We start from the raw sequence: 72,089 nt of genomic DNA, 5'->3' as shown, positions 1-72,089 counted from the left end.
AGCAATTATAACCAAGGGTACCCCCAACAAGGAGGAAATTATAACCAAGGGAGTAACAACTATAATCAAGGTTGGCGGGACAATTATCAACAAGGAGGTAAGGACAATGGAGGCAACCAAAGGTGGAACAACAACACTCCACAAAACCGATACTCTCAAAACCCTCCAAATCAACAACCAAGCCAAGGAAGAAACTACCAAACATACATACCACCCCATAGACAACTACCTTAACCCAACCAACCCTAAGCACAACAAATCACATATCCTTTCACTTCTCCAAATCAATATGATACACTCCGGTCCATACTCCAAGGGCAAAAAGAACTCCAAAACACACTCAACTCAAGTCTCAATGGCCTTACTTCCACCCTTCAAGCTCTCATTGCTCGCATGGAGCCACCTTCCACATCCACTCCTCAAGCCTCAAACTCTAGTGCAATACTTTCTCAACCTCTACCCAACCCCAAGGGTGGCATCAACGCCGTAACCTTGAGGTCCGGAACTCAATTGAAAGAGAAGAGCTCAAAGGTGCCTAGCCCAATGATAGTTGCTCGAGAGGAAGATGGAGTGGAGATAGAAGAAATTGAAGAGGAGCATGTCCTAGAGGAAGTGGCTCAACCAATCCCTTTCCCTACATTGGCAAGAAAGGATAAGAAGCGCATAGAACTTGACCCAAAAATGGTAGAAATGTTCAAGAAAGTGGAGGTAACTATCCCCCCTCTTTGATGCTATACATCAAGTATCTAAATATGCAAAATTTCTTAAGGACTTGTGTATGAACAAAGATAAAATCCATGAGTTAGAAACCATTCCATTGGGGAGTTCTATTTCGGCTTTGATGGGAGCCATTCCGGAAAAGTGTATTGATCTGGGCCTTATTTAGTCTCTAGTGTCATTGATGGAGTCCAATTCATTGATTGTATGTGTGACCTTGGTGCATGCGTTAGCATTATGTCTCTTTTCGTTTATCATGTATTGAAGCTCCCACCGTTGAAGCGGTCGGCGGCTAAGTTTGTCTTGGCGGACAAGAGCATAATAACCGTGACGGATATTGCGGAAGATGTGTTGGTCAACATAAAGGGTTTGATATTTCCAATTGATTTCTATATCATTGAGATGCCACCAAGTGAATCCGAAAGGGCATCATCTATCCTACTCGGGAGGCCATTTTTGAGGACCTCTAGATTCAAGTTGGATGCTCATTCGGGAACCTACTCATTTGAGATAGTTGGGAGAGTTGTAAGTTTTAGCCTAGAAGAAGCAATGAAGCACCCACCAGAGAACCATTCCATATTTTGGTGCGACTTAATTGACAATATTGTGGCTGAAGTGCATTATACAAAGCTAGATGAGAAACACATGATTAAAGAAAATAGTAAAGACCCAAGTGAAGAAGTTCAAGTGACAAGCCAAGAGCAAAAGCTAGAATTGAAGCCATTGCCACCCCACCTAAAGTACTCATACCTTGATGAAGCCCACAAGTTTTCGGTGATTATAGCAAGGGAACTAAATCCTCAACAAGAAGAGAAGTTGCTAGGTGTTTTGAGGAAAAACAAAAGGGCAATAGGGTGGAGCTTGGCGGATCTAGTGGGGATAAGTCCCCAAGTGTGTGAGCATCGGATCTTTTTAGAGGAAGAAGTTAGACCTGTAAAACAACCTCAAAGACGATTGAATCATACCATTTTATAGGTTGTCAAGAAGGAGGTAACACGGTTACTCGAGGCGGACATCATCTACCCCATTTCGAATAGTGAATGGGTAAGTCCCGTTCAAGTTGTGCTAAAGAAGTCTGGGGTAACCATAATCAAGAATGAAAGCGGGAAGCTCATAGCAACACGGGTGCAAAACTCTTGGCAAGTATGCATAGACTACCGAAGGTTGAACTCGGCCACTAGAAAAGATCATTTTCCACTTCTGTTTATCGATCAAATGCTCGATCGATTATCCGGTAAATCCCATTATTGCTTTCTAGATGGCTATTCGGGGTATTCAAATACACATTGCTCTAGAGGACCAAGAAAAAACAACATTTACTTGCCCTTTTGGAACTTATGCTTACAAGCGTATGCCATTCGGCTTATGCAATGCACCGGCAACTTTCCAAAGGTGCATGATGAGTATATTTACGGATTTTCTAGAGCAATACATGGAGGTATTCATGGATGACTTCACGGTATATGGTGATTCTTTTGATCATTGCTTAGATAACCTTGAAAAAGTTTTGGAAAGATGTACTAAAACTAACCTTGTCTTGAATTTTGAGAAGTGCCATTTCATGGTTAAGCAATGGATTGTTTTACGACATATTATTTCCAAGGATGGTATTTCCATAGATCCAGCAAAGATTAATGTTATATCTAGCTTGCCTTACCCCTCTTCCGAGAGGGAAGTCCGTTCTTTCCTTGGACATGTAGGATTTTATCGAAGATTCATAAGGGACTTTAGTAAGGTAGCATTGCCTCTATCAAGATTGTTGCAAAAGAACATTGAATTTGATCTAAGCAAGGAATGCATGGAGGCTTTTGACAAGCTCAAAGTAGCGTTGACCCAAGCTCCCATCGTGCGAGGGCCGGGTTGGAGTCGGCCATTCGAAATAATGTGTGATGCTTCAAATTTTGCCGTGGGAGCCGCGTTAGCACAACGTGAGGATAAGATTCCATATGTCATAGCCTATGCATCAAAAACACTAGATGGAGCCCAATCCAACTACACTACCACTGAAAAAGAACTTTTGGCCATAGTTTTTGCCTTGGACAAGTTTTGAGCATATCTACTTGGTTCAAAGGTGGTAGTGTACTCGGATCATGTGGCGTTAAAGTATTTGTTGGCTAAGAAGGAATCCAAACCGAGATTGATTAGATGGGTTTTTTTGTTGCAAGAATTTGACTTGGAAATTAAGGATAGGAGTGGTACGCAAAATCTAGTGGCGGACCACTTAAGTCGCCTTGAACACACCAAAGGCGATACCACTCCTATTAATGAGTCTTTTCCCTTTGAGGGCTTGCATGCAATCTCGGAAATCATTTCTTGGTATGCACCAATTGCCAATTACTTGGTATCTCGCTCCTTCCCTCCTAATCTCTCCAAACATCAAAGGGATAAGCTAAAAAGCAAGTCCAAATACTATGTATGGGACGACCTATACCTTTGGAGATATGGGGCAGATCAAGTAATTCGGAGGTGCATTCCACAAACCGAATTCCACTCAATCTTGGAAGCTTGCCACTCCTCCAAATGAGGAGGCCATTTTGGACCTCAAAGGACGGCAAGAAAAGTCCTAGATTGTGGATTTTGGTGGCCAACTCTTTTTAACGACTCTTCTCATTTTTGTAAATCTTGTTCTCAATGCATTAGATTTGGTAATATCTCCAAGAAGGATGAAATCCCCCAACAAACCATGCTATTTTGTGAGATTTTTTATATGTGGGGAATCAACTTCATGGGGCCATTCCCAAATTCTAATGGTTTTCTCTACATTCTACTTGTCGTTGATTATGTGTCCAAATGGGTGGAAGTGATACCCATCCGGACGGACGATGCTAATGTGGTCCTTTCCTTTGTGAGAAATAACATCATTTGTAGAATTGGGTCGCCACGAGCAATCGTGAGCGACCAAGGTTCACATTTTTGCAATAACAGAATGGAAGGGCTCATGAAGAAATATAGCATCATGCATAAAGTAGCCACGACCTACCACCCACAAACAAATGGCCAAGCCGAGGTTTCCAATTGGGAGATTAAACGCATCTTGGAAAGAATTTTGAAACCCAATAGGAAAGATTGGAGTGCTAAGCTCACCGATGCATTATGGGCCTACCAAACGGCATACAAAACGCCAATTGGCATGAGTCCCTTTCGGTTGGTGTATGGCAAAGCTTGCCACTTACCAGTGGAGATAGAGCACAAGGCATATTGGGCCATCAAGGAGTGCAATCCAAGTTTGGGTGGAGCCGAAGTTGAGAGAAAGCTACAACTAGCGGAGTTGGAATGTTTGAGGCTCGAAGCCTATGAGAATTCTAGACTTTACAAGGAGAAAATGAAAGCCGTGCATGATAAGAACATAAGAGGTAAAGAATTTAGAGCCGGCGATCTAGTCCTCCTTTACAATTCTAGATTGAGATTGTTGCCTGGAAAACTAAGGTCAAAATGGGAAGGCCCATACCAAGTAGAGAAAGTGGAACCATATGGGGTCTACCATTTGCGCCATCCCTCAAATCCGGATATCTTCAAGTTCAATGGGCACCGTCTCAAGTTGTATCATGGTGAGCAAATGAAGAGCAACAAGGAGATTGAGGAATTCCTTTTGGAAGATACACCTCTTGACAAAGAGCAATGAGCTAGTGGAAGTCCAACTTAAGGACATTAAACAAAAGTGCTAGGTGGGAGACACCCCACCATGGTGAGATCTATCCTTTTTACCCTTTTTGTATATAATTCTTGAATTCTTCATTGTTTCGTGATTGCTTAGCTATAGTTTTAGTTAGATTTGATTATGAATACCTTAGATAACTTGTTCATAAAGATTGGCATTGATTTCTCAAAAGATGAATTGATTGTGTGGTAGAAGAACACCCCATCGTTGGGTTTAAAATTGAATTTTGGGTGTTTTTGACCCCTTTGGCTTGTTTAACCACTAAATTCCTGAAAATTAGGCATTCTTCATGTCTCTCAAAAAAAAGGGGGGCGCGTGCGCGCACTGTGCGCGAACGCGCCCATACGCATTCGCAGCTCCTGGGTCATTATCCAGAGAGTTGTGCAAATTCTGGGCCAATTCTGAGCCCCAGGCACAACCACACTCGCGCGTATGCGCACTAGTCGCGTCCGCGCCGATCATGCAAATTGCAATCCTGAGCCATTTTCCCGGGAGTTATGCCCAAGTTGGGCTACTACTATGCCAATGGCCTAACATAACTCGCGCGTACGCGCTCCTGGCGCGCACGCGCACCTCAAGCAAAATGCACATCGACGCGCCAGCACACCGTGCGCGTCCGCGTCGATCGTGCAATTCATCTTCTGGTACTTTTTCCCGAGAATTGAGCCAAAGTTGTGTCCAATGTGTGCTGAGAGCACAACTCAGATGCACGCGCAAGTGCACATGGCGCTCACGCGCACACTTGCACTTTACTACTTCACGCATACGCGCACTGTGCGCGTCCGTGCCCCTGCTGATTTCTGCCCATGCACGCGCACGAGTGCCGGTTCCGCGAACCAATTGCATTAAACCGTGCCTCTTTCCTTCAATTTCTTTCCCTCCTTCTTACCATCACCCCTCTTCCTCCCTTCTTCCCCTTCTACCATTTCTACCGCCTCTCTTCCGCCACCACCGGCGACAACCACCACCTCCGGCGGTCCCACACCTCTCTTTCTCATCCCCTCTCTCATACTCTTCACTACCTTTTCTCTCACTTACATACCCCATTTCTCTTTTTCCTCTCAAGGTACTTCTCATTTCTTTTCTTGTTTAGTTTTTTCTTCCTTCTTCTTTTCATTAGCTACATTCCCTTACTCTTCCTCTTAGTTAGTTTTGATTCATGTTTACTTGGTTTGTTAGATTTTCTTTCTCTTTATTTTTCTTATGGGTGTTAAAAGTAGGGACTACTCTTGCATTGGTGAGTTGGATTCTCTTAGTTGCTTTCTCTTGTAATGTGTGGTATGCTTTGATGATTAATGATGCTTTATGGGATGTTACATTGTCACTCTTCTCTCAATTTTTGTCACAAAAAGGGATGCACACCAAGTGTTTGATGGAAGACCCACATGACTTTTTGGAGTTACACTTGACTTAGTGTCCTCTACTTTAGTGCTCTTTCTCTTCACTTGCTTGTTCATAGGTGCATTAAGCTTACTACACTTCTTGCTTACTTTCTACATGCTCATCCCCTAATTCTTGCCTCTCATTATTGATGTTAAGAGTGTTTGCTTCTCATGCTTCTTGTTTTCATGCATATACCACTCATACATCACATGCTAGTGATTAGCCACGATTTTCATTGTTACCGTAGTTACATGTTGAAGCTGTCATGTGTCTAAGCCACTTATTCTTTTATGCTTTATCACTTGCATGATTATTATTTCTTGGTGTTTCTTTAAGTTTAATTTTTTCACCTTTCCCTCTTTTCTAGGATGGTTATCAAGAAAGACAACGGAAAGGTACCCAAGAAGGCACCGTCACGGTCCACTAGCAAGGCACAACGAGCACCTAGAGCCAAGCCCCTCCTCAATATGACAAGGAGTGTTGCTAACATTGATGTTTTGGAAAAGGACAATCCGGCAAGGGACCCGAACAAGTTCCCCAACCGCTATTGCGAACTTGCCTACCCCTTGATCAAAGAAAGAAACTATCATGCGGAGCCTCTTCTAGCCCCTCCGACCCATGTCATTCCACTTGTCATGCCCCGCATCGGGCGGCAGCAATGGGAGTTCCTATTGAGGAAGCCACGTGAAGCAAACTTGTCCTGGGTGGTAGAATTTTACACCAATTACCACTCCCCATCCCTTGCATCGGTATTTGTGTGCCGAAGACAAGTTCCCGTCACAGAGGAGGCCATTCAAAATGTGCTTAAAACCGAACCGTTAACGGAAGGGATTGATATATATCAAGAGATTTTGTCGGCATGATGCGAATATGAGTTTGATTGGGAGGCCGTCCTCAGGGTCATTACTATACCCGAATCATTTTGGATTCGAGGGAGGATGAGACCCCGGCCCAAGGGCATCACCACATGTTTTCTCACTAGAGAGGCTCAGGCATGGGCCCAAATTCTAGCCCATTATGTGCTTCCAAGCACCCATGGCTCATCTATCACTGTCGAGTTAGCCTTGTTGGTTTAGTGTGTCCTCACAGAGAGACCGATTCATATCCCCTGTCTCATTCGCCAAGCTATGGGCCGCATCCACGCTAAGGGGAACCTACCCTTTCCCGCTCTAGTGACCGACTTAGTTGCCGCAGCCAGTGTTCCCCGAGATACCAAGGATCGGAGGGCCATGATCCCGATAGACGGCGATGTTGTTCCAAACGGGAGATATATTTACCCTCCGACGGGCACCAAGGAGCCGAACTTAACCATCCCCATGAGCATTCCCACCACCGTAATCGCACCACCAAAATCATCCATGCAACGCATAGAGGATCTCCACAAGAAGCTTCTAAGTTGCCTAGCACCACCTATGGAAGAACCAGAAATTTCCACATCCACTGGCACTGATAATGAAGATAGCGATAATTGAGAGGATGATGGACACTCAGAAGCCGATCAACCACTGCGTCTCACTCAAGGCACGGAGGACCGTGCCAACTTCTAAGTGTAGGGAGGTCGGTCGGCCGACCGGTCTTCATAGGTAACACCCGAATAAATTTTGAATCTCTTTTATTAATTAGGATAGATTGCATAATTAGGTTTTTCCACCTTTTTAACCCCCTTTGCATATTAGTTATCTCTTAATAAATCCACTTAGTTAGAGTAATGACTTCTCTCCTAGAACTAGAATTTTAGGACAACCCTACCAATTTTGAAATTTTTTTTATGCTAAGCTTGTTCGAAGAATGTAATTTCGAACATGGATTTTGATCCAAGAACACAAGCAAGTGAGTCTTGATCCTAATTGCGTGGTTACATCTTATAACCACTTACTTTCCTTCTTGTGTGCATTATTCTCTCTCTATGATTGTGATCCTTAATTTGTTTGACTCTATATGTCCATTGTTATATGTATGAATGCATGTACATGATTGAGGCCATCAATTCACTTAGCTACTTACCCAAATGACCTTACCCTATAACAACCTTTGCAACCAATTTTGAGCCTACGCTTAACCCACTTATTCTTAATTTTAGCACATCACAAGCCAAAAATGAAAAACCATGAATGTCCCTGTTTGAATCCTTGAATAGCTTGGGCTAGTGCGTGTGTGCCATCCAAGTGTGGGAAAATGGGGGGGAGCATTAGTTGAGATAAGAGCATGTTGTTGTTGAAAATATTGGAAAGTGGATACATACTCATGTGTTGATTAAATGTATAGACCTTGTGCATTGATGCTCTTGTGTGTGTGTGTGTGTGTGTGTGTATATATATATATATATATATATATATATATATATATATATATATATATATATATATATATATATATATATAGAAAAAAAATAAAGAAAAAAAAGAGAAAAAAAAGAGAAGCAATAAAAGGGGACAAAAATGCCCCAAAGTAAGACCTAGAGACAAATCAATGCATATGTATAATGATCAAAAGTAAATGCATGAGTATGTGAAAGAGTGAGGAATTGGTAGTTAGGTTAGTGCATAATTGTATAGGATGTTATATAAGTTAGTGGGGAGCTTAAGTTAATCAAAGGATTCAATTTTTAGCCCACTTAGCCAAATATATAACCCTACCTTAACCCTAACCCCATTACAACCTAAGGAAAGACCTCATGATATATGTATGCATGCATAGAACAATTGTTGATTGTTAGAGGAAGAACAAATTTTGGAAGAGCATGAAGTAGAGGAGGATTGAGTGATCAACCCTATAACCGAGCGAATAGAGTGCAAATACTTCTAGTGAGGGGTTCGAAGCTCAATTTCTTATTCCCGGCTCTTGCGAGCATTCTTCATGCAAGCTATGCATATTTCACTTTGGGTGACTAGAATTGGTAGAGTTCATACATTGTACATCATCTTGCCCTATGTGCATATATATGCATGTGTTCTAGGAAGATTGAATTGCTCCGGACCAAGTAGATAGTATCACACACCCTAGTTGCATTCATGTAGGTAGATTGCATCCCATGAGTCCCACTCTCTTGTGATCCTTTGATCTTTTGCTTTCCTTTAGCAAGAGGACATGCTATACTTTAAGTGTGGAGAGGTTGATAAATCCCATTTTTAGGGTTTATCATGTGTAGATTTTAAGGGTTTTATCAATGATCTTCCACACTTGTCCATATAAAACTGCATGATTTTGTGTTCCTTTCCCAACTTTGCTTCAAAGATGAAAATATGCTTCTTTTGTATCAAAATTGATATATTGTAATCCTCCTCTATTACCATTCGATGCCTTGATCCGTTTGTTAAGTGGTTTCAGAAGTTATAGGGCAAAAATGGCTAAGAGGAGTGAAAGAAGCATGCATGAATGGAAGGAGCATGGAATAAATTAAAGTTTTGAAGTTTGGACATGGGAGCGCGCACGCACCTTGCGCGTACGCACAGATGCATACCCTCAGAGCCGGCGCAGTGGAGCAGAACAAGAAGCCGACACGCTTACATGGCTAGGCCATATTTCCTATGATGCGCGCGCGCACCGTACGCCTGCGCATAGGTCGCGAAAAATCCCAGGGGCGCGTACGCATACTGTGCACGTACGCGCTGATGTGCGCACGTGATTTTTTAAAAGAAAAACGTGACCAGCGATTTCAGGGGATTCCAGGCCCAATTTTGGAGCAGAATTTTGGAGGGAAAAGTTTAAGAAGACCAAGGATTAGGAGGGTTAGGAGAATTAGTCATAATTCTAGATATTTTGGGGTAGTTAGTTACATTTTATTTTTAGAGAGAGAAACTCCAATTTCTCTCTAGGATTTCACTTTCTCCATTGCAATTCTCCTTTGATTTCTTGGTAAGATCCATTTCTAATTCACTTTTACTTTGACACAAGTTGTAGATCTACTCTTCCTCTACTCTCAATTGATGCTCTTTTGATTCAATCTCTTAGATCTAGATTTGTGACTTTGTTACTTTGAATTTTGATTAATGAATTGTGGAATTTCATTCAATTGCTTGATTGTTGATGATTGTTTGGATTAGATAACTTTAATTCAATTCTCTTCTCTCAATTACATCATGTCTTTTATGATTGCCTACCAATTGCTTGTGATAATGACAACCCTAGCTATGGAGTAGATTTCTCACACTTAACTTAGGGGTTGAGTTATTGGAGACACTTGAGTAGTGGATATCAATTGTTGATTAGGAACTGAGAATTGCTAATTGACTTGGAGTGCACTAAAGCTAGACTTCCCTAGGGTGAGACTAGGACTTGTGACTCAAGTTAGTTACTCTCACTTGACTTTCCTCCATTATTAGGGGGTTAACTAAGTGAAGCAATAGTCAACTCTTATCACAATTGAAGGAAACTATAATGATGGAACTCCAACACTTACCCCCTAGCCAAGGCTTTTATCTCAATTAATTGTGTTTACTTTTGATAGCTTGAACTCTAGCACCAACTCTCAAAACCATAGAAGACATCCTAATCAATGATGTGCATTCTAAGGCAATTCCTAGGGAGAACGATCCGGGACTAATACTCTCGGTCATAGATTTTAGAATTATTTGATGCAATATTTGCGTATTAGTTAGACCATACTCACGATTGAATTCATTGCTAATTTCTAATCGGCATACGAATATTTCGGTTCATCAGAAGCCTAATGGAAGAAAAGGCTGGGATGAAGAAATGCTAGTGAAGTTCGTCTCAGAAGGAAGATCTGAAGTAAGGCTTGGCAAGATTTTTGCCATTGAAGGCAAGATTTGAAGAAGAGCTTCAAGATTTTTCACACCAAGAAAAGAAAGGATCCGCCTCTATCAAAGAGGAAGATCTCGTTTGCAAAAGTTCACTTTCATTTTTTTCATCAAAGAAAGAAGGTAGCCACTGAGCTACATGTATTAAGAAGCAAAAAATGGAAAGCAAGGAGCTGTCCTAGGTCAGAAGATCATCAAAGGTCCGAATCCTTTCTTGGAGCTAAAGGCAAGATCAAGGGTTCAGATTGAAGAAGCATGATGAAAAGGGTTGAGAGAGGTACATGCATGTTAGTTTTTGGTTTTTCCTCTCTCTTCTCTATGTCTGAACCGCTGCTATTTTTGGTTGGAGAAGAAGTTGCTTGGTTGAATCGGTTTAAATCTTGGAAGCTTCCCCTTCTATATTAAGGGTGAACGGCCAAGGGTTGAGATCGAGGAGAGAAAGTGAAAGCACAGAGTTCTCATAGCTTCCCAAGCTATCTGGAGTTCTTCTCCTTCAATGAGTTTTATTTTGTTTTTTTTTCTTAGTATTGTCTGTCTGAGTCTCATGGTAAAAGGCAAACATGGTGAGGTTTGTAAGAAAAAGCCAGTGAGAGGTAAAAGGCAGTGAGCACGCAATATTAGAGAAAAAGCCATAGATGTCTCAGAGTTTCTTTGTACATCTTTCTGTTGTGTTTCATGATTCCGTGAGAATTCCCTTGTAAGTTGGGTTAGCACTTTGTGGTTGAAAGCTAGGTTTTGAGTCCTAGTCAAATTCAGATTGGGTGTAGAATCTGGGTTTGTACCTGATAGGATTGGATAGATCATAGGGAAGGAAATTGGAGTTTGTAATGTTTTTGTAACATAGTAAAATTCCATCATTGTTATGATGGAGACTGGATGTAGGCCACATTGCACTTAGCGGCTGAACCAGGATATATCTGATGTTAATTGTTCTTCTCTACTCTTTTCTCTGTTTCTATTAATCAGGAGACAAAAACAAAAGTGTCTCTCAACTCGGTACGAGACAAAACAAAAGTGTCTCTCAACTAGACACGAGACAAAAGCAGAAATATCTCCTGAAGTTTCTTTAAAAAAGGTAGAAATTAAGGCTAAGATTCAACCCCCCTTCTCTTAGCCACTGATTACCATCAATGTTGAACCAGTATGACTTTCCATATAATACTTAACCCTAATCAAAATCCAAGTACTAACTATGTTGCTCCCTAATCATTTTACTAGTTGCCATTTATCTTTGCCTTTAAAGCTTTACCGACTTTTTCTTTGATTTTTATCTTTTCTTCAACATTTTACTTTTTTTTATCTTTGCCTCACTAATATGTTATTACCACTCCCTAAGTGTTTTATGAAGGTAATTATGAGATTCTGAACTCAAAGTTGTCTTCCTAAGATTTTAATATTTTAATAAAATAATATTGTTAATAGAATAATATTATTTAATATTTTATTATTATTTATTTTTAATTAATATTTTATTATAAAATTTTGAAATTTATATTTTAATAAAAAATATTTTATGAAAATTTATTTTGATATTTATACTTTAACCCCCTAAACTTTTAATATTTATATTTTCCACCCCAAAACACAAAAATATTTGCAAATCAGCCCCTCCCAAGATCAAACCCAGTATTCTTCATGTTCTTGAGGAAACTCAAAGTATTTTTTCGTGTTTTTTGTAAATTCTTCAGATTCTTTCTCCGATTTTTATCCATTTTTCAATCTTTTCGATAACCGATTTTTACCAAAATTCAAAATAAAATTGTAGCCACCAAAGTCCCATATTTTCCACTTAATTTCAACACAATTCCATCATCAATTGCAGTCCTATGGTTTCGGTTTCCAACAGCAACAAGAACATGCATTCATAGCTTGAATTTCACCAAAAATCATCAAAATTTCACCAAATTTTCACAAAGAATCAATCATATATGCAACCAATTGTCAACACAGCCAAATCATACAACAATCACACAACTCAAATACAATTAATCAAGATTAATTTCACCAAACCCTACCTTGATTTGCTGCTTCTATTTTCGGCTTATGCTTCAAGTGTTCTTAGAGCACTTTTTTCTCCTAAAACACATCAAGAACAACTTTAAATCCTTAAATCCTCAACTAACCGAACCTTAATTAGCATGTTAAGAAGAGATTTCTCATCTTAATTTTGCTGGAATTTGAAGTTACTTGGCCCTCAAGTCAAGCTAAGCATGATATCTACGGAAGACCATCAAGAAAACTCATGTTTAGCATAGTTTCCATGAAAACCGAAGCAAGAAAGGGGATGAATCATCATCTCACCTAATTTTCATCCATGAAAAGTTACATGGTTATGTAGAAAAAGAAGAGAGGATCATTTTGGTCTAATTGAAATTTTGATTTGAGTTTTAGTTCAGAAAAAATGAAGTTTTGAAGATGTATGAACTAAGAACTTTCTCTCCTTTCTCTCTTGATGATTTTCGGCCACAATGAGGAAATGAGGCAGCTTGGACGTCTTGGGGGATTTAGGGTGAGCTGTGATTGGCTGCCTTGGAGGTAGATTAAAATAATATTAAAATATCTCCGTTGTTTAATTACTAAAATTAGATGTATCGGAACACATGTAAAAACACATCTAGAGATTCGTTTCTGAGCTACTAGTATAAATGACACTAGTAACATGTTTAATATAAGAAAAGAACATATATGATGAGGAATTAGCATTGCTAAAGTCATCAGAGAGTGCTAGTGTTAATCTACACCACACTACTAAAAAAATTAGTTTTAGCGACAAATTTTTAGTGGTCATAATATAATGGATATTTTTAATTTTATTTAAGTTATGTTTTAGTGGCAGTTATACATTTGCCATTATTATTATATTTTATAATGACAATTATTACTATTGCCACTAAATCATTACTATCTTTTTACTTTTAATTCTAATTTTTTTCCTTTAATGATGGCAATTATCATTATTGCCGCTAAATTTTTTACTTTATTTATATTTTTTTTATTTTCTTCCATCAATTGCCATAGTAAAACACTCTCCCACCCTAAATCAGAAACTCACAATGGCACAACCGCACTTCCCTCCATCGCTGACCACTGTTGTATACCTTGCCATCGCCAACAACCGTCCATCATTCAAACTGCATCGTTGTTCCTATTTTCGTCCTCCGCCTCATATTCATGTTGCTGTCTTCGTTTCTTCATTCGTCTCAGATCTATGTCGCTACGGTGGAACCGGCATCCCTTTCATCTTCGAAAGCATCATCAATGGCGGCAAGGAAGTTCGACGCAGAGGTTGAGGAGCTTCTTGACCGGATGCTTGCTCATTTGGCTCTCTGTGAAATTCTAAGCTTGAGCTCGTGCTCTCCAATTTCTGTGCTGTTTGCGAAAAGGTTCGGCAATTCTCTCTCTCTCTCTCTCTCTCTCTCTCTCTCTCTCTCTCTCTCTATTTTATTTATCAGCAATTTCTTTTTAGCTTTCAAATTTGAAGATTCTACTACTGATTTTTGGGAACAATTATGTTAATTGTGCAAATGTCATAGGATTTCAAATTTGCGATTGTGAAGGACTCAGAAAAATCGGAATTAGAATATAATAGTAACAAATTGTATAATCTTTGTGATGTAGTCTGGTGTTGTGACGAGAGGACTTTTTCTAGTAGAGAAATTCACAAATAAATTTCCATTGTAAGTATAGTTTCAAAACCAACAAAAAATCCTTTCGTACAAAAATAATTATTTGTCACTAAAATAAACCCAATAAAATTTATAACCGAAGTATTTAAACCTCGAGTCGTCTCTCAAGGAATTACAGGAAAGTATGATTTATTATTGGTTATGAAAAAGTATCTTTTTGGGTTTTTAAAATAGGGAACAGGAAAATAAATTGGTAATAAAGTAAATTAATTATCATGAAAATCATTGCAAGGTATAAGAACTAGAAATCCCATCCTAGTTATCCTTATCAGGTATGATGAGAATTGTTTATTGCTCCCACTTAGTTAACCCTTACTAAATAAAGGAAAGTCAAGTAGACTAATCAATTTGATTCCTCAAGTCCTAGTCAACTCCTATAGAAAGACTAGCTTTAGAGGGATCCAAATCAATCAGCAAATTCTAATTTTCAATCAACAGCTGAGTTTGACAACTCAAGTGTCACCAATTACTCAACCAAAGCGAAAAGGGAAAAAATCCAAATTATTTATATCATAAATAGAAGGAAGCAATCATAAATCTGAAATACCTCAATTTATATTAAATGGAAAATCAAATTAAAGATAGGAATTCATAAACCAATTTGGAAAAATAAATAAACTAAAGTAATAGAATAAATAAAAGTAGAAGAGAACATAAATTAAAGGAACATTGAACCTAGAATGAAGAAGAGATAAACCTAAAACTAAGAGAAATCCTAAAACCTAGAGAGAGGAGAGAGCCTCTCTCTCTAGAAAACTACATCTAAAACCTAAAATTATGAATATGAAAGTTGTATGATTGAATGAATTGATTCCCCCACCTTATAGCCTCTAATCTGTGTTTTCTGGGGCGAAAACTGGGTTAAAAACAGCCCAGAAATCGCCCCCAGTGATTTCTGATACGTCCAGCACGCGGCACTGTCATGCGTACGCGTCATCCACGCGTACGCGTGGATTGACTTTTCTCCAGGTCACGCGTGCGCGTGATCCACGCGTGCGCGTCACTTATCTTCGAGGCAGCTATGGAAAATTAAATATCGTTGCGAAACCCCGGATGTTAGCTTTTCAACGCAACTAGAACCGCCTCATTTGGACCTTTGTAGCTCAAGTTATGATCGATTTAGTACCAAGAGGTCAGGGCTGACAGCATTAGCAATTCCTTCAGTTTCTTGTATTCCTTCCACTTTTGCATGCTTCCTTTCCATCCTCTAAGCCATTCCTGCCCTATAAACCCTGAAAATACTTAACACACATATCAAGGCATCGAATGGTAATAAGAGGAGATTAAACATAGCAAATTTAAGGCCAAAGAAGCATGCTTTCAATCATAGCACAAAATCAGGAAGGAAAACGTAAAACATGCAATTTACATGAACAAGTGTGAGAATAGTGGATAAAATCCACTCAATTAAACACAAGATATACCACGGAATAGTGGTGCATCAAATCTCCCCACACTTAAACATTAGCATGTCCTCATGCTAAGCTCAAGAGAAACTATAAGAGTGAAGAGGAATGGTAGAAAGTATGTAATGCAACCTATATATATGAATGCAACTACATGCAAAATATTTTTACCTACTTGGTTAAAAGTAAAAAAATCTTTTAAGAATAAATATGAACTGGATTTCACTAATTCAAATCACAAAATAAAGTACAAGTAAACTTGTAGAAGAAAATAGCTCGTGAAAGCTGGAAACAAAGAATCGAGCATCGAACCCTCACTGGAAGTGTATGCACTCTAATCACTCATGTGTTTAAGGTTCAATTCTCTCAATTCTCTACTAACCTTACTTTCTAAGGCTTGCTCTTTATCTAACAATCAACAAAAATTTAATGCACAGATACACATATCAAGAGGTCTTTTAAAAGTTGTAATGGGGTTAGGGTCAAGGTAGGATTGTATTTGACCAAGTAGACTAAAATCTGAATCCTTAATTAACCTAAACTTCTCACCTAACTTAAGACAATCCATGTAATCATAATACAATATCTAACTATCCATTAACCATGTTTTTCACATATTCATGCATCCTAATTTCGAGTACAATACATATGCATTACTATCACCGTTTACTTTGGGGTATTTTGTCCCCTTTTTATTGTTTGCTCTTTTTCTTTTCTTTTTCTCTTTTATTATTATTTTTTTCTTTTTTTTTTATTTTTCTCAATGCATATGATTAAATTATTGAATGCATTAATATGTCCTAAACATTTCTTTCATATTTTCATAAAGATATATAACACCCAATTCTCAAACCAAATGTTTTCAATCCCAATTTCTCCACACTTAATTCATGAGCACTTTCACTAGTCTAAACTAACCAAGGATTCAAATTAAGGATATTATTATTTTCTGCTTAGAGTTAGTGATGAGCTAAAGTAAAGAACAAAGGGGTATAATGGTCTCAACATTGGTTTGCAAAGGATAATGAAAGGGTAAGGCCATATGGGTATGTAAGCTCAGTGAAACAAAGGCCTCAATCATATAAGTGCATGTATACATCAAACCATGGAAATATAGAATTAAGCAAGACAAAGATCACAATTTTAGAGAGAACAACACACACCAAAAATAAAATATTAGTTGATAAAATGCAACCAATTCAAATAAGCTCAAAAATCTCATAGGTTTTATGTGTTCGAGCTCTAAACCATGTTCTAGTATAATATTCCTTCAAACAAGTTTATCAAAAATTTTAAATCAAATTAGTGAAATGTTATAAAAAGTTTCTTGAAAAATAAAATATTACTTTAACCAAGTAGTGGTAGAATATGCACAAAATCAAGCAAACATGTAATCAAACATGCAAATGCAACAACTAATTTAACAAAGAAAATTAAACATTGGTGTTGAGATAGGAAACAACTAACCCACGGAAGTCGGTATCGACCGATCTCCCCACACTTAAAGATTGCACCGTCCTCGATGCATGCTGAGATGTGCAAGTGGATGGGTGGCTCCAACTGATGCTTTTCTCCAAAGATTGTGCAGATGGACTTGTCTGTCGCCCCTATTGAAAAGCTTCTCATTTCCCTTCTCGGTGGCCGTCCTAAAAGAAGAGGAAAAAAGAAGAAAAGTAACCCAGAAATAAAGATAAGAAAACAAATAAAATATGGTTGGGTTAATGCCAAATAATGAGGGTCCAACTACATGGTAGCTACAATATGTAAGTGAGAAAATAATAGAAGCGAATGGCATATCAATAGTGCAAGAATTGCAACAATGGTGGAGAGGGTGTGGGTAATGCAAGATAGTATAAGTGTATATCAATGCAAATGGAATGCAAGTATCATAAAAGAATAGCATTGACTTATGAATCATAATACCCAATCAGAATAAAACAAGTCATGAAGCACCAGAATAATATCAGAAAAGATACAACAGTTGAATAAGAAAATTGAACACCAATAAAAACATGCACAAAATTAAAATTCAATGAATGAAAGTATGCAAATAAATTAAGTAAAATAGAATGAAAGTGAAGAGGGATGAGAAGTTAAAGAGATTAAGAAGAAGAAAGTAAGAAAGGAGGAAGAAAGAGGGAGAAATGATAGAAGAAAAGAGTAAGAATTTAAAAACGGGGAGCGACGCGTACGCGTGGACACTGAGTTGGCCGTTTGACGCGTAAGCGTCGCCCACGCGTACACGTGGGTGGTCTGAAAGCGAAATGATGTGTACGCATTCCTGACGCGTACACGTGGGTGATTTTGTGCCTCTAGCACAGTTCCATCGCAAAGGTAGCACAACTCTCTGTTCATATGCTCTTTACGCCGATTTTCATCCCTAAACGTACGCGTCGCTGACGCTTACGCGTGGGTTGCACTTTCTGCAGGGGACGCGTATGCATGAGGTACACATAAGCGTGGGGTGGCCTGTGCTTCATGCACCCCTCCCGCGCGTTTCTCGCGCAACTCTCTGTCTAGTTGCGCAGACACATACGACGCGTGCGCGTCGTTGACGCTTACGCGTCGATCCCCCTTTTTTTAAATACAGAATGCAAAATGCAAAATGCAGATGACTATACAGAAATTATGAATGAACACGAATAAAAATAAAATAAAAGAAAACTAAGAACAAAAAAGAAAGAATATACCATGGTGGGTTGTCTCCCACCTAGAACTTTTAGTTAAAGTCTTTAAGTTGGACATTTGGTGAGCTCTTTGTCATGGTGGCTTGTGCTTGAACTCGTCTTGAAACTTCCACCAATGCTTGGACTTCCAACATTCTCTATCAATTCCAGATACATTCCCCAAGCTTTGATGGAGTTCTTCACAAGCCTTGAGAAAGTCGATCCTCATGTATGCCTGGATCCCAAATCTTGTTTCTGCACCCGTCTTCAAGTGCAACATGATGATTCCATCCGGGTGGTAAGCAATCAGAATTCTCACTAAGGCATCCAAACAGCTTCCTAGACCCATTCATTCGAGCTTTACACCAACCCTTGCATTTAGATTTTGAGCTCCCAACCACAATGAATCTAGGATTGTGTTGCCAACCACTACCCATCTCCTTTTTACTCTTAATGCCACAAAGAGCTCTAAGTTAACCATCTGTCTCAAGTAAACCATATTCAAGTGGGAAAGTAAAGGTCAAGGATAAGAATTTTACCCACTTGAATGTTGTATTGGATGGTAATGGCTTTGGGAGAGGTGTTTCTAATGATCTTGCAAGCTCCACACCCTTGTGCTCTTCTTTGAATTCTTCCACCTCCTTGTAAGCTTCTTCAATTTCAACCTCTTCCTCTTGGTAGCTTTCTTTCAATTCAATCTCCTCTTCATTGCTTTCCAAGGGTATGGAAGGTTGTACTTCTTCTTCTTTAATCTTCATGTCAAGTCCAATGGGAGAGGATTCAATTGTAGATAAGGATTCATCAATGATTGAGTCCATCTCTTGATCAACCTCTTCAAAGTCTTCAACCAGGCTATGCCTTGGAGGTTGTACACCCTCCTCAACATCAATTTCAAACACCTTAGAAAGAGGCTCTATGACTGGACTTTCCCATGGAGGTTCTGCATCTCCAAATTCTACAACCGCTTCTTCCTCTTCAATAATTGCTGCTTTTTCTATTTCTTTTAGTATAAAATCGTACTCATCCTTGATGATTTCCTTTCCATGACAACTCCCTTCAACTACTCCTTCATCTTCAAGGGTCTCTCCTATCTCCACATTTTGGGCCTCCTCTTGCTCTAAGACAAAATCAGACTCTTCCTTGATGTCTTCCTTCACTAATTCTTTAACCACTCCTTCGACTTCAAGGGTATCCACTGTCTCCATCTGTAGGGCCTCCTCTAGCTTTTTATGAAGTATGAATTTGCGAAGACGATCCCTTTTCTCTTGTTCCTTGTCAATAGCATAGCTGGGATCACCTTGCTCTTGGATTGATGGATGTGGGTGCTCTTCTATGGAGGGTGGTGATGGGATGGGAAGATCATTATGTGGTTGAAAAGGAAGTGCACTAGAATTTGATGGTTGAATATTAGAGGTAGAGGGTTGGTTTATGTGGGAGATAAGATTTTGGAGTGTAGAGCTGAGACCAATGATGTTAGAGATGAGTGTGTTGTTATCCAATGGAGGTTGGAGTGGATAGGAGGGTTCATTTGTTAGGAGAGAGGGCTCATAATACGGAGTTGGTTCTTCTTGATAAGGATATAGAGATGGTGAATATTAAGGTGGTGGTTTCGGGTGTGGTTCATATGGTGGTTGGTGTGGTGGATAAGGATTAGGATCATATGGAGGTGAATGGTTGTAGGTGGCTTGTGAGTATGGTGGTTCAAAGCTATGTTGAGGAGGTGGTTCATCAGCATATGGCGGGGCTTATTGGTAACTACAAGGGGATCCACCATATTCATCATCTTGATATGCACCCTGGAATGGCTCTTGACCATAGTAATTTGGTAGAGGTTGGTTGTCACGAAAAGGTCCACCATAACTATTGTCTTGGTATGCATCATATAATGGTTGTCGGTTATAGCGCATTGGAGGGGGTTGTTGCCAAGAGGGTTGATCAAATCCTTATGGTTTCTCCCATCTTTGATTTTTCCAATCTTGATACCTGTTCTCATTATAACTTCCATTCCTTACAACAACATTGGAACCAAACTTGAATCCAGAGGGGTGAGAATTCATAGTAGCTAAAGAAAATAAAAACTAATAAAAAATTAATGAAAATAAACTCCTAAAACTAGAAACACTAACAAAGAAACAAAAAAGCAAATATTTACAATAACCAATAATAAGGCACACGTTTGCAATTTCCCGGCAACGGCGCCATTTTTGACGAGAGGACTTTTGCTAGTAGAGAAATTCACAAATAAATTCCCGTTGTAAGTATAGTTTCTAAACCAACAAAGAATCCTTTCGTACAAAAATAATTGTTTGTCACTAAAGTAAACCCAATAAAATTTATAACCAAAATATTTAAACCTCGGATCGTCTCTCAAGAAATTGCAGGGAAGTATGATTTATTATTGGCTATGGAAAAGTATCTTTTTGGGTTTTTGAAATAGGCAACAGGAAAATAAATTGGCAATAAAGTAAATTAATTATCATGAAAACCATTGCAAGATATAAGAACTGAAATCCCATCCTATTTATCCTTATCAGGTGTGATGAGAATTGTTTATTGCTCCCACTTAGTTAACCCTTACTAAATAAAGGAAAGTCAAGTGGACTAATCAATTTGATTCCTCAAGTCCTAGTCAACTCCTATGGAAAGACTAGCTTTAGATGGATCCAAATCAATCAGCAAATTCCAATTTTCAATCAACAGCTGAGTTTGACAACTCAAGTGTCACCAATTACTCAACCAAAGCCAAAAGGGAAAAAATCCAAATTATTTATATCATAAATAGAAGGAAGCAATTATAAATCTGAAATACCTCAATTTATATTAAATGGAAAATCAAATTAAACATAGGAATTCATAAACCAATTTGGGAAAATAAATAAACTAAAGTAATAGAATAAATAAAAGTAGAAGAGAACATAAATTAAAGGAACATTGAACCTGGAATAAAGAAGAGATAAACCAAATCCTAAATCCTAAAACCTAGAGAGAGGAAAGGATTGAATGAATTGATTCCCCCAACTTATAGCCTCTAATCTGTGTTTTCTGGGCCAAAAACTGGGTTAAAAATAGCCCAGAAATCGCCCCCAGCGATTTCTGATACGTCCATCACGCGGCACTATCACGCGAACGCGTCGTCCACGCGTACGCATGGATTAACTTTTCTCCAGGTCACGCGTGCGCATGATCCACGCGTGCGCGTCACCTATCTTCGGGGGCAGCTATAGCAAATTATATATCATTGCGAAGCCTCGGATGTTAGCTTTCTAATGCAACTAGAACCACCTCATTTGGACCTTTGTAGCTCAAGTTATGATCGATTTAGTACCAAGAGGTCAGGGCTGACAGCATTAGCAATTCCTTCAGTTTCTTGTATTCCTTCCACTTTTGCATACTTCCTTTCCATCCTCTAAGCCATTCCTACTTTGTAAATCCTGAAAACACTTAACACACATATCAAGGCATCAAATGGTAATAAGATGGGATTAAACAGCAAATTTAAGGCCAAAGAAGAATATTTTTAATCATAGCACAAAATCGGAAAGGAAAACGTAAAACATGCAATTTACATGAACAAGTATGAGAATAGTGGATAAAATCCACTCAATTAAGCACAAGATGTACCACGGAATAGTGGTGCATCATGCTGCATCTTATGAGTCTGGTGACTATGGCAGTGTTGGCACTAATGGCGTTGGTGACGGTGCTTTTTTTGTAGTTGCCTTTGGTGGTGATGTTGCTACTTTTTGTGCTGGTTTTTGGGATGCTGCAGGTGTTTTGTGAAAATGCTTGAATGATGGTGCAGCAAAACACTAGCAAGACAAGGTACAATCCTGTTACCCCTTGCTTCTTTATCTTTTTATATTCATTTGCTTATTCAATTATTAGCCTTTAGTGTTTAGAGATAGATACACTCTTTGAAGAATTATGTTGTGTGATGATTGGAATGAGTGTGTTAGATTGGTGGAGACGAGTGTGTGTATATATATAGGGGTTATATTATTGGTTTCAGTCATATAGGATTATGGTTGGTTGGTGAAATGTTTATTATGGTTTTGTGAGATTAGATTTGTTGTTGTATATATGAGGATTAACTCTACTTGCATTATATTCTTTCATCCACAACAAAGTTCACATCTCAAGCTAGCTTTGAGGACTTATTTTTCCAATTTTTTTCTTGCTTCAACACATCCATTCAAAGACATGATTGAAGGAATGAGAATGGATCTTCCGAAGTCTCGATACAAGAACTTTGACAAACTATATCTCTACTGTTATTATGTTTGCCGGCATAGTCGGTTTAATGAGTGTTTTAATCGGTTTAATATTATCTGAACCATATCTAGAAATGTTGCTATATTCCTTACTAATAATTCACTGCTTACATATTGATTTTGACATAGTAGTTTTAACAAGGAGAGCAGACTATGAAAAGAGGGAGAAGGATCAAATAGAATAGGAGATAATGCTATGAACTCTTCCTCAATATATCAGTCTTTAGCATTTTGACTATTTAATGTGAATATTTTTTAGCTTCCATTTCTATTTGGTGTCACCATTTTAGAAAAGATTGCTGCACCGATAGCTTCTTGGTGGATGAGTGTGTTTTCCTTATTCCTCAATTACAACTTTAGATGAATTGTGACAACTTTGAATTCTTTATCTTCTAGGGTACGGCTCAACAATGATTTAGTTGTTGCATACCCTGATATTTATTAAGTAAATCTTGGCTCAGATGCAGAGTTTATAGTATTAGGATCAGATGGCTTATGAGATTATATGAGCAGGTCTATTGCATGATACCTAGACTCATTTCTCTACCATTTTTCTTTCTTGGTAGATCAGAAAATTACCTTCACATTTTTGCTACATTGCAACTCAGATGCAGTTTCCTTTGTGTTTTTAACTTGAAGAGATCTGCACATGAATAATCACTTAAATATCACTGACTAGTAATGTATTAAGAACAGCTTAGATGAGTATAATTTGAGTGACTTTATATTTAAAGATTTACTAATTGTTTCTTTTATTTGAATTTGGCAAGTGTGTTTAATAGGTTCTAACAAGTTATTGCATATTGGTCATGACAGAGAGAGAGAGAGAGAGAGAGAGAGAGAGAGAGAGAGATTGATTAATAGTGCAAGATGGTATTTGTTGTTAGTACAATATTATTAAAGAGTGAAAATAGAGAAAGTTGCAGTGTTAAGCTCAGTCCTCAGGTTTATAATGTTAAGGTGCGTGTATTTAATAATGTCACATATATATGCATAATGCATGCTTAGCTTATCAGTTCTCACACTATAATTGACTTCTCTATAATACGAGCCAAACCATGTGTTGGCTACTTAGCTAGTAGTAATTATAAAAAAATATAATGGGTTGATTTTGAAAACCCATTAGAATATAATGGTGGTGTGTTTTGAGAGTCAGTGTGTTTTTTTTATTACTTCTTTTGGTAGTTGAGAAGGCTTGGAAGATGCCATATGAATTGGACAAGAGACAACAGTGTCAATGGGGAATCAAAGGTACCGTCCTTGTAAGAATTGTCTTTTATACACTTTTTTCAATCCTAATTTAATTATTCTTGCCCTAACAAGTCTCCTTCATTAATCACCTTTCTATTCCTAATTTAATTTCTCGTCTTTCTATTGGAATACAATGATTTTTCTTCACTATAATAAAAATTTAGCTACATACATATATGTTACATGTAAGGTCCCACATCGGTTGGGGAGGAGAATGAAGCATGCCTTATAAGGGTGTGGATACTTCTCCCTAGTATGACGCATTTTGATAAGTGAGTGTGGGGGCTTCGGCTATCATCCCTATCGTCAAAGGCAAAACCGTGAGGCCTTGTGTGCCAAAGCAAACAATATCGTGCTAGCGGGTGGTCTGGGCTGTTACAGATGGTATCAGAGCCGGAGCCCGGATCGATGTACCAACGAGGGCGTTGGGCTCCCTTAGGGGGTTGGATTGTAAGGTCCCACATCAGTTGGGGAGGGGAATGAAGCATGCCTTATAAGGGTGTGGATACCTCTCCCTAGCATGACACATTTTGATGAGTGAGTGTGGGAGGGGGAGGGACTTCGGCTATCATCCCTATCGTCAAAGACAAAACCATAAGGCCTTGTGTGCCAAAACGGAAAATATCGTGCTAACGGGTGGTCTGGGCTGTTACACTACATGCTATAATACTATGGCTATATAGATGGTCAATGAGATAGATACATCTCAATGAAAGTTCTTTTTTGTTGTTCATTAGATATTCATATCCTTATTGGTCACTGTTTTATTAGATATTCATATCTTTAATTGTTGATGTTCATCCGTGATGTTAAGGTTTCTAACATGGTTAATTGTCATCAGTATTGCCAAGATTAGCTAGTTCCATGGAGGTGGATGAACTTGTTTTCCCCAAGATGATGCTTTAAGTTTTGCAGAGATACGTCAAATGCTCGGGAACAGTTTTGAAATGGTGAGCCTAATATCTCCAACTACTGGCAGAGCTCCTTTGATGTTGTACCTCTCTTAATTCTCTCTCTCTCTCTCTCTCTTACTTATTATTCTTCCTTTGCTTTTAGCTTCAAACAAAACATAACCCACCATTTAAATCTTGCTTCTATTGCTTATGTGTACCTATCTCATGATTGATTGATTCATCCCAACCTTTCTTTTCCTTTTGGACTTATTTATTGCAGCTTCCTCCTCAATGGACCAACCAGTTTGATTCTGGCATTCAGGTAACTCCTGCAGGAAGCTCATTTTGAGATAGAAGGGGACATAGCAACCTTGCAGGAAGCTCATTTTGAGTTTATAGACTTGTAGTATTTTTTGTTGTTTAGTGTAACAGTCCAGACCACCCGCTAGCATGATATTGTCCGCTTTTGCACACAAGGCCTCACGGTTTTGCCTTTAATGATAGGGATGATAGCTGAAGCCCCCCACACTCACTCGTCAAAACGCGTCATGCTAGGGAGAGGTATCCACACCCTTATAAGGCATGCTTCGTTCCCCTCTCCAACCGATGTGGGCCTTACAATCCACCCCCCTAAGGGAGTCCAGCGCCCTCGCTGGCACATCGATCCGGGTTCTGGCTCTGATACCATATCATGAAACCACTCATCCCAAAAGTCTAACCTTAATCATTCATCAAGCATATATCACAACATGCATTTTCTCATACATCACACAACCAAGGCATGAATATTCATAATCACATATATGATCACATCATATATCTCAACCAATCAACAACATCATCAATTCAATGCCTATCTTAGGGCCTCTAGCCTAAGTATTTCCTACCACATTACATATTAGATACGGGAAACCGAAACCATACCTTAGCCGATTTCCCACGCTCAACCAGAGCACTTCCAAACCACTTGTCCACAAGCTCTCAAGGTATCAATACCTCCAAGAACAGATTTTATCACACAAAACCCTTTTCCAAGCTTTTCAAAATCACCAATCAAGCTCCAATATTCACATATACACAACCTAAGCCACAATCATCATATCCATACACAACATCTCAATACCCAAACATCATAGAACAACAAATTACACTAGGTTTGAGAATCTTACCACACCCAAGGTCCAAGGAGACAAGATTAACCTTCTCCTTCAAGAGAGTTGGGTCCTATAACATCAAAGATCCCAAAATCTCAACATTTTTGCTCATGAAACTCGAAATCAAAGCTGGAAATTCGAAGAGCAAAACGTGGCTTATCTCAAGATTGATTGTATGGGTTTTGTAGAGCTCTCCGTAGTGAACGCATGGCCACAAATGGTGCGGCAATCGGAGCTCTAGATCAAAAGTTATGGTGGTTTGAAGATCAAGTGAGAGATAGAAGTTTGAGAGAGTGTTCTTCCCCTCCCGTACTCCATTTCAGCGTGTTTGAGTGATAAGTGAGGAGAGAGAGTGCTGAAAACTAGGGTTTTGGTTTAGTTTAGTTGGGCCAAGGGCCCACTTTGGGTCCGATTGGCCCGGTTCGGCCCGTTCGGTCCAATCTTGGTCCGATTTCTACAAAATTGGTACCGAAATTCTCGTCTCAATCTCCTCTATCACATTTAGCCATAAAAATAACATTTTTGGCTTTCTAGAATAAATTCTCATTTATGGGTTAATTAGCCGTTAATTAATCGGGTCTTACATTCTACCCACCTAATTGGGAATTTCGCCCACAAAATTCAAATTCAATTACCTGAGAATAAGTACGGATAATCCGTTCGCATCTTCGACTCAAGTTTCCAATTGTGTTCCTCAACACCGCCTCGACTCCAAGCCACTTTGACTAATTAAACCTCTTTTCCGCGCAACTGTTTGATACTAGTATCATCAATTCTGAATCTTCCCTCAACTGAACCGATTCAGGTTCTAGCACATGGCTAGCATCAGGAGTATACTTACGAAGCTGTGACACGTAAAACACATCGTGCAGGTTCGAAAGATGAGGTGGTAAAGTGATGAGAGAACTTTTGCATGGTCTAAAAATTTGCGGATAAATCCTCGTTGCAAGTATAGTTTCTAAACCTTCAAAAGTCCTTTCATACAAACGTTTTGGGTGTCACAAGTAACAAACCCCTTTTAAAATTGTTAACCGAGTATTCAAACCTCGGGTTGTCTTCTCAAGGAACTACAAGGAAGTATGTTCTTATTATTGGCTATAAAGGTTGTAATCGGGGTTTAGAAGGTGAGAAGCAAGTGATTTGAATGACAAGTAAAGTAAATGGCAATTAAAATAAATAAATACTGTAAGCAAACTTCTGACAAGGTAAAAGAAATTGGAAGTCCAACTTAATTATCTCTCTCAACAATAATGAAAGTTGAGTCTAAATTCCACTTAGTTAACCTTTACTAAAGCAAAGGAAAGTCAAGGGGCTAATTAGTTTGACCTTCGAATCCTATTTATTTCCTAAGAAAAAGTTGGGATTATTGAAGTTCAGTTCAATTAGCAAGATAGCGATTATCAATTATGTTGAGTTTGATAACTGTTGAGTTACTGATTTCTTAACCAAGACCAAAAAGAGAAAAAGTAAATTGCTGGAATAGAATATCTTTAGATTGGAAAGAATGGTAACACAAATTAAAGAGAAATCAATCAATAAATGAAATACCTCAAATATCATTATTAATTCAAATCATAATATGGAAAGGGTTCATAAGTCAAGTTGGCAACATTTATAAGTACGCATAAAAGCATTAAAGTAAATATTAAACCTGGATCGAGACTCACTCTTACAAACTAAGAGAAGTCCTAAATCCTAATCCTAATCCTAAGGGAGAGAGGAGAGAACCTCTCTCAAACTAAATCTAAATCATGGAAAGTGAAAATTGGCGAGCTCTCCCTGAATGGATGCATTCTCCCACTTCATAACCTCTGGTCTATGCCTTCTGGACTTGGATTTGGGCCAAAAAGGGCTTCAGAATTCGCTATGAGCATTTTCTGCAATTTCTGGTGCGTGGCCTCTGTCACGCGTCCGCGTGGGTCACGCGGTCGCGTCATTTGGAGCATTTCCTTGCCACGCGATCGCGTCAGTCATGCGACCGCATCATGTGCGTTCTGCTTAAGGCGCGCGGTCGCGTCAGTCATGTGGCCGCGTCGCTGCTGAATCGCGCTTGGCACGCGATCGCTTCGTCCATGCAATCGCGTGGATGCCAGTTTCTTCAGAAGCTCCGTTTTGTGCTTTCCTTCCATTTTTGTATGTTTCCTTTTTCATCCTTTAAGTCATTCTGCCTTAGAAAATCTGAAACTACTCAACACACTAATCACGGCATCGAATGGAAATAAAGGTAATTAAAATAATTAATATTAAATCTTAGAAAACATGTTTTTCACATACATCACATAATAAGGAAGGGAAAGTAAAACCATGCAATTAATATGAATAAGTGGGTGAAGGATTGAATAAATCACTCAAACTAAGCACAAAATAACTCATGAAATATGGGTTTATCAACCTCCCCACACTTAAACAATAACATGTCCTCATGCTAAACTCAAGAGAAGCTATAAAAATGAAGAGGAATGGTAGGATGTATGAAATGCAATCCTATCTATATGAATACAACTATATGCAAAAAATGTTTCTACCTACTTGGTTAAAAGTAAACAAGTTCTCCAAGACAAATACAAACCAATTTCCATTAATTCAAATCGTACAATAAAAAGCAAGTAAACTTATAAGAAGATAGCTCATGAAAGCAGGGAACATAGAATCAAGCATTGAACCCTCACTGGTAGTGTATATCACTCTAATCTCTCAAGTGTATAGGGTTATTCACTCTATTCTTCTCTAGTCATGCTTTCTAAACCTTGTTCTTCATCTAACCAATCAACAATTTTTAATATACCAATGCAAACATCATGAGGTCTTTTTCAAGGTTGTAATGGGGCTAAGGTAAGGGTAAAGGTATATATATGGCTAAGTGAGCTTTATAAATTGAATCTTTAATTAACCTAAGCTCTCACCTAATATACATATACTCTATATACTTTTAAATTCATGCCTAGCTACCCATAATTCCCACTTTTGTATAATTCCCATACTCATGTACCAAAATTTTTTTTCTTTAATTTTTATCACATGTGCATTGATCTTTTATTAAACTTAATATTGGGGTAATTTTATCCCCTTATTTACTTATTTATTGAGTATTTTTGGATTTTTCTCTTTTTTCTCTTTTTTTTTTTTTGTGTAGAGAAACAAACATAACTTATCAATGCACATGGATTTTCTATTATTTTTCTGTTTTGGTTTTTCATGAGTAGGTTCCCAAATTCCTGATATTCAAATAAATTAGAAACATTATACTTTTCCTTTATTAACGCATGTTCCCACAGTTTTCCCACACTTATTTGATACACAATCTCTATCTTAAGCTAACCAAAGATTCAATTGGGATAATTAATTTGTTTTCCGCTTAAGGCTAGTGATGTGGTAAAATATAGAACAAATGGGGATTAAAAGGCTCAAAGTGGCTGACAAGGGTGATTTAAAGGGTAGGCTTATTTGGGATAAGTGAGCTAAAATCAAACAATGGCCTCAATCCTATGCAAGCATGTAAATATACTAAATAATGGACATATAGAATGGAACAAAGTTAAGATTGCAATCATAGAAAAGTAAACACACAAGAATAAAAATTTATGGTTAAATAATGTAACCATATAAATAAGCTCAAAATCTCACAGGTTGTGTGTTCTTTGGCTCAAAAACCATGTTCCAATTACAACCTCAAACAAGTTTTAACATAAAAATTTTCAATTTGAATTAGTGAGATTTTTCAAAAATAGGGTCTTTAGAAGAAATTTATTATTTTTCAACCAAGTAGTATTTAAATGCAAACAATCAACTACACATGCAATCTATTATGTAATGCAACAATGAACTAATGAAGAAAATAAGACATTGGTGTTGAGAAGAGAATAACTAACCCATGGAGATCGGTATCGACCTCCCCACACTTAAAGATTGCATCGTCCTCGGTGCATGCTGAGATTTGCAGGTGGACGGGTTGTTTCAACTTTTGCTTTTCTCTAAGGATTGTGCAGATGGACTTGTCTGTCTCCCCATATAAAACGTCTTTCGCTTCCCTTCCGGGTGGCCATCCTGAAAGAGAAAAGGAAGAAGAGTAACCCGGAAATAGAGATAAAAAAATAAAAGAAGTATGGGTGGGTTAATACCAAATGATAAGGGTCTCATTTACATGGAAGCTTCAACATGTACGTGAGAAAATAATAGAAGCCATGGCATACCAGTGGTGCAAAATTGCAACAATGGAGAAGAGAGTGGGGAAAGAGAGATAATATAAATTCATGTCAATGCAAAAAGTAATACAGGTATAAAAGATTGGCATTGATTTAAATAATATTACCTAACCAAAATAAAACAAGTCATAAGCACCAAGATAATACCAGAAAAGATATAACAGTTGAATAAGAACGTTTGAACACCAATGGTAAAATAATAAATTTAGAAAAGAAAAGAAAAATATGCACAAAATTAAAATGCAATGAATGAAATATCCAAATAAATTAAGTAAAATAAAATAAAAGATAAGAAGAATTAGAAGGGAAAGAAGGGAAGAAGAAGTAAGTAAGAAAGGAAGGAGGAAAAATTAGGATTGGGGGAGAAAAGATAAGATATTTGGCGAATTAGGATAAGCTGTGCGGCGCAAGCGATGCGGTCGCGTGGGGCACGCAGTCGCGCGGCTTGCGCTTAAACTGATCGACGCGGTCGTCGTTGCGTGACACGGTTTATGCTACTGGCGCGAGGGCAGCCTCGCACCCGTACAACTCTCTGTTCAAAATCATATTAGTGCCAAATTTTAAGTGACGCGATCGCATGGGGCATGCGATCGCGTGAGTGGGCTTTAAAGGAATATGACGCGGTCGCATCGGTCACGCGGCCGCGTGGGAAGGATTATGCGTTCAGCACCAATCCAGCACCACTCTCGCACAACTTTCGGGTGTGCACCACTTTGACGTCGAAATCTTGGTCACGCGGCCGCGTGGGGCACGCGGTCACGTGGGAGGCTATTATTCCCATATGACGCGGTCGTGTCAGCGACGCGGTCGCATGGGACGATTTGTGCCATTGGCACGCCTCCAGCCACGCTCCAGCGTGACTCTCTGTTCGTTTTTATTTTCTCCCCTCTCCTTGCGATGCAGACGCGTCGCTGATGCGGTCGCGTTGCATGGCGTTTTTTTTTTGTAGAATGCAGAATGCAGTATGCAGAATGCAATGCTTAATGTGAATGCTATGCATGATTCCAGGTTCAATAAAAATAAAATTCAAAAACAAACAAAACTAAATAAAATTAAAATTGCAAAGGGAACGATCATACCATGGTGGGTTGTCTCCCACCTAGCATTTTTAGTTAAAGTCCTTAAGTTGGACATTGGAAGGACTTCCTGTTATGGTGGCTTGTATTTAAATTCATCCAGAAATCTCCACCAGTGCTTGGAATGCCAATAGCCTCCGGGGTCCCAAACTAGGCATGTAAAGCTTCTGAGCAGCTTCAAACAAATTTTTAGGCTCCCGGGGTGACGAATGTCAGAATAGATTCCAGGATCCCAAGCCTTGTTTTTAAATCCGCCTCCGTCTTGATCTATATGTTTCCATCCGGGCGGTTTAAAAAGTAGAATCTCACCATGGTGACCAAACGTTCTCCGTGATCCATGCAATGAAGCATGATACCAGTCCGTGTACTTCGAGGTGAAGCGTGGAACCTTATTGAACCTTGTGCACCAACTCTGAGTACGAGTCATTTCCCTCTTACTCTTAAAGCCGCAAAGAGCTCTAAGCTGGCCATCTGTTTCAAGCAAACCATATTCAAGTGAATAAGCAAAGTTAAAGGTTAAGAATTGTACCCACTTGAAGCTTGTATTAGGTGGCAATGGCCTTGGGGTAGGTGTTTCTGGTGGTTCTGTAAGTTCTTCTCCCTTGGGTTCTTCTGTAAATTTCTCCACTTCCTTGCAAGAGTCTTCAAATGTAGTATCACCCTGGTCAAAGTCTTCTATGTCTTCCTCATCACTCGAGTCATAGATTGGAGGTTGAGAGAAATCTACCTCTGCATCATCTTCGTATTCATCTGGGGAAGATTCTTCGATCTCAGAGAATTCACTTGCAGATGCAAGTTCATTACTAAGAGAGCTAGACTTATGACTATCACTATCAAGGAAATTTGTGTCCTGGGTTATTCCGTCTGATTCTTCATAAATAACTTGCCTTGGAGATTGTACAATATCCTCCTTAGCATCAACTGTAGCGTCCTTGACGGAGTTCTCCTTAGTTCTGGATTCCCATGGAGGTTCAGCATCTCCTAGATCTTCAACCAACTCTTCTTCTTGAACAATGGCAGCTTCTTCTACTTGTTCTAGTACGAATTCGTTCTCTGTCTTATCCACTGGAGTTTCTGGTATTTCCTTCATGCTACGCTCTTCGTTAGACTGTTCACATGGGGCTGTGGCTGATCCTTGTGTATTTGAGAGTCTAGAAACCCATTGAGTTACTACTTGCTCCAGTTGTTGAATGGTTGTTTGAAATTTATTTACTGTTTCCATTAGGCGAACCTCTGCTTCTCGGGTTGCCGGACTTGGGCATGATACATAGAGAAGTGGTGGTGGTTGGGAGTGATTGAATTGGTACTGGGGTAAGGAAGGATCATATGGTGGCGAATGGTGAAGAGAAACTTGTGAGTGTGGTGGTTCGAGGTTATGTTGAAAGGATGGTTTATATGCACGGGGTGGGGCTTGTTGGTAGTTACAAGGTTGTCCACCATATCTTTCAGCTGGGTATGCACGGTAGAATGGTCTTTGTCCAGGATATCTCGGAGGGTGTTGATGCCTAAAGGGTTGATTAGATCCTCTTGGCTCCATCCATCTTTGATTGGTCTAACCTTGATGCATATTCCTGCTGTAACTTCTATTTCCTTCAACAAAGTTAGAACCAAACTCAAAGCGAGAGGGGTGAGAGTTCATGGTAGCAAATAAAGATAAAAAGGAAAAAACAAAAATAGAGAAACAAGCAAAAGAAAAATATTTACAATAACCAATAATAAGGCACACGTTAGCAGTTCTCCGGCAACGGCGCTATTTTGATGAGAGAACTTTTGCGTGGTCTAAAAATTTGCGGATAAATCCTCGTTGCAAGTATAGTTTCTAAACCTTCAAAAGTCCTTTCATACAAATGTTTTGGGTGTCACAAGTAACAAACCCCTTTTAAAATTGTTAACCGAGTATTCAAACCTCGGGTCGTCTTCTCAAGGAACTGCAAGGAAGTATGTTCTTATTATTGGCTATAAAGGTTGTAATCGGAGTTTAGAAGGTAAGAAGCAAGTGATTTGAATGACAAGTAAAGTAAATGGCAATTAAAATAAATAAATACTGTAAGCAAACTTCTGACAAGGTAAAAGAAATTGGAAGTCCAACTTAATTATCTCTCTCAACAATAATGAAAGTTGAATCTAAATTCCACTTAGTTAACCTTTACTAAAGCAAAGGAAAGTCAAGGGACTAATCAGTTTGACCTTCGAATCCTATTTATTTCCTAAGAAAAAGTTGGGATTATTGAAGTTCAGTTCAATTAGCAAGATAGCGATTATCAATTATGTTGAGTTTGATAACTGTTGAGTTACTGATTTCTTAACCAAGACCAAAAAGAGAAAAAGTAAATTGCTGGAATAGAATATCTTCAGATTGGAAATAATGGTAACACAAATTAAAGAGAAATCAATCAATAACTGAAATACCTCAAATATCATTATTAATTCAAATCATAATATGGAAAGGGTTCATAAGTCAAGTTGGCAACATTTATAAGTACGCATAAAAGCATTAAAGTAAATATTAAACCTGGATCGAGAGTCACTCTTACAAACTAAGAGAAGTCCTAAATCCTAATCCTAATCCTAAGGGAGAAAGGAGAGAACCTCTCTCAAACTAAATCTAAATCATGGAAAGTGAAAATTGGCGAGCTCTCCCTGAATGGATGCATTCTCCCACTTCATAACCTCTGGTCTATGCCTTCTGGACTTGGATTTGGGCCAAAAAAGGCTTCAGAATTTGCTATGAGCGTTTTCTGCAATTTCTGGTGCGTGGCCTCTGTCACGCGTCCGCGTGGGTCACGCGGTCGCATCATTCGGAGCATTTCCTTGCCACGCGGTCGCGTCAGTCATGCGACCGCGTCATGTGCGTTCTGCTTAAGGCGCACGGTCGCGTCAGTCATGCGGCCGCGTCGCTGCTGATTCGCGCTTGGCACGCGATCGCTTCGTCCATGCGATCGTGTGGATGCCAGTTTCTTCAGAAGCTCCGTTTTGTGCTTTCCTCCATTTTTGTATGTTTCCTTTTTCATCCTTTAAGTCATTCTACCTTAGAAAATCTGAAACTACTCAACACACTAATCACAGCATCGAATGGAAATAAAGGTAATTAAAATAATTAATATTAAAGCTTAGGAAACATGTTTTTCACATACATCACATAATAAGGAAGGGAAAGTAAAACCATGCAATTAATATGAATAAGTGGGTGAAGGATTGAATAAATCACTCAGACTAAGCACAAAATAACTCATGAAATATGGGTTTATCATAGAGCCATCCGATACGCCACCGGTCCAATCCTCTCCAGGATCTGAAATGGACCAATATATCGAGGATTCAACTTCTTCGCTTTAATCGCCCTACCTACTCCTGTAGTCGGAGTAACCTTAAGGAAAACATGATCTCCTTCCTCAAATTCCAAGGGCTTCCGCCTCTGATCGGCGTAACTCTTCTGGCGACTCTGCGCCGTAAGCATCCTATCTCGTCCCAATTTCCAATAATATCATTTCCAATCAACCATCATTATACATAATCATCATCATACTCACCATTAACATGGTACCACCCACCAATTCAACCTTAATCATTCATCAAGCATATATCACAACATGCATTTTCTCATACATCACACAACCAAGGCATGAATATTCATAATCACATACATGATCATATCATATATCTCAACCAATCAACAACATCATCAATTCAATGCCTATCTTAGGGCTTCTAGCCTAAGTATTTCCTACCACATTACATATTAGATACGGAAAACCGAACATTAAAGGCTTTTCGCAATTAGCGTTGCCGTTGACAAAGTTGACCCGCAAGGACACTCCGTTTGTTTGGACTCCTGAGTGCAAGGAGAGCTTTCAGGCATTGAAGAAAAAGTTGACCACTGCACCTGTGTTAGTGTTACCTGAGCCGAACGAACCATTTGAGGTGTACTGTGATGCCTCACTAAAGGGTCTAGGATGCATGCTGATGCAGCATCATAATGTGGTGGCGTATGCCTCACGACAGTTGAGACCTCATGAAGTTAGTTACCCTACGCACAATCTGGAACTCGCTGCGGTCGTGTTTGCCTTGAAGGTGTGGAGGCATTATCTCTATGGGGTTAAGTTCCAAGTCTTCTCCAATCATAAGAGCTTGAAATATCTCTTTGATCAGAAAGAGCTTAATATGAGGCAGAGAAGGTGGATGGAATTAATGAAGGACTACGACTTTGAGTTGAATTACCATCCGGGAAAGGCGAATGTAGTGGCGGATGCGTTAAGTCGGAAGTCGTTATATGCGGCTTGGATGATGCTTCAAGAGGAGAAGTTGCTCAAGGGATTCGAGAGCCTAAAAATTGGTGCTCGAGAAGCATCTGGAACCTTGTATTTGAGCCGATTAGAAATCTCGAGTGATTTTAAATCCGAGCTCCTAAAGGCTCATGAAAATGATGAAGCGTTATGGAAGGTGTTACCGGCTATCGAACAAGGAAAACAGTGGAGAGTGTCGGAAGAAAAAGATGGGTTATGGAGATTCAAGGGTAGGATCATTGTGCCGGATGTTGGTACCTTGAGGCAAGATATCTTAAAGGAGGCACACAAGAGCGGATTCTCCATTCACCCGGGAAGTACTAAGATGTACCATGATTTAAAGGCGATGTTTTGGTGGCCGGGTATGAAGAATAATGTGGCGGAATATGTTTCAAAGTGCTTAACTTGCCAAAAAGTAAAGATTGAACATCAAAGACCTTCTGGGATGTTGCAACCTTTAGAGGTTCCGCAATGGAAGTGGGAAAGTATTGCAATGGACTTTGTGTCGGGATTGCCAAGGACTAGGACCAGTTTTGATGCTATCTAGGTGATTGTGGACCGACTAACGAAGTCAGCTCACTTTTTGCCCATTCGGATGACTTACACCCTTGAGGATCTAGCACGGTTATACATAAAGGAGATTGTGAGACTTCATGGTGTACCTGCTACTATAATCTCTGATAGAGATCCTCGTTTCACTTTAAGGTTTTGAGTCTTGATATTCCTGTTTTTGACACTCCTTTGTATATATATGATCTCGCGTTAGCTTATCCCTGTTCGTTACGTTATCGATCGGAGTGTTGCGCTTTCGAGTTACGGTTTTTGTTTACCCCTTTTTCTACAAAAGCTCCTAGTTATAATCAATTATTCATACTACTATATGTACTAAATTTTAGTTTTAGAGGTCGTAATACCTTGCCATCTCTGAATTATGACTTAAGCATAAGACTCTGTATGGTAGGGTGTTACATTATATAAGGCCCACATCGGTTGGAGAGGGGAACGAAGCATGCCTTATAAGGGTGTGGATACCTCTCCCTAGCATGACGCGTTTTGACGAGTGAGTATGGGGGGCTTCGGCTATCATCCCTATCGTTAAAGGCAAAACCGTGAGGCCTTGTGTGCCAAAGCGGACAATATCGTGCTAGCGGGTGGTCTGGGCTGTTACATTTAGATTTGTAACATAATTTATTATTTTTTTAAGAGAAATTTGTGTATTAAAATTTTAAGTTTAATGAAATATCTCGTTTTGTAGTAATTAATTTTAGTATATTTATATTATGCATAATAATAATTGTTAGCAAAAACAATTGAGATTCCAAAAAAAAGGTACTTTGTTACTTTTAAGAACATGAGTATAATATAACTAAAAAAAGTCTTAAAATTTTAGCGGCAATAGTAATGGCCGATAAAAGTAAGTAACATTACAATTTTAGAATTATTTTTAGTGGCTATATGAATTGCCAGTAAAATGAGTTTTGGCGGCAATAGTAATGGCTGCTAAAAATGAATAACATTGCAATTTTAGAATTACTTTTGGTGGCCATATAAATTACCAAGAAAATGGCCGCTAAAAATTACATACTTTTTGCAGCCATTAAAAAAGTCTTTACCGGCAAATATTATAATTGTCGCTAAAACCTTTTAGCGACAGAGCATAAGACGGCTAATGTCTAATTGTCGGTAAATATATTAGTGACTATTTTTATTGCCACTAAGAGCAAAATGAATGGCCGCTAAAAGTGATTTTTCTTGTAGTGACCAGTAGGACCATGAACCTGGTTAAACCGATTTTCTATTTTTAACTAAAACAGGCCAGGTAATATTATAATATTATTCAAGCAGTTATAATAATAATAATAATAATAATAATAATAATAATAATAATAATAATACATTACTATTTCTCTTCTCTCATGAATCGAGTTCGGCTCGTCAAACCATAGTTGTGGACCGGCTGGTTCGACCAAAAAATCGGTGAACCGGACTTTGTACCGGTCCGGTTTGGTATATTGACTGTTTAAGAAAATGAACCGATCAAAACCGACACGGACCAGAACCGAACCGATCCAGTCAACAATGCAGTCAACGGTCAACCTGCGTGCCGATGACGTCATGCTGACGTCAGCATGCGGGTTGTGAAATTTGGAAAAATATATTGCAAGGAGTAGAAGTCGATCTTGGGTCTTCTGAATTTAAAACCAAGTTGACAACCACTGCACTAACCCATTTCTTTAGTATTGATAATGCTTTTTATAATATATATTTCAAACTTTTCTAACTAATACATATATATATAAAATTGAAGTACAAATTTTTTATTTTTTAATTGAAGTACAAATTAATTAATTTTAAAATAAAAAATAATAATGAATATAAAAATAAAATAAAAATTATTTATTCTGAGAAAAAAAATTTATATAATTATTTAATTATATAAAAATATTTAGACCTTGAAATTATTCTTTGAATATAATTTATAGATTGTTATTCTTATTGTGTCTAATTAAGATACTATATAGTAATATGAACTAATTATATGTCTGTTTTTGTATTAATTATTTATAGAATTCGACTTAATTGTTCTTAAAATGTTAGTAAAAATATGTATTTCAAATTTTAATTTTAGGTTTTCGACTATTTTATATTTTTATTTACGTGAGAACGGTTGAACCAGTAACTCATCGGTTGAACAATAAACTAGTAAACCAGTAACCTGACCGGTTCGATCACCGGTTCGGTTTTGACAACTATGCGTCAAACTGAGAGTAATTACGAAAACTAGAATAAAAAACTTCTAACCGATACGGCTCAAAAAATAGGTTCTTTGCAACTATGTTGTCAAGCTTTCCTCATAAGAGGTCTGGCTTAGAGATGACATAATGATAACGAGGATTGAGATACTTGATGATATAGAAGAGGTATTCCCTTCACTGATCTTTTGGAAAATTCTGTATTTTCAGAAAAAGATCTCGTGTATCCAAAAACTAGGTTGTTACAAAGATAACTTCTGTTTATTCTTCTTTTTGGTTGAGGATAAGTAAAGTTTTAAGTTTGGTGTTGTGATGCCTTGGGATCTTTAGTGATTTTTATATACCCTTTTGAGTAGTTTTCATATGTTGACTTGAATTTCTTATGTTTTAATAAAGTTTTCATAACTAATCATATTTAGAGTTGTTTTAGAATTATTATGTATTTAGAATTATTTTTTAAGAAATCAGGAGAAGAGAAACAAATAAGAAAGGCACCTGAACTCCTAGAAAAATGGGTGCCAGACACTCAAGATTTATCAAAACGGGCACCCAGCACCCAAACTTACTAAGTCCAGTGCCCAGTTGGCGCCCAGCACCCAAATACAAAGCCCAGCGTCTGCGATGAAATTAGAAGGCTCAAGCCTGGAGCCAGTAGTGGGCACCTAACTTTAGAGGATCTTCAACATACTGGGCGCCCAACTTCAAGTAATTTTTTTACTCCTAGGGATCCAAAATGCATCCAAGTCTAGTGCCAATGTCCAAAGTCCAGCGCCAGGTCCTTGATCCTCTTCCAAGAATTTGTAATTCAACCCAAAGATTCAAGATTTCAATGATTAGTTATTATTAGCATCTTCTAGAACGATAAGATTTGGTTTTAGATTATATTTGAATTGTTGTTTTAGCTATCTTATCCTTCAAAAGATAACATTAGATTTATTTTGAATTTAAATTTTAGGATAGGACTTAAGATATAAATAAGAAAAATATTATTCACGAAGGAATCAACTAGCATCCAACATCTCATTCATTAGCTTTTGTTTTTCTGTTTATCATGAGTGACTAAGTCTCTTTTATTAAGGGTTAGGAGCTTTGTTTGATTTTCATGGATTAGTAATGTGATTGTTTCTTTTATTTTGATTAATGCATTGATACTTTTTCAAGAATTGAGTTTCGTTCTTTATCTTAATCGTTAGAAGTATTGAAAAATATTCTAATTCTGTTTTGGATCTCTTTATTTTCTTGGAAAAGTTAATATCGGGATTAGCTTGAAACTCATTCTCATGATTTTTCAAATTGACTAGGAATAGTATTTTGAAGGTTGTGCGACGTTAAATTGAAATTGTGCTTAACCTCTTTCTCTTAATTAATTGACTGAGGAATTGGCGATTAAACAAGTTAAAAAAAGATTGAATTACCAATGAATTGGAATTTGATTTTATATGATTTGTCGTGAAAGTATTTTGCATAAATCAAAGTAAATAAACATAAGGATTTTCTTTCCAGAAAGTTAAATATCTCTGAAACCTTTAACATCTTTATTCACTGTTTATTTCTCTATTTGTTTCATAAGCATTCATTCACACCAAACATTCCACTTTACTATTTTTTGTTATTTCCAGATTCACATCCTCCCTCTTACAAAAGTTTGGTTGATCTAATTAGAAGATTCAATTAGAAGTTTGATTGCTCAATCCTTTAATTCTCGTGGGAACGATATCTATTCATCGTGATATGACTTGAAGCGATTTGGTGCACTTGCCAAGATTGTGCCATCAAATTTTGCCTTTTGATGACATTCATCTTGGTCGAGTTTTGAAGACTTAGAGTATTATTCCCTCACTTTTGTATCATAGAGGGACTAGGTGAGTGTAAAGTTTAGGCTAGTTTGGGTACCAGCCTAGGGACTTCTTGGATAAGTCAAGACCTGGAAATGTCATATGTCTATGTCTATGTATATGTATATATATTTATCTTAAGAGATGTGTACTGACAGGGTCTGTAAGCGCTGTATCGATGTATGACGATATGTGTATATCTCTTATTATATTTATGTTTGTGATACTAATTATCTCTGTATATATGCTTATGATGATAAATCAATCACGATTTTTAAAGAAAAATTTGCCCCACAAAATAACTATGTTTTAACAGCAAATTAGGCTCATATATTACTTAATAAAGAGTTAGAGTTTTATGCATATATGTAGTAACACTTATTTTTAATATACTCATGAGGTGTTAAAAGTCGGGTCGTTACTCAGTATATCGAGAAGTCACTCACGCCTCACATCAAGCATCTTCATAGATTGTTTCTCCAGTACTTGACCTCTCCAGCCACAAATTCTGATGTGTAGATCGCTGCGTTGAATGCGGTTATTAATTTCATTCAGTGCTTGCATGGCTCCGCTGATTGGGACCGATTTCAGGATTTGTTGCCGGCCATGATGAGGACGTTGATTGAGGCACTGAATTCCGGTCAGGAGGCCACTACACAGGAGGCGCTGGAGCTTCTGATCGAGCTTGCCAGTACGGAGCCAAAGTTCCTCCGGTTGCAGCTCATGGATGTTGTTGGAGCCATGAGTGTTCACAAGGTATGAGAAGCAGATAGAGGAGGAGAGAAAGGTTAGATAAAGGAGAGGAGAGTTAGAACTCTGCTGAGTATGAGTTATTTGTATAGAGTAAATAATGGATATAATGGTAAATTTATTCATCTTTAACGTTTTTGTAACGTTTATTGTCAAGAGGGACTTAATTGAAAAAATAAAAATTGGTGTAGGGACCCAATTATTGAAAGAAAAAAAAAGTGTAAAGACCTAATTGAAATTTCGGTGAAACTATAAGAACCAATAGAGTAATTAAACCTATATATATGCGCACACACACACAAAAATGTTATTTATATGCTAAAATAAGCTACTGTGTATTTGTGTGCAAATACATATGTCGTTTAACACATTTTTGTGTGTATTTTGTATATAAAAATATTTTGATTTTAACCAAGTTAGATTAGTCTAGTGGTTAGTTCACTAATCGACTTAAGCAAGTGTCAGGAATTTGAATAATGTGTTGTACATACAATAACTCATTAGCCAACTGCAAACTTTTAAATGGATTGAAATTTCGATCCACAACAAATTAATCATTAATATACCGGATCGCTGAGTTGGAAGATACGTTGAAAAAAATTATGGTTTTCCTCTTACAATTGCCAAAAATTGAAAGATTTCAAATAAAATAAAATAAAAAATTACAAAATTCAAAGTTATGGCCGGAGGTGATTGATTATTTTGATGTTTAAAAGATTTACTAATAACATAATCACATTTATCATGTTGGCATTTTCGGTTAACATTTTCTCAAATTTTTACCATCTCGAAAGGACCTTTTTATCTTTTCAATTTTTTGGAATCTTTCTTTGTGCTAGAATGATTCATTTTAGTGATTTACTCAAAAAAAAGTAAAAAAATAAATAAATAAAATAGAGTAAATATCGCTCCTAATAAATTTGATTATAAGACAAGTAAGTGCTAAATTAGTTTTTTTTTTTTGTAACTTAAAAAAAAAAATAAAAATTAAAAAAGAAAAAAAAAACAAAAAACTGCTTAAGAAGGCATTAGTTTAAAACAATACAATTCACCTTTTAAAATAACAGATATCAATTTATCAAGAATTAACTTTTAAAAATTTTTAGATAATAAAAATTGTTAAGAATTAAAGTATTTGATATAAAATTTCTTGCAAATCAATTTAAATGTTTATTCTATAAAACAAAAATCTGGTCGGGCTGGCTAGCTTAGCTTGTGAAGTCAAAATAGAGTAGTTTGTTTTGCTTTACTTCCACATTCCGTTAGACAGAGTTTCTGAAAGAAAGTTCAGGACGCAGTTTTAGTCCGTGCTTGCTGCTGGTTCATCCAACGGGTGGGTTATCAGAGAAGGGTTGGCTACTGTATGCATTGAGTTCTCCTTCCACTTTCATAATATCTTTCTATATTTTCCTGTTTTCCGTTCTCCGGTTCTTAATTACTATAATTCCTTGAATGTTATTTAATTTTCTATTCAGCTCTTTTCAATAGCACACTCATTATTATTATATTTTCCTTTAACATGATATAAAACTCGCGTATTTCCGAGCAGTGATGAGAAGAACTCTTCTGCTTTTTTCAGATTCCATCGTTGGAACAAAATTCAGGAAATGTTAGATGACAACACTTTCTATTTATTTTTCTCTTGTATTTAAACAACACTAGACAACTTTCTATTTTTTTCAACTAAAAGTGTTGGACATCTAGCATTGGACTTTGACCGTGATTTTCTGAACATTGAGTTCGAGGGATTTGCTGAGTTCATACCTATTAATCTATTATGAAATCTCTCTAATTTCTTATACTCTCATACTGAATGAGGTTTACCCTATATAAATCAGACTGAATGATTTTCTTATTTAATTCTTTAATCCGAGATTCTACAACTTATATTACAACACCAAGTACTGAATTAATTACTCCGTTTTGCATTCATTGTTCGGTATGCAGATCGACACAAATCACGAGATTTTTCGAACAGGATTCACAATCAGAAGAACTAAGTCAAACGTGATGTTCTTAAACTCTGTGTTATCCAGTGATGATGAGTTGTGGAGGAAGGATAAAACCAATTCAAACAAATCGGTGGAGCAATTGCAGTATCTTTACGTGAGAGTTGTGAAAGCACGAGACATGGGTCTCTTTGGAGAGGTTAAGTTAGTTGCTGAAGTGAAACTTGGCAACTACAGTGAAACCACAAAGCCCACTCCCCAGATCATGAGATATGCCGAATGGAATAAGGTCTTTGCATTCTCCAGAGAATGCATAGTGTCATCAACAGTGCAAATCATTGTCAAAGAAACCAATGAAGAAGAAGAAGAAGACAAAATCATTGAAGAAGAAGACGCAATCACTGAAGAAGAAGAAGAAGAAGAAGAAGATCAAGAAATCATTGAAGAAGACCATGAAGAAAAAATCCTTGAAGAAGAGGAAGAGGAAAGATATATGGGTCGAATTTCTTTTAGTTTGAGTGATATTCCTGTTAGAGCAGCAGCGGATGAAGAGATGGCTCCAAAGTGGTACGGAATAGAGGACAAGAACGGAGATAAGGGTAAAAGAAATGGGAAGATAATGGTATCAATATGGTTTGGAACACAGGAAGATGAGGCATTTGAAGAGGCATGGAATTCCAAAACAGCGGAAAATGTTCCTTCTGATAAGCTTAGCCTAATAAAATCCAAGATTTATGATTGCCCAAAGCTATGGTATCTAAGAGTTTCGGTTATTGAAGCAGAACACATCATGCCAGCGCATAAAGGCGCAGATAAGGTGAGGTTCCCTCAGTTTTATGCCAAAGTCCAAGTGGGAAGCCAAAACTGGAAAACTGTTGTTGCAACTTCCAGTGCTACTCGAAGCTTCTCGAGTCCTTACTGGAACGAGGAGTTCTTGTTCGTGGTTGAAGAAGAGAGTTTTCTAAATAATTCATTGTTGGTTTCCGTTGAAGATCTACTTGACCCACGGACAAGTGAGGTCGTGTGCAAGGTGGAAATTCCAATTGATACCATAGAAAAGCGAGTTGACGAAAGGGTTGTTGCTTCGCAATGGTTTAGCCTTGAAAGCCTCTTTGGGAAAGAAGGTACAAGGCATGTTCCTCGTGTGCACCTACGACTTTCACTTGATGGAGGCTACCATGTGTTTGATGAAATGACAACGTATAGCAGTGATGTTCGGCCCAGTGACACAACTCTCTGGAAGCCCCAAATTGGTGTGCTTGAGATCCGAATCTTGAGAGCCAGTTGTCTTATGAAAAAAACCACGAAAGATGGTAGAACACTTGCAACTAATGCCTATTGTGTTGCAAAGTATGGGCAAAAATGGTGTCGGACTCGTACTGTGATTGATAGCTTATCACCTGAGTGGAATGAGCAATACAATTGGGAGGTTTATGATCTTAGCACTGTAGTGACTGTTGCGGTTTTTGACAACTATAGGTTCTTTGGTAAGAACACCAAACATGCTGGAATTGCCGACAAAACTTTTGGTAAAATAACAATCGGTGTGTCTACCCTAGAAAATGATAGGCTCTACACTCAATCTTATCCTCTGCTGATCGTGGTTCCATCTGGAGTAAAAAATATGGGAGAGATTTATTTGAGTATCAAGCTTTCATGTTCCAATGTAACTAATATGCTGCTTAGGTACGCAATGCCATTGCTGCCCAAGATGCATTATGTGCATCTCTTGACGGAAACGCAAGTATATCACTTAAAGTTAGAGGCCATTAGATTGTTGGAATTAAGGCTGAGGAAAGAAGAGCCACCATTGGGCTGGGAGGTAGTGTCGTACATGCTCCAAGATAGTGAAAAATGGAGCTTGAGGAGAAGCAAAGGTAACTTTTTTAGGGCGGTGCACGCAATGGACAGAGTTATTGCCACGGGAAAGTTTCTCAAAGCGATCCAAGAATGGGAGAAACCATTATATTCAGTAACGTTCTTGATTATCTTCATTGCTCTAGTATTATTTCCGGAGTTTATCATTCCAGCCATTATTTTCATCGTAACATTTATGGGGCTTAGAGGTTATTATTATTTACGACCGCAACACTATCCTCCCTCGGGTATCGACCAGTTGGGTGCTGACCAAATGAACCCTGATGAGTTTTACGAGGAGTTCGATCCGTTCCCCACGATTTGTCCTGATAATGTTGTTAGGATGAGGTATGATAGGCTGAGAACGATAGCAGCAAGGGTTCAAACTTTGATGGGGGATACAGCAGTACAACTTGAGCGATTCCATGCACTGATAAGTTGGACTGATCCAAGAGCTACTTTCTTGTTTTTGGTGTTGTGCTTGCTCGCTGCTGTTATTTCCTATCTTGTACCCCTTCGGGTTTTAATTGCTCTATTCGGAATGTACTCACTGAGACCACCATGGTTTAGAAGCAAATTGCGCTCGTCAATGATCAACTTCTTCACAAGATTGCCAACTGCTGAAGGGTGTTCTGAACGTAATCCTGTCGCATGGGGCGAATTATTAGTACTTATTGTTTGTCTTCAGTGTGGTTCTGAAAATGTCAAACTGGTCTAAACGTAAACCAGTTGCGTAACGGTTTCAGCTCATTGGGAAAACTGCTTACGAGAAAACCGTAATCCTATCGCATGGAGCGAATTATTAATACTTATTGTCGGTCTTCGGAAATGTTTAACAATAAAAAGCAATCCCAAATAAGTCTAAAATTGTCTTATTGTAAGGTACGCGAATGACACAAATAATTACAGAAATTTTCATGCATAAATGAAAAGTCATTTATAGTTTTCAAAGTGAGATATTTAGAAATAGGTTACACAAATGTGATTTTTTAAAACACGCTAGTTAGAATGTTGTGTTTTTTACCGACAAAAATACTTCAATCAGCTTAAATTTAAATAAATTTAAATAATATCTTCTCGACGCCATAATAAATGCGATATAATGATAAAAGCAAAATAGTTAGTATGTGGAGTTGAAGTAACTAATATTTTATATATTTTTTAATATTATCAGTATTATTCTAAATATAATTTAAAAATTATTATTAAAATTTTTTATGTAAGTATTTGTACAAGATGTCTCTAGTACGGGTTGAGAGATGGATCGGGAACTTACGGGTCGAGGCGGATGCCGGATCACCTAACTGGAGCAATGGGGGTGGTACCTGCAAAGACACTCCGACACTCAAGTCAGAATGGATCTGAGAGGTATAAGGTGTGTGGAATGAATGAATACCTGGAGGGACCTAGGTCCTCTATTTATAGAAGATGGTAGCTGTCTTATCTTATCTTATTCGACTAAGATAAGGATGACGTTTGAATTCAAAAGTTGGTTAGAAACCTTAGTAGGCCGGTTCCTGGACTTCTAGAAGGATTTGGTGGATCGGACCCGGGTAGCCGGGTTCGGGGACTATCCTGGGTCATGGGATCCGTTGGGCCGGATCCGTAACAGTTGCCCCCGCAGCGGGAGACCGAGCGAGGTCGGTCTGACGCTGGGAGATGTGGTCTTGACCGTTCTTCGGCCTTCTTTTATTTTCTCGGGTCGTCGTTTGACGCTTTTGGGGAGAGGTCGGTGCGCCGGTCCCGGTATTTATGGCCCTGCCGAAGTTTCGTCTGGCCGTTTTGATCTGACGCGACTTTTCTGTATCCCAGTGCCTGTTGCGTTTTTCGAGGTGTGCTTTTTGGTTTCCCGAAGGGGATTTATTGTGAAGGAAGATTTCCCATTTTTGCCCCTCTGCGCTATCTTTATTATTCGGGGTATTTTCGTCTTTTTGCTTTGGGGTTTAAAAACCATTTTGGTTCCCATTTTCCCTTTTCCTTGTTGTTTTTCCTTGCTCTCAAGCTTTCGAGAGTAGTTTTCCTCTTTCGAAAGTAGTTTCCCTCTATCCTGGTGTTGTTTTTGTATTTCTGGTTGTGTTCTTGCTTCTCCGTTTCCAACATTTCTCAGGCCTTTGCTTTGCATTATCAGGTTAGTCTACTCTTTCCTTTGCTTATTTCGCGGTTTATGGTATTCTTGTCTGCCTTTGCATTTCTGTGCTTTTAGTGTGGATTGGGGTTGTATTTTTGTGTATGGTGTTTCTGTTCCTTTGGGTGGTGGGCTTCATAGAGGGGATGAGCACCGCTTTGTGGTTGGTAGTGAGTAGTGGTATTTGCTTCAGTTTTCCCTTGCCGTTTTCTGCAATATTGGTTTAGGCTGATGGTGGTGCTCATCGATGTTTTAGGTATGGCGTGTCGAAGGACCGAGGGCGTGAGGGCCCCGGTGGTACCAGCGGGGGGCGTCCCTGCCCTTTACTCCTGGATAACCAGTGATGTGTAGGGGACACCGTCGCGGATGAGGGAGGCGGACCTCCAACGGCTTCGTGATGAGGGGGCTGTTTGTGGGGGTGGTGACGCCGAATCTCATTATGAGTTTTCCGTTCCGATGGTTGACGAGAGGGTTTGTTATACCAATCTGGATTCGCCGACCGTTCCGGATTGGTTATGGGTGTACGAGGCAATGGTCACCCGTCTTGGCGTGCGGTTGCCCTTTTCCCCTTTCGTTCAGGAGTTATTGAGCCGATGTTCCGTGGCGCCTTCCCAGCTGCATCCGAATAGTTAGGCGGCGGTCCGGACTTTCGAACTCGTGTGTGAGTTCCTGGAGCTTCCGGTGTCTGTGAATGTATTCCTTTTCCTCTTCATGTGCACCCTTCCCACTAAGGAGGGGAAGCACAAGAAGGGGTATATGTCTTTTAGGGCTCAGCCTCATCGTCGGGTCTTCAGTTTGTATGAAGATTCGTTTCATGGGTTTAAGAGTGGGTATTTCAAAGTCCGTCCTGCGAGGGGGCGTCATCCGTTCTGGCTGACGTTGGAGGGTGAGCGGCGGTTCCCCACGTATTGGAATTTTGGGCGGGGCCGTCTGTTCTTACTCGGGTGACGCAGGAGTTCTTGACTGCGGAGGATCGGGATGTCGCACTTGTTCTGTGGCAGTTGTTTGGGGAGTGTTCCGAGGGTTACCTGAAACTGGAGGTCGATCTCGGATGAGATCTTCTGTACTGGTCGAAGATGACGTGTCCGACTGGCTGGTAGCGGCCGGAGCTGTTGTGTCCGACTTGTTGGACTTGCCGCACTGCTGATCCTTGGCCACCGGAGGGTGGGGGGTACCTGCAAGAGACTCCGATGCTTAAGTTAGCACGGGTATTAAGCAGGTTTTTAGTAGAATCAGAGTATGAGTTATACCTGGGTGCTCCAGTGTATTTATAGTAGTGTAGGCTGACCTTTCTGATAAGATAAGTTAGTTATCTTATCTTATCTTATCCTGTTTTGGATGAAGTCAGCTTATTTTCAAGGGAACCGCCTTTATCTCTATAGGCTGGGATTGCCTTTGGATTTGGGTCGTGTTCCTCTATTTGGGCCCTTTATTGGGCTTTCCTGTCGATTTGGCCGAGCTCTTTAGAAGAGGTCGGGTAGTCTGACCTGAAGAGGTCGGTCGCTTTCTCACCAATCATCCCGGGTCGGGTAACTCGACCCAGAGTATGAACAGTGCCCCTGCTTGAGCTCGGTCTTCTTTTTTGAGGTCGAGTCATTTGACTTCGATCTTTAGTGAAACCGAGTTCAAGCAATTTGTTGATTTCTTCCTTTTGTAGACTCTTTTTGAATGTAGAACGTTTTCCTCTAAAAGCGCGCGCTTTTATATCAGCGCTTTGTTTTTTGGGAATGTGAGAGGGTTTAATACCTTCATTAATTGGTATTAATTGCCCCGTTTTCTCTTGGCTTTTATTTTGAATCTCTCAATCAAAAAACGGTTTCTCTTCTTCGCTCTTCTTCGTAACTTCTTCCTTTACTCTCTCATTTTCTGTTTCTTTCGTAGTTCCTTCTCGCAACGCCTGTTCTGCTACTGCTTTCTGAGGAAGAGGGGTGATTTCCAGTTTCCTTCTATCTTCGCAGTTTTCCGCTTCGAGGGGTGGCTCTGGTGCTTCTTCTCTTCAGCTTCCTTTTTATTTTCCAGGTTCGATTTTCTTCCTCTGTTTCTTTATATGTCTATTTTTTTGAATTTTGCTCAGAGAAAGTTTGAATCTTTTCTGCTTTTACTGTACCTGATGTGTTTTGGAATTTTTTCGTTTTTGGTGTGAATATTTTTTCTTTTCTTGTTGCCTGAATCTAAGAATTGGGGCTTTTGCATGTTTGTTGTTGTTTCTGCTTGTGCCTTCGATGGTGGTTTTGCTTGATTCTGAAAAAGTTTGCGTCTTTGGTGATTTTCTGCTGGGCATTTTTTATTTTGACAATGCTTTGGCTGATAGACTGTAGAAAGGTAGTGACTTTGTGTTTTTTACTTTGTTTTCATTTTGAAACCTTATTTTCTCCTTTGATGAGTGTCGGGACGTAAGCTGTAGAATTTTCTTGAAACCTTGCTTTGTTACTGCCTCCAAAGGATGCCCCAGGGCTTTGGTTTGAGTCTTGGGGTTTTCCTTTCCTGTTTGTTCGTCTGTCGAGTTGTTTTGCCCCTCATCCGAGATGTTTTGTTAGTAATCCACTCTTCTTTTCTTATTGTAGGATTTAGTTGGCCTCATGTCTTCTCGCAATAACGTTGTAGAGATGTCTTCCCAGGTTCCCGAGGGTATGGCCGATTGGGTGGACTCGATGGTTCTTATGTGTGTCTCTTTAGTTGATTCCGAGTTTTGCGCGCAGCTTAGGCAGTTTCATAAGGTATGTAGTAATCCTGGTGATGAGAAGAATTATGAACTTGTCCCTCCCTCTTCTGAGGAGAGAGTTTGTTTCTCTACTCAGGTTGTTAATGATCGCCCTTTTTTCTATGCTTATGACTTCTTCTTTGGTCAGCTGGGTATCACCCTTCCTTTTACAGAGTTTGAGACCGACCTGTTATGGTCCTGGGTAAATAAATAAAAAAAGAATTAATTTAATTTGAATAAAGGTACCACTCTTGACAAAGAAAAGGTTGGTCCATAATTTACAAGAACATTCTGTAGTCTTAGTAAGAGGGGGAAGGGTTAAGGATTTACCCGGTGTGAGATATCACATTGTTCGAGGAACCCTAGATGCTGTCGGAGCCTCATTTTGGTCAACCGGCTGTAGAAGCTTTTACTCGTGGGGGTGCTCTTGGTCCAGTGAATATTGCCTATTCGGGTGTTTATCAGTGGTGGTATACAATCGGTTTACGTACTAATGGGGATCTTTATACTGGAGCTCTTTTTCAATGTTGCTCCCTCTCAACTTCACCCTAATTCCTGGGGTTTCATTAAAATTTTTCAATTGTTGTATAATGGTTTTCGTATCCCTGCCTCGCAATCTCTCTTTTTCTACCTATTTGTCTTGACAAAGCCTGGAGTAGTAAAAAAGAAGGCAGTGTGGGTCTCCTTCCGATCTTCCCAGGGAAAGAAGGTCTTTTCCAGGTTTGATGAATCGTTTTGTGATTTTAAGAACTATTTTTTCAAGGTCCGAGCTGTTGAAGAAGCTCGGCCCTTTTTCCTGGACGAGAATGATGAGCCCGCCTTTCCCTTGGAATGGCAAAAAAATGTGAGAGTGTCCAGATATACGTGGGAAATGTTGGATGAGGCTGAGCGAGCTTTTGTGACTGTCTTGGAAGAACACTGAGATCAATCCCCCTATCTTGATACAAAGAAATTTTTAACCAATCCCTCTCTTCTTCAAACTGAGCTGGGTATTTTGCGCTTCCTTTGTTATCTGTCTATATTGCTTGTGAATGCCTTTCCGACTTGTAGCTTAATTTCTTACTGTTGTGTCTTATTTGCAAAGGCGATGAAGAATAATGAATCCATGAAGGCTTTTAAGAGGGCACAGAAGGAGACTGCTGCCAAAAACATCTCGGCTAAGGCGGTCGGGAAGGGATCTTCCCAAGTGCGTGTGAAGCCGTCCATGCCGAGTTCTCCCGGGATGAGAAAGGTGATCCCTACTCCCCGAGTTCGTCTGGCTGACCCTCTTCCAACTTCTGCTGCTCCTTCTGTTGCTCCTCCCAATAAGAAACAAAAAACAGTTGAGCCCTTCGACCTCGATGCTCCCGACTTTAATGCTATTGAATTTGTAGATCAGCAAATCGGCCCCTATGGCGCCCTTTCTGTGGACGATGTGTCCATCCTTCATCATTTGGAATTTATAACCCAAAACAGCATAAAGATGGCGTATATGGGGGCTGCTCTGCACCGAACTGCTCAAAACCTACCTCTCCATGCCACCAAAGCATTTATGGAGGAGGCAAAGCAAGAGTTCGACCGGATGAAGGGGCTAATGGAGGAGCTCAAGGTGAAGGTGGCCAAGCTGGAAAAAGATCTAGAGAACAAGAAGGCGAGTTTCCTTTCTTTGGCAGCTTCTGTGCGGTTGGCCGAGGACACGACAATGATGCATAAGGATAGTTATGTTACGTCCTATCGGGAGGTGATGCGCCTGAGGGGGGAGCTGGAGAGTGCCCGGGAATATTATTCTGAACTTCAAGGTCATCTTGTTGGCAGCGTGACTGCTGCTTATGAGAACCTAAAGGAGCAAGTTTGGGTTATTGCTCCCGAGGCCGACCTGACCCTCTTCAGCCTGGATAATGTTGTCAAGGATGGCAAGATTGTCCCTGATGACGAGGACGATGATAATGTCGAACTTGCTCCTGTGTCCTCTGCTAAGGTGTCGACTTCTGCTGTTCCTACCGAGGTCGACCCTCCCGCCTCTGATCCTGACTGCCAGATCTTAAACCGAGATGATGGTACTGTGGATGCTGTTCCTCTACAGACTCGCCCTCCGTCTCCTGCTAAAAAGTCTTCTGACCCTTAGCTTCATTCATTCTGGATATTTATATAGTTGGCCCGGCTTGTGGGCTTTTTAAACTCTTTATGTTTTGTTAACTGCTGACACTTTCTTGTTGCTTGCCTAGCAACTTTTATTTTTGAAAAACAAAAGGTTTTGTTAACTGCTGACACTTTCTTGTTGCTTGCCTAGCAACTTTTATTTTTGAAAAACAAAAGGTAGCTCGCTTAGCTTTTTAAGGTAGGTTTCGGTGGCCCCCAAGGCTTTTATAACTTTTTGTAGACTATATCATGCTTTTTGTGCTTGATTTGGTATCTCTTCTGTTTTCTGAGAATGTTGGAACCTTGCAGCTCGACTTTTTTGGATTTGCTTTGTAATTTTGTAGCTTGAATCCTTTGTGGTTGTAGTTATGTAAGTCTAACTTGTTTTTCGGTTTTTTTTTTTTTTGCTCTTGCTCGTATTTCTGTCGATCTATAATCGATTTCTTCAAGTTAGTCTTCCATGTTGTTTTGGTAGTCCTGTTCCGGTTTTCTCAGGGGTTACCTTTGTAACTTGCTTTGTAGTAGGGCGATTTCTTTACGTCATTATTTTCTAAGTTATTTTTGTAATCCTCTTTCTTGGATCTTTGTCAGATCTCTTTCAGGGATTGCTTTTATAACTTTTTAGTAGTAGGAGTCCGACTTCGTTATATCGGTCTCTTTTGAGTTATTTTTACAGATAACTTTTTAGTAGTAGGAGTCCGACTTCGTTATATCAGTCTCCTTTAAGTTATTTTTGCAAATAACTTTTTAGTAGTAGGAGTCCGACTTCGTTATATCGGTCTCCTTTAAGCTATTTTTGCAAATAACTTTTTAGTAGTAGGAGTCCGACTTCGTTATATCGGTCTCCTTTAAGTTATTTTTGCAAATAACTTTTTAGTAGTAGGAGTCCGACTTCGTTATGTCAGTCCCCTTTAAGTTATTTTTGTAGTCCTCTTTTTTGGACCTGTGTCAGGTCTCTTTCAGGGACTACTTGTATAACTTTTTAGTTTTGTGCTGACTTTGTTATGTCGGACCCTTCTAAGTTAAAGTAATCCTCTTTAATAGGGTTGGCCAGACCCCTTTCCAGGGTTTACTTATAACTTGGGTTGACTTGGTCCGACTTCTTAATATCGGCCAGTCTTTAAGTTATTATTTTAGCAATCCGTAAGACCTCGTCAGGTTCTTTTTTAGATCACTTTCGATAACTTCTTACATTATTCTGTGTTCATCTTTGTCGATTTGTAGAAAGTGGTTGTCATCTTTAGATCGTCTTTTGGGTGAATCGCGTTTTCACCTTTATCAGACGGTTATCTTTATCGTGATCGTGCAATGAAAATTTTTTTTTCACTTTCTGCCAATCTGTTGCTTTATAATCGGATGATGAATACTTCAGAATAATGCGTCTTGAAATCTTGTAGAATATCTAAAATATATATTTATTCAAAGGAAAGTGCAAATATGTACACGTGGGAATTTTTCATCCCTTTATGTCGAATAGTGTTTGAGTCTCAACTTGGTGCCTCATTAAAAAACCTTTTCAGGAAAAAGGGTGCATCCAATGGTGAGATCTCTTACTTTTCTAGCTGTAGTACGTTCTTAGGTTGCAGGCGTGCCATGATCTGGGGAGCTCTCGTCCATCGAGTTCGGACAGTCTGTAGTAGCCCTTTCCGAGTACTTTTACAACTCGGTAGGGTCCTTTCCAGTTTGCTGCCAACTTTCCTTCTCCTGGTCGAGTTGTTCCAATATCATTTCGGATTAGGATGAGGTCGTTCTCCGTGAAACTTCTTGGCACTACCTTTTGATTATATCTAGAAGCCATTCGACGTTTTAGTGCTTCTTCCCTGATCCGAGCTCTTTCCTGAATTTCAGGTAGTAGGTCGAGTTCTTCCTTCTGAAGTTGAGAGTTGGCCTTTTCATTGTAGTGGACTACTCTGGGTGACCCTTCCTCGATCTCTACTGGGATCATTGCCTCCACTCTGTATGCTAGTCGAAAGGGTGATTCATTTGTCATGGAGTGTGGCGTCGTTCGATATGCCCATAGGACTTACGGAAGTTCTTCGGCCCAAGCTCCCTTTGCATCTTGTAGTCTCCGTTTTAGCCCTGCCAATATGACTTTGTTGGCAGCTTCGGCTTGTCCATTGGCTTGAGGGTGTTCGACGGAGGTGAACTAGTGCTTTATATTCAAGTCAGCTACTAGTCTCCTGAAGCCTGCATCTGTGAATTGAGTGCCATTGTCTGTGGTTATGGAGTATGGAACCCCGAACCTCGTGACAATGTTCCTGTATAGGAATTTCCGACTTCTTTGAGCGGTAGCGCTGGCTAGGAGCTCTGCCTCAATCCATTTTGTAAAATAGTCTACTCTGACTATGAGGAATTTTACTTGTCCTGATCCTTGGGGAAAGGGTCCGAGAAGATCAAGTCCCTATTTTACAAATAGCCAGGGCGAGGTTACACTGATGAGCTCTTCTGGCGGGGCGATGTGGAAGTTGGCGTGTTTTTGACATGGTGGACATGTCTTTACAAATTCTATAGCTTCCTTTTGTAGGGTTGGCCAATAAAATCCCGCTCGAAGTACTTTTTTGGCAAGAGCTCGTGCTCCGAGATGATTGCCACACATGCCACCGTGTACTTCTTCTAACACTTCCTTTGTGTTGTTGGTCGGCACGCATTTAAGTAGTGGTATTGAGATCCCTCTTTTGTACAGGATATTGTTTATAATAGTGTAGTACTATGCCTCCCTTTTTAATCTTTTCGCCTCTTTTTCCTTCGTGGGGAGCGTCTCTGCTTTGAGGCCGGGGTATGTGATAGATTTTATATTCCCCGAGTTGTCCGAGCTGTTCCTTGGTTTTATCCAAATACTTTTTCATGGTGGGATCTTTGGCTTGATAGATCCCTGTTATCTGCGAGGTGACTACTTGTGAATCGCTGTAAATGTTGAGTTTTTTAGCTCCAACCTCTGTAGCCAGCTTCAAATCGGCTAATAACGCTTCGTATTCCGCCTGGTTGTTTGAGGCCGGGAACCCGAACTTGAGGGAGAGCTCAACTTGGGTTCCTTGGTTGCTTTCTATTATCACGCCTACGCCGCTTCCAGTCTTATTTGAAGAATCGTTCACGTAGAGATTCCATTCTGTGGGGGTCTCCAAGGCGTCTGTGAATTCTGCGATAAAATCGGCTAGGTACTGTGATTTAATGGCCGTCCGAGCTTCATATTGGAGGTCGAATTCTAATAACTCGACTGCCCATTGTAAAATTCTACCTGCTAAATCTGTTTTCTGCAATATTCCTTTTATGGGCTGGTTGGTTCGAACCTTAATGGTGTGAGCCTGGAAGTACGGGCGAAGTCGTCGAGATGTTAGAATGAGAGTATAGGCAAACTTTTATATTTTCTGGTAGTTCAGCTCGGATCCTTGTAGTGCTTTGCTAATGAAGTAGACGGGTTGTTGCCCACTTTCGTCTTCTCTGACTAGTGCTGAGGCTATTGCCCGGCTTCCTACTGCGAGATATAGTACGAGTGGTTCTCCTTCTCGTGGTCGAGATAAGATAGGCGATCATCCTAAGAACTTCTTGAAGTCTTGGAAGGCTTGTTCGCATTCTATCTTCCATTCGAACTGTTTTCCCTTCCTTAAAGTAGCATAGAAGGGGAGAGATCTTATCGCTGCCCCTGCTAAGAATCTGGATAGGGCAGCCAATCTCCCGTTAATTTGCTGCACTTCTTCGACACAGGTCAGGCTCTTCATGTTGAGTATGGCTTGGCATTTATCCGGGTTTGCTTCAATTCCTCTTTGTGTGAGCATGAAACCTAGGAATTTGCCTGCTTCTACCGCAAAGGTGCGTTTTGCCGGATTAAGTCGCATGTCGTGCTTCCTTATGGTGTCGAACACTTGAGCCAGGTCGGACAATAATGTATCTTTACTTTGTGTCTTTATCAACATGTCGTCCACATAGACTTCCATGATCTTTCCAATGTGGTCTGAGAAGACTTTATTCATCAGCCTTTGATAAGTGGCTCCTGCGTTCTTGAGACCGAAAGGCATTACGATGTAGCAGTAATTTGCTTTTGGGGTTAAAAATGAGGTCTTTTCTTGATCTGGTGGATACATGGGGATTTGGTTGTATCCCGAGTATGCGTCCATAAACGAGACGTATCTATATCCGGAGGAAGCATCTACCAGAGCGTTGATACTTGGGAGTGGGTAAGGATCTTTTGGGCAGGCTTTGTTGAGATCGGTGTAATCGGTACACATTCGCCACTTCCCATTTGATTTTTTCACCAAGACGACGTTGGCTAGCCATAATGGATACTTGACTTCTCTTATGAATCCTGCCTCCAGTAGTGCCTGTACTTGCTCTTCCACCGCTTGGGATCGCTCTGACCCAAGTTTTCTTCGTTTCTGCTGCACCGGCTGAGATCCCGGATATACCGCCAACTTGTGGCACATTAGCTTGGGGTCTATACCTGGCATATCTGTGGCTTTCCATGCGAAGAGATCGACATTATCGCGTAAGAATTGTATCAGTAATTCTTTTGAATCTCCTCTTAGGATCGTTCCGATATTAGTTGTTTTGTCCGAGGTGTCTCCGATTTGAACCTTCTCTATCTCGCCTTCTGGCTGCGGACGGAGTTCTTCTCGTCGCTGAACTCTGCCAAGCTCAATTGTATGAAACTCTTCTCCTTTGCCTCTGAGGTTTAGACTTTCGTTATAACAGCGGCGTGCCATCTTTTGATCTACTTTTACCGTGGCTATCCCTTCTGTAGTTGGGAATTTCATGCATAGATGTGGAGTTGAGACTATTGTGCCGAGTTGATTAAGTGTTGTCCGACCTATTAGGGCATTGTAGGTTGAACTTACGTCGACCACGATGTAGTCTATCTTGAGGGTCCTGGATTGGTTCCCTTTTCCGAAGGTCGTGTGTAGCGATACGTATCCCAGTGGTTGTACTGGGGTATCTCCTAGTCCGAACAGACTATTCGGGTATGCTCTAAGCTCCTTTTCGTCTAAGCCGAGTTTGTCGAAGGCTGTTTTGAATAAGATGTTGGCAGAACTCCCTTGGTCTACTAATGTACGGTGTAGATTGGCGTTTGCCAGTATGATAGTGATGACCATGGGGTCGTCGTGTCCCGAGATGATGCCGGATGCGTCGTCTTTAGTGAATGTTATCGCAGGGATGTCGGGTGCTTCCTCCTTTCCCTCGACATGATATACTTCTTTGAGATATCTTTTTCGGGATGATTTGGAGATCCCGCCTCCTGCGAATCCCCCGTGTATCATGTGGACGTATCTTTCTAGTGTCCGAGGTGATCGCTCAGCTCGTCCGTCATCTTCGTCCCTTCGTCTCTTTCTTTGGTCATCATCTCGGGTAGCCAGAAAGCGATCTAATCTCCCTTCTCTCACCAATTTTTCTATGATATTCTTTAAGTCGAAGCACTCGTTGGTGGAGTGCCCTCGAACTCGGTGGTATTCACAATATTTCTTCCGGTTTCCTCCTCCACTTTTGCCTTTGAGTGGCCGTGCTGGGGGAATTTTCTCTATATGGCAGACCTCTTTGTATACATCGACCAGGGATACTTTGAGAGGAGTGTAATTATGGTATTTTTTTATTTTCTCCCCTTGTCGATCTTCTTTTCTTTTGGATTCCTTGTCTTTGTCTCGGTAGGAGGCCCCGGATTTTGAGGTTTCTCCCAGCCGAGCATTCTCTTCCATGTTGATGTATTTTTCTGCTCGCTCCTGTACTTCATCTAAGGAGGTGGGGTACTGCTTTGATATAGATTGGCTAAAAGGTACATCTCGTAGGCCATTGATGAGTCCCATGATGGCGGCCTCTGTTGGTAAACTTTGTATGTCCATGCATGTTTTGTTGAATCTTTCCATGTAGTTGCGGAGACTCTCCCGATCTCCTTGCTTGATCCCTAGTAAACTGGGTGCGTGCTTGGCCTTATCCTTCTGGATGGAGAATCTGGCCAGAAACTTTTTGGCCAGGTCATCAAAGTTTGAGATGGACTTTGGAGGTAAGTTGTCGAACCATCTGATCGCTGTCTTCGTGAGGGTTGTTGGAAAAGCTTTGCAGCGAACGGCATCTGAGGCATCGGTAAGGTACATTCTGCTTCTGAAATTGCTGAGATGATGGTTGGGATCTGTGGTGCCGTCGTACAAAATCATATCCGGGAGTTTGAAGTCTTTTGGAATTTTGGTTTTCATGATTTTCCTGGTGAATGGATCTTGTTCTTTGCGTGAATTTTCCTCAAAAGTAGTCCGAGGAGTTTTCGATTTGAGATCGGCTTCTAATTGCTGTAGTTTTTCTTCCAATTCTCGATGTCGCCGTACCTCTCTTTGTAGATCCTTTCCGATTTCTCGTTGTTGTTGGGTTTCTTTCTCAAGTTGTTTCAAGCGATCTTGAAGCGCCTCTATTGCTCCCGGATTTGATGAATTTTTGTCTCCATTGGATTCCGGGGTGTCTTTCAGTGTGGTGTCCGCGTTTTTGTGCGGTGTTCTGTTTTCTAGATCTGAATCGTGGTCTATGTCATGGCCGTCCGCCATGGTGTTGGGATGACTTCCAGGTTCCCCAGCAACGGCGCCAATATTCTGAGGGTTACCTGAAACTGGAGGTCGATCTCGGATGAGATCTTCTGTACTGGTCGGAGATGACGTGTCCGGCTGGCTGGTGGCGGCCGGAGCTGTTGTGTCCGACTTGTTGGACTTGCCGCACTGCTGATCCTTGGCCACCGGAGGGTGGGGGGTACCTGCAAGAGACTCCGATGCTTAAGTTAGCACGGGTATTAAGCAGGTTTTTAGTTGAAGCAGAGTATGAGTTATACATGGGTGCTCCAGTGTATTTATAGTAGTGTGGGATGACCTTTCTGATAAGATAAGTTAGTTATCTTATCTTATCTTATCCTGTTTTGGATGAAGTCAGCTTATTTTTAAGGGAACCGCCTTTATCTCTATAGGCTGGGATTGCCTTTGGATTTGGGTCGTGTTCCTCTATTTGGGCCCTTTATTGGGCTTTCCTGTCGATTTGGCCAAGCTCTTTAGAAGAGGTCGGATAGTCTGACCTGAAGAGGTCGGTCGCTTTGTCGCCAATCATCCCGGGTCGGGTAACTCGACCCAGGGTATGAACAGGGAGCGTCCTCTTAACCCTAGGGACGTGATGGGTGACTCGATCGTTTGTCGGACCTATGTTGGTATGTGAGCCCCTTGTTTTTTTTTTTAGTTCCGAGTTGGGTACTTATGCATTTTCCTTCTTTTGTTCTTCTTCGCAGTTGAGATGGCTGGGGGTTTGACGACTCTTGCAAGATTGAAAGCTCAGTTATCTCAGGGGACTCCCTCTGGCGGTACTCCTTCTACTCTGACCTCGCGACCTTCTAATGATACGAAAAATGTTTCTAAGGGTCTCACATTGACTGGAGGTGGCACCGAAGGGTCGGGTCGGGGTGTGGGGGTTGAGGATGATGTGGTTGAGGTGTCGCCGGAGGGTGCTTCCCAAAAGCGAAAGCGGTCGAGGGATGATGATAGTGAGAATATGGTGGAGGAGGAGGGCGCGGTCCCGTCGGTGATGGATCGTCGTTTTGATGCTCCAGCCTTCATCGATGAGTTCCTTATGCCTGGCACGGAGGATTTTTTTCGTGAGTGTGACGCGACTTTTCAGGCTAAGTCCCTTTATTGTTCCCTTCTTTGTTCTGCTGTGATCGTCCGGAAGGCCGAGCCTGTGATGGCTCAGGTGGGCCTTCTGGATAAGAAATTTCGTCAGTCTCAGGCCGAGGTGGCGAGGTTGAAGGGGTTGCTTGTGGATGCTGAGTCGGCGAGGGAGCAGGCAGTGAAGTCATCCGAAGAGTCTGGTGCTGAGATCCTTCGTCTCTCCAAGGTTGAGACTTCTCTTTTGTCTCAACTTGGGGAAGAGCAGAGGAAGGTTTCGGATGTCGAGTCCCGGGCAGCCGTGCTTTTGGCCGATGTTGGTACGCTAAAGGATGAGGTGGCTGGTTTAAAGGCGGAGGTCGCAGTGTTAGCAGAGGAAAAAACTGTGTTGCTGGCCGATGTGAAGGAGGCTGTTGCTGCTACCGAGGAGACGATGAAAGCTCAAGCTTTGGTGTTGGCGCCTGGAGCGGACGTGTCTGTGATGGGGGCTTTCAAGACTGTCCGTGATGGCGAGATTGTCGACCTCGAGTAGTTGTGATTTATGACTTTTTGGATTACATGTTTTTATGTTTTTGGCCGTGTGGCCGTGTAACCGTGAATTTGTGGTTTTGAACTTCGATTTATGTTGTTAGGGCCATTCGGGCCTTTTTGTTTATTTCGTTTTAAGCCGTTTTGATTTTTGGTTTTTTAATTGTTCCCCTTGTTTGGGGTGGGCGGACCGTCGTGAGGTCGATTCGTGGATATCCGTATCTCATCCCTGGGGGGTGATCGGTCCCCCAATTATGGCCGTGTTTTTATTCCGTATTTAGGAAAAAACAAAGTTAGAAAAAATAGCTTGATGGAATTTTATTGATGTTTGGGCCTCGTTAAAACCCTGCGTTTGTGGTGGGAAAGAGTACCCAAGATTGACACTTAAGGAAAAAGTTACTGTAACGAGGAAAGTAAAAATGTAACAAAGAAGGGAAATATATAAGGAGAAAAAACAAAATAGGGGATGACCTAGGGGGGTCCGTTTAAGTGTAGTATCGTCGTAAGTTGGCGGCGTTCCACGTCCTTGGAATTTCGTCTCCGTTAAGTCGTTCGAGCTTGTATGCTCCCTTTCCGATTGCAGCTTTGATTCTGTACGGGCCTTCCCAATTAGGGGTGAGCTTTCCTTCCCCTGGGGATGGAGTTCATATGTCATTCCGCCATAGGACGAAGTCGTCTTCTCGTCGGATGACGTCGTGGTTGTACCTTAGGCTGATTCTTTGTTGTAGGGCTAGCTCTCTGATGTGGGCTATGCTCCTTACTTCGTTGGTGAGGTCTCATTCTGCTTCCTCGTCGTTACCCCCGATCGTTTTCCTTGGGCTTGGGTCTCCTATTTCCACTGGGATGACAGCCTCTACGCCGTATGTTAATCGGAAAGGGGTTTCCCTGGTGGTAGTTTGGGGGGTTGTTCGGTATGACCATAGGACTGATTCGAGTTCGTCGGCCCATAGTCCTTTGGCTTCGTCGAGCCGTTTCTTGAGTCCTTTGACGATTATTTTGTTTGGGGGTGTTCTACCGAGCTAAAACGATGGGATATACGTAGTCCTTCTAGGAATTCTCTGAATTTTCTGTCAGTGAATTGGGTTCCGTTGTCCGAGATGATGATCTCGGGGATCCCAAATTGGGTAATGATCTGTCGCCAGAAGAATTTTCGGCATTGGGTTGCTGTGATAGAGGCCAGGGGCTCGGCCTCGATCCACTTAGTGTAATAATCTATGGCGACGATGAGATATCGGAGTTGACCGGGTGTCGTGGGAAAGGGTCCGACCAGGTCGATCCCCCAGGTGCCGAATGGCCGTTCTACCGATATGATGCTGAGCTTATGCGGGGCGGCCTGGTGGACATTGGCGTGCCTTTGGCATTTATCGTAGTTTTTTACTAACTTCATGGAGTCCCGGATAACCGTGGGTCAGAAGTATCCGGCCCGGATGACTTTCTGGGCTAGGGTTTTACCCCCGATGTGGTGACCGCAACAACCTTCGTGGATTTCGCGGAGTATGTACTCCATGTCCCCAGGTTCGACTCATTTGAGCAGGGGTTGCGAGAATCCGCGTTTGTATAGTTGTCCTGCGACAACTGTGTAATTGGCGGCTTCCCTTTTTGTCCGTTTTTTCTCTTTGGGGTCTTCTGCTAGTGTTCCGTCGAGGAGGTATTGTAGGATATGGTAGGTCCATGATCCTCGGCTAGAGAGTGTCAGGTAAGCGTTAGTCGTGGTCGATATAGATGGTGACTTAACGACTTTCTGAATTAGCAATTTGTTGCCGTGTCCTGGTTTGGTGCTGGCTAGGTTAGAGAGGAGGTCTGCCCTGGCATTTCGTTCTCTGGGAACGTGCTGTATGGTTACGCGATTGAACCCTTTTTTCAGTTTGTTTACCTTGGCAAGGTATTGTTTGAGTAGGGGGTCTCGCGTTTGGTAGTCTCCGTTGATTTGGGAACTGACTACCTGTGAATCGGTATTTACTTCCAGGACTTTTGCTCCGACGTCCCTAGCTAGGGCTAGGCCTGCCAGGAAGGCCTTATATTCTGCTCCAGTATCGTACTGACTATTCGATTACGACCCTATTTTGATTTTTGAGTATGACTTTGGCACCTCTGGAAGTGATGTTTGATGAGCCGTCGACGTGTAGCTTCCATGATTCGAGGGTGGGGTTCCCCGGCGTCATCTCGGCGATAAAATCGGCCATGGCTTGTGCTTTGATTGCGTTTCGGGGTTCGAACTTGATCTGGAACTGAGACAGTTCGATGGACCATGCTAGCATTCTTTCCACTAGGTCGGGTTTTTGTAGTACCTGTTTAACCGCTTGGTCGGTTCGGACCGTCACGGGGTGGGCCTGAAAATATTGTCGCAAGCGTCGGGAGGCCGTGAGGAGCGCGAAGGCTAATTTTTCTAGTCGCGAGTAGCGAGTTTTCGTGTCTTGTAGGACTTTGCTTATGAAGTATATGGGTTTTTGTTCTTTTTTCTCGTTTTCACGGATGAGTACTGTTGCGAGTGCTTCTTCTGTTATGGAGAGGTATAGGTAGAGGGTCTCCCCTGTTTGTGGTTTGGCGAGAACTGGTGGTTTCGCTAGGACTCTTTTGAAATGTTGGAATGCCTCTTCGCATTCTGCTTCCCATTTAAAGGGGGCTCCTTTCTTCATCAGTTTGAAGAAGGGGATTGCTTTTTGTGCTGATGCTCCGAGGAAGCGGGATAGCGCAGTGAGCCGGCCGGTGAGCTTTTGAATGTCATTAAGGTTTTTTGGGCTTGTCATCTCAAGGACGGCATGACATTTTTCTGGGTTAGCTTCGACTCCGCGTTGCGTGATGATAAAGCTAAGGAATTTTCCTGCCTCCATTCTGAAAGCGCATTTTGTCCGGTTGAGTCGCATTTGATGCTTTCGTAGGGTGTTTATTATGAGCTTGAGGTCGCTGATGAGTTGCTCGCCGGATTCGGTCTTGGCGAGCATGTCGTCTATGTAGACTTCTAGTTTGGTTCCGGACAGATTCTGGAATATCTTGTTGACAAGCCTTTGGTAGGTGGCCCCGGCGTTCTTTAGGCCGAAGGGCATGACTGTGTAGCAGTACGTCCCATCGGAGGTGATGAATGCTGTTTTTTCCTCATCCGGTTGGTGCATAGGTATTTGGTTGTAGCCAGAGTATGCGTCCATAAAGCTGAGGTATCGATGGCCGGACGCGGCGTCTACCAATCCGTCGATGTTTGGCAGGAAAAAGGCGTCTTTTGGACAGGTTTTGTTGAGGTCCGTGTAATCGACGCACATTCGCCATTTTCCGTGTAGGGTAGTTCCCTGATGAAGTTTGCTTCGAGTAGGGCTTTTACTTGTCTTTTGACCTCGGCTACTCAGTCTGGGGACATTTTTCGTCTCCTTTGTGCCACGGATTTGGCTTTAGGGTCTACGGCTAGCCGGTGGGACATTAGGTCGGGGTCTATTTCGGGCATGTCGGCTGGTGTGAAAGCGGACAAGTCTCTGTTCTGTTTCAGGAAATGGGAAAGATCCTCTTTAAGGTCGTACGGGAGGTTCCTGTTGATGAAAGTGTATTCGCCTTTGGTTTGCCCTATTTGTAGTTTTTCCATGTCGCCTTCTGGTTTTAGCCTAGGCTGGCCGTCTTGTCAGGCGTCTAGGTCGGCTAGGAATATCCCAGCCGCATTGCGAGACTTCTTTCGAAAAGCTAGGCTGGTGTTGTCGCATTCTTCTGCGACTTCCCAGTCTCCGTGGATAGTACCGATGGAGCCGTCTTCCGTTATGAATTTCATAAGGAGGTATTTGGTAAAGATGATGGCAAAGAAGTCATTGATTGTTTTCCTTTCGAGGATGACGTTGTAGGCGGTGGAGTCTTTTAGTACCACAAATTCGGATAGAATTGTCTTCCTTTGATTGCTTGTCCCTATGGTGAGGGGGAGGGTGATGGAACTGTCTGGTTTGAGGAAGTTGTCTCCAAGTCCCGTGACGCCGTTGCGGTGTGTTTGGAGATTGTTGTTGCGGAGCCCGAGTTTGTCGAAGGCTCCTCGGAAGAGGATGTTGGAGTCTGCGCCGGTGTCCACCAGTATTCTTCGAACTAATCCTGTTCTGATTCTTGCTGATATGACGAAAGTTGCGTCTTTGGCTGAGGTACCGTGCTGGCAGTCCTCGGGTAGGAAGGTTACCGTCTGGTCGGCAGTGGTAGTTGGTGTTTGGTCTCTGATGGCAAGGACTTTGAGGTCCTTTTTTAGCTTTGATTTTGACTTGTCTGATACGTCTTTGCCTGTGATAACGTTTACTATTATGGTCGGGTCGTCTTCTGGACTTTTCTTAGGGGGTTATTTTTGCGTTCTCGGTTGCGTCCTTCTCTTTCTGGCGACCTGTCTCTTTCCACGCGTTTTGGTTCTCTGATGATTTTGGCGAACCCTGGGAGCTTGCCGTCTCTTATGGCTTGTTTGAGGGCGTCTTTAAGGTCGAAACAGTCTTGTGTCCTGTGCCCGTAACCTCAGTGGTAGTCGCAATAAAGGGTTTTGTTGCCGCCCGTTCTTTCTTTGAGTTGCCGGGCTTTTGGGATAATACCTCGATCCGCTATTTGGTGGTATATCTCGGTGATTGGGGCTGTTAGGGGTGTGTAATTAGAGAATTTGCCGATTCTGGGTGGTCGGTTTGTGCTTGTTGGCTTGGGGTGGTCCCTTTGATTTTCTCTGGGTGGTAGGTTATGCCGGGGCGCCGAGTTGCCATGTTGGGCGTTGTTATGTTGTCGTTTATTGGCAGCGACGACCTGGCTGACCTTCTCATCGTTGATGTAATCTCTGGCGATGTTCTGGATCTCGTGCATGGTCCACATACTGGTTTGGTGGTAAGGTGTTTGCAAAAATCTTCGTTCATGAGCCCGTTGGTTAAACAAAGGCTTGCGACGGAATTCGTGAGTCCGTCGACCGTTAGGCATTCGTCATTAAAGCGGTCGAGGTATTTCCTTGTGGATTCATCTTGTTTCTGTCTGACCCCTAGTAGGCTGATGGGGTGTTTAGCTTTAGTGATTCTAGTTGTAAATTGGGCCATGAACTTTCGCGAGATGTCGTGAAAACTGGTTATGGATCCGTTAGAGAGGGCGTTGAACCATTTGATTGCCGGTCTGGCTAGGGTTACCGGAAAAGCTTCGTATCAGACTGCGTCGGCTGCGCCTTCTAGGTTCATCCTGGCCTCGAAGGCCGTTAGATGTTCCTGGGGGTCTTTGGTTCCGTCATACTTCATGTCCGTGGGTTTATCGAAACCTTTGGAGAGTTTTGCTTTTAAGATCCTTTCTGTGAAGGGAGTAGCTGTCATTATTGTGTGGTCGTTTCTCGTGCGCTTGGTTTCTTAGTGTCGTCGGTCGTCATCCGTGTGAACGGGGTCGCGGGAGATGCTGCGGTCGTATCTTTTGCTGTGTCGTCGTTCTGGTGATATGTCGTGTCTTTGGTCACGCGAGGTGCTTCTATCATGTCTCTTGGCGTGTCGCCGTTCTGGCAATCTGCCGTGGTGGGACCTGGATCTGGAGGTCGCGTGACTTCCGTTTCCGGTGTTGTGCTTTTCCTTGGTGGCAACCCGGCCTTCAAGTTACTGTACTCGGTGGCAGAGTTCTTGGATTATTTGGGCTAACCCGTCTTCCGAATTCTCGGGATGTCGAGTTTTTGTGACAACGGTATCATCTTCTTTGTTATGGACAGCGCTTGCTATCCTTTCGTGAAGTATGGCTTCTTGGTGTTCGGGAGTAGGGTTTCGCGTTCTGGAGTCGTTTTGGTGGCTGATGGAATGCTCCTCAAATCCGTCTGCCATTCGGACTCAACCGGCGTTGTTCCCCACAGACGGCGCCAATGTACAAGATGTCTCTAGTACGGGTTGAAAGATGGATCAGAAACTTACGGGTCGAGGCGGATGCCAGATCACCTGACTGGAGCAATGGGGGGTGGTACCTGCAAAGACAATCCGACGCTCAAGTCAGAATGGATCTGAGAGGTATAAGGTGTGTGGAATAAATGAATACCTAGAGGGACCTGGGTCCTCTATTTATAGAAGATGGTAGATGTCTTATCTTATCTTATTCGACTAAGATAAGGATGACGTTTGAATTCGAAAGTTGGTTAGAAACCTTAGTAGGCCGGTTCCTGGCCTTCTAGAAGGATTTGGTGGATCGGACCCGGGTAGCCGGGTTCGGGGACTATCCTGGGTCATGGGATCCGTTGGGCCGGATCCGTAACAGTATTGTAATATATAAAGAAATCAAATAATAAATAACAACAACAAATACAAGATATTAAATAGTTTTTAAATAATAATAATAATAATAATAATAATAATAATAATAATAATAATAATAATAATAATAATAATAAAAAGTGACAACATTTTATGCTTAAAAAGTTGTTATTCAATCTTTAAAAAAATTATTATTTAATTTAAATGTGTAATTTACTGTTCTGGCCCAACCCAATACAGACCGAAGGCCCATCAAGTAGATGTGTTCCCCAGTCGTACAACCAAACACCCTTTACGTCACGCGATCTCTTTGAAAGAGATCTTGACAATTAGTGGAAGCTTCTAAGGGGCTAGGCTCAAATAGAAGGAAGGTCCACCTGAACAAATGGGGATAAAAGAGAGGGGCATATCCCTCTCCTTAGATATGTCACTATAACCCTAACCTAGCCGCCACATCGTATAAACACTAACTTAGACATCGGCGTGTTCTTGCAGGTGGTCCAACCCGCTACCCAGCCGACAACTCGTTGAAGCTGCTCCTCCCCTCGGAATTCGAATTTAGGTCTTGATCCTCGTCCCCAACATCTCTTCACCAACCAACTCAACGAGCAACCGAACAATGGCGCTTTCTGTGGCATCGAACCTCCATGTGCTGTTTGAAACCCCCCCCCCTAAGCCCTGAATACACGGTGGAAGCTCCATGTTGATGGAGCATCCAACCAACCGTTTGGTAGAGTAGGGATAATATTAGAGAAAACTCGAAGGGGGTGACTTACGAGCAGTCTATCAAGTTCAGTTCCTGGTCTCGAATAATCAAGCAGAATATGAAACCATGATTGGGGCCTAATGATACGGGATTTTACAATCTCGCATAACTTCCGGCAAGTGAATCGGGTTGTACCAAGTAATAAACTCATGGTGAGTGAGTGTCGATCCCACGATGATTAAAGAATTAAGCAAGCAATGATTGAATGAGTATTCTAGTCAGGCAATTTATAAGGTGGTTATGAATAATTGATAAAAGAAATATAAAATATAAATGCTTTGAGCAATAAGTAAATAGAAGCAATAAATGATTTGAAATTAAAGAGCATAAATGTAAATTTCTGAGAATTTAAATTACTAGAATGTAAATACTGGAAAAGTAAATTACATGGAAAGAAAATGGCAAGAATGTAAAGGACATAAAATAAATGAACGTCAATTGAAAGTAATCAATAAAGAAAGGGAATAAGAGAATAAGGGAAGTTCGTTGGGGTACATAGATATTGAATTCTCTGGATCAAATGGTTTTTTATCTGAACTTCAATCATACAATCATTGATCTCTTAGAAAATCATAAGTGATTAAATTCCAGTGTTTTGGTAATTTAATCTCTCTTAACTTGATTAATTGCCAATGTCTTGATCTAATTGCTCATGAGAAGAGATGAAGATTGGCCTCTGATTTAGAGCCACACAATTTCATGAATCAAGTTATGTGTTGATTATATATCACATATCAATCCCAATCCAAATTCACAAGAATTGGGAGAAAGATCTTCAAGCTCAATTCTATGATCCCTTTTTCACGTTCTCATAGAATTCAAGTGAAATTTAAACTATAATTCAAGTGAAATTTAAACTATCTTTCAATACATTTGAATCCTTGGAAGGAAAAACGAAGATTTTTTCTAAAGAAGCAAATGAAAGATGAATTGAAGATGATGAGGAAATCACAATTGATCCATTAAATTCAATAGAGCTCTTTTCCCAATGAGAAGAGACTCAACCACTCATGGCTTACAAAATGTGTAAAAATAGAATGAAGAAAAGTGGAAGGAGAAAGGTCCCGTAGCTCTAGATTGCTCCTCTATTTATAACCTATCTAGATCACAAATTCAAATGAAATTCAAATTACATAAAATTCAAGATTGAATTGAATTTGGCTTCTTGGGTTTGATCTATTCGGAAACTTGGAGAATTGAGGAATGAATGAGGAAATTGAAGCCTGGAGGTTGAGGTTGAGGTTGAATGGCACACTTTGCTTCTCAAAGACTGGCCCAAATTGGCTTCTGTTTTACTTGCTGTGGCACGCCAAGTGGCTAACGTGGGACGCCTGCAACATTGCTTCAATTCATAGCCCAAGTTATGCTTCTGTTTTGCTTTAGCGTGGGACGTCACAAAACTGGTGTGGGACGTGAAAATGGGGTCATGCATATGCATGATTTCACTTATTTTAACAATTGTGCGTACGCATGGGGGGCATGCGTACGCACGAGTGCCATTGGATGCCATGATCACCACGTTCGACGGTAAAGCTTCCAGGCTTAAATGTTGAGTTTGAAAAAGTGTATTCTAAGCCTTTAAACGTGTCCTTAGCTTTCTCCTTTGTTCTTTTGATTCTTGTTTCATTTCCTATACTTATCAATGCACAAAACAACTCCAAAGAACATTGATCAAAGCACCAAAAATCTCAATTAAATAAAAAAAATCTCTATCTTGAATTTAAGAAAAGAAATGCTAAGGACATATATTAAAAACATAAAATTCCTAATAAAAATAATAAATCACTATCACTATTTAAAGAAATAACAACTAAAAACTACTAAAGATGTGCATGCATCACCTAATACTAGCAAAAGAGGTTGGAGTAGCAAGACTCAAAATCAATAGTGACTCCCAAGTGGTAACAATTGGAATGTACCCAGAGAAAACCAAACAGTTGTATAGAGAATTTGAAGAGGTGGTTATTATTCAGCATGTTCCCAAGAAGAGGAACGCTAGGGCAGACCTGTTGTCGAAGTTGGCTAGCACTAAACCCGAAACGGGAAACCAATCTCTTATACAGGATTGGGCGAAAGAGTCGTCGGTAGCCCTTTGTGTGAACCAGTTCCATTAGAAACCGCCTTCTTGGATGGACCCGTTCTAATGGTTCCTCAAAGAGGGAGACCTACCAGAGGACACGAAAGAAGCTATGCTCGTTAGAAGAGAGACCGCCAAATATAGAGTGGTGTAGGGCCAACTATACAATAGAGGGATCAATCAACCTTTGCTGAAGTGTTTATGGCCCGAGCAGACGGAGTACATCTTGAAAGAGTTGCACGAGGGATGTTGTGGGCACCACATTGGGGGAAGTCCTTAACTAGAAGATCGTTAGAGCTGATTGTTACACTACAAGAAAAATACTGAGTACCGTTGGATTTGTCTCAGAAACAATCAGACGATATAAACTTCGCCGGTAAATATTTCTCGTCGGAATTTTTTCGTCCGATGGTAATTATCATTGGATGTTGCAACGGATTCTTCCGACGGTATTGTTGGCGCCAAAAAATGTTGTTTCGCGTACTATTACCGTCGGATTATTCCTACGACAATTTCGATGGTAATGTCAATTTTTTATTTTTTAACTTTGAAATAAATTATCAAATTTAATTTTAAATTTAAATTTTTTCAAACAATTAGAGTTCCATTCATAAATAATGAAAAGCTTTTATTTAAAATAAATAATACAATGTTCAAATAAATTAAAAGTCAAGTATATCAAATAAATACAATGAAACAATTAAACGAAAAACTAATAACTACAGATCTAGATAGTCGTTGTTGTTGTCGTCGGTCCCGTGGCCCTGAGTCGGTGGCGCAGAAGGTGGTGATATCTATATGCCACCAGCAGCAGTGCTGCCACCATCAAGGTCGATGCCAGCGATGCGCATCTGGACCTGGTACACCTCAATCTGAGCCTCCATACACTACATCTTCTCCAGCGACTCCTTCCACTCCATCTTGAGCTCATTTGTAGACGTGACGCAGTTGAGGATCTTCTGATACCTCTCCCATAATCGCTAAGCTCCTGAGCCTGCTGCTGAAGGCTGCGTTGGAGCTCCTGTACCTGTAGCCTCAAATCCACGCCTTCCTCAGGCTCGACAGTTCAACTGGTGGCGAAGCCTAACAATAGCCTCAACGTGGATGTGCAGAGGCTATTGGCGAAGAATGACCCCATCCCGTATATATGGTTCTTATACGACGCTGAGGTAGTCTCGCACCAAACTGCATCAGAATCGATGACTGCAGCTGTAGAGCCATTGGCGGCGTCCTCCCCACCTTGCTGAGACTGTTGAGCTGCGGCCTCTAGTCTCTGTGTATAGGACTCTTGTGTAATTAACACAATTTATTGTGATTAGTACGCTGAAAGATATACAGTTAATCTCTGTTAATTTTATAGCAGAAAATAATCAGATGTATGTTTACTCACATAATGGTCCTGAGACCGCTGATCAGCAAATGTCTCTTTGTTTTCTTTCAGCGTGTAGGTGTACTTGAATGTCTCCGCCAATATCGCCTCGCGATTCAATGACTTCGACTACACATGTTGCATTGAAACAATATGATTAGGATGCCTAGTATTGATATGCAGAAGAATATAACTAAGTTATTAACAAAATTAAAGCCACTTTACATACCAGCCTGACCTTCGTCTTCATGAAGGTGGCTAAGCTGCCAGAGTGCTAGTATACTTGGACGACCTGGTCGAGGTCTTGTTAGTTCTGTTGGTGAGATGCCAATGCCAGAACCCAGCATCAATCTCCAAATGAACAAACCGAGCCTTCTTTATGTCCGGTCGGAGCCACTGCGTCCGCTGGTCCTGCCCTTGACGAGCATAGAGAGCTCCTTCCATGGTACCTATGAAAAAGATCCAATCTGAGAAAATCCTTTCAGACAGTCTCCGTGTACAGGATTAAATCCCTTCAGAAACATTTTCATAAGCTAAAATGATCAAATCAACCTCCTGATCACAGTCAATTATATGGAGTTTTGAGTCTCTGATTTGTTGCTCATGGTATAGAGAAAATCAGAATTGGTATTTGATGATTCTGGAGAGAAATAAGATAAATAGAATGAGTGAATTAGAAAACGGAGTGAATTAAAAGAGAAATTTAGCGTAGGAATGAATTGGGAGAGGAAACGAAAATTAGAGAACCACGTGGGGTGAATTAGAAACAGAAAAGAAATTAAGAAAAGAAAATAGAAGAAGATGGAAAAGACTTTGACAAAGAAAAGACAAAGAAAAGTGTAACCATGGAAGCAACGCAGTAAAATCCTAACTGTAAGACCCGGAGCTTTTGAAAAAGTCTTATTATGATCAAGTCTCAAAATCATATGGTTATTTATAGCCTTAATTTCAGAAATTATTTTATTAAAGATAATTAAGGCAAGTTTTGATTTATTGGATTTGAGATAAGTTATGGTTATTATCCAATTTTATAATTATTGGATTATTTTCTATATTTAAAGTATAAGGTTGATAGTTATGAAATAATAAGGATTTTATATGAATTGGATTAGATAAGTAATATTTTAAATATTATTACTGCTATTTTGGAAAATGAAGAAATTAAGCATATTATTTCTAATTTTAGATTTGGGCATCTTATTGAAAATAATTTGTGAAATTGATAAGCAAATAGTATTTTCTATGTACAAATAATGTTGGATTTAATCTGGGTTTCAATTACTATATTATTCCCAATTTTAAGTGAAATTACTAAAATGCCCATACCCTTAACCCTAATTTTTGAAAATGAAGCCCTAACCCTAAAACCCTAACCCATGACCCGGTAACCCATTTTCTCCCAAGACCCAGCCATAGCACCCACAATGTGCCCTCATCAGCAGCAGTAGCATGCGTTGCTTTCCTTTCTTCTTGAACGAAACAGAAGGAATGGCAGAGGGAAGTGGAAGAAGAGAGATGTTTGCCGGCGCCACTAAGTCTCGCCACCACCGCCGATGCCTCCGAGTGAGACGCCGAGCTGCTACACGCGGGGAAGCGTCCTGCCACCGCGTCCTGCCCAGTTGAGGTCGCCACCGTTGTTCGCGGGCCGACTCTGTCACAAATCGGGGCTGAGGCGAGAGGGGAAGAGACTGACGGAAAGGCCTTGCGAGGAGGGTCCACGCCGTGCCGCCGCCTCTGTTCGTCACACCGTCACTCCTAGCCGCGCCGTCGCCAGTCGCGCGAGAGAGAGACGCGCCGTGAGGAGGGTAGCCACCGCGCTCAGCCGCCATCACTTCCTGCCACCATCGAAGCTCGCGTCACTGTCACTCATGGCCGTCACTCCTACTGTGCTCCATTCGGATTCTGGGTTGAGCGCGCCGCTGTTGCCGTTGGAAGCCGCTGCTGAGGCCGGGTTGCTATGGTGGTTGCTGTCCTTGTCAGTAGCGGGAGAGGATGAGACGCGATGATGGTGGGTGGTTCCCCGCCCTTGCTGCCGTGCCGTCAAAATCTGCTGCCAT

The 72,089-nt window shown here is 40.6% G+C and overlaps 2 protein-coding genes and 1 long non-coding RNA gene across 4 annotated transcripts in view; all 3 read left to right on the top strand.

Moving 5' to 3' along the window:
- Positions 1 to 3,847: 3,847 nt before the first annotated feature.
- On the top strand, positions 3,848 to 4,339 carry LOC112748243 (uncharacterized). Its single transcript, XM_025796454.1, has one exon. The coding sequence runs from the start codon at positions 3,848 to 3,850 to the stop codon at positions 4,337 to 4,339; it is 492 nt and encodes a 163-aa protein (XP_025652239.1).
- Positions 4,340 to 41,912: 37,573 nt separating this feature from the next.
- LOC112748242 (FT-interacting protein 3) lies at positions 41,913 to 45,471 on the top strand. Of its 2 annotated transcripts, none has more exons than XM_029292643.2 (2): positions 41,913 to 42,105; positions 42,692 to 45,471. In XM_029292643.2, the coding sequence occupies exon 2, from the start codon at positions 42,755 to 42,757 to the stop codon at positions 45,266 to 45,268; it is 2,514 nt and encodes an 837-aa protein (XP_029148476.1). In that variant the 5' UTR covers positions 41,913 to 42,105; positions 42,692 to 42,754; the 3' UTR covers positions 45,269 to 45,471. The 2 variants fall into 2 exon arrangements, with proteins under 2 accessions (XP_029148476.1, XP_029148477.1); XM_029292644.2 differs by having other exon boundaries at positions 41,955 to 42,077.
- Positions 45,472 to 71,457: 25,986 nt separating this feature from the next.
- The window catches only part of LOC140179495 (uncharacterized), a 3,763-nt gene continuing 3,131 nt past the window's right edge, over positions 71,458 to 72,089 (top strand). The window contains exon 1 of the long non-coding RNA XR_011872977.1: positions 71,458 to 72,089. This exon is cut by the window's right edge and continues 66 nt beyond it. This is a non-coding gene — a long non-coding RNA (uncharacterized lncRNA).

The sequence above is a fragment of the Arachis hypogaea genome, chromosome 15 (assembly GCF_003086295.3).
Source record: "Arachis hypogaea cultivar Tifrunner chromosome 15, arahy.Tifrunner.gnm2.J5K5, whole genome shotgun sequence".
NCBI classification, from domain to species: domain Eukaryota; kingdom Viridiplantae; phylum Streptophyta; class Magnoliopsida; order Fabales; family Fabaceae; genus Arachis; species Arachis hypogaea.
Note: the sequence above shows the minus strand (reverse complement) of the source record. Positions and strands in the feature narration are given on the sequence as shown.

What these genes read in the sequence shown, in the direction of transcription:
- LOC112748243 (XM_025796454.1), top strand. Translation starts at nt 3,848, where the DNA reads ATGAGTCCCTTTCGGTTGGTGTATGGCAAAGCTTGCCACTTACCAGTG.
- LOC112748242 (XM_029292643.2), top strand. Translation starts at nt 42,755, where the DNA reads ATGTTCTTAAACTCTGTGTTATCCAGTGATGATGAGTTGTGGAGGAAG.